General features: G+C 37.6%; 1 protein-coding gene and 1 pseudogene across 1 annotated transcript; one reads left to right on the forward strand and one right to left on the reverse strand.

Moving 5' to 3' along the window:
* The window catches only part of LOC109045479, a 27,966-nt pseudogene extending 26,500 nt beyond the window's left edge, over positions 1-1,466 (reverse strand).
* A 34,177-nt stretch (positions 1,467-35,643) lies between these two features.
* On the forward strand, positions 35,644-60,376 carry LOC109109412 (solute carrier family 22 member 23-like). Its single transcript, XM_042723467.1, has 8 exons — positions 35,644-35,754; positions 48,945-49,171; positions 50,264-50,391; positions 51,182-51,284; positions 52,147-52,376; positions 53,225-53,257; positions 54,807-54,930; positions 55,798-60,376. Exons 1-8 carry the CDS (start codon positions 35,644-35,646, stop codon positions 57,050-57,052), a joined length of 2,211 nt encoding a protein of 736 aa, XP_042579401.1. The 3' UTR covers positions 57,053-60,376.
* Positions 60,377-61,990: the final 1,614 nt, after the last annotated feature.

Here is a 61,990-nt window from a genome sequence, read left to right on the forward strand (position 1 = left end):
CATTTATGTATGTGAAAACACACGATCACACCCTGCACCTACCTTCGGATGATCATTTCATTGGGCTGACCGGCATTGTGTAAGTCCACGGCGTACTTATTCATCTGCTCAATCAGAGCCGCTGCCGCATTCATGTTTTTGTCCACTTCAGCTGCTGGTCCCATCTCCAGAAATACAACAGAAAAAACATTAGAATCATGTGAAAAGCAGTAAAACCTCAAATCACTGTGTGTGTGTGTGTGTGTGTGTGTGTGTGTGTGTGTGTGTGTGTGTGTGTGTGTGTGTGTGTTTGTGTGTGTCGCATGCATAAAACTTTTTCAAAGTATGTGAAAAGTACACTTACATTCTCTAGGATGGTCTGTGCTCGGTTCAGGCAGCCCATGCAGTCTTGGTAAAGCATCTGAGCTCGTTTTTGAACAGACATGGACGACATGCTAAAAAAAGACAGGCAAAATAAAACAATAAATACAGTAAAAGTGTTACAAAAATTGTACAGATCATGCATTATATCACTAATCATTTAAGATATTTTAAAGCAAACGAATGTTTGATGTTTTGTATTTAACCATCATTCAGTTAAAAGACAGATCAGAACATATTCTCAAATGGGAATAGTATTTCACATGTTGTGGTTAAAAACAAACAAGCCGGGTTACATTCTGGATTATAATCATTTTAATGCATGCACATGCAAAGTTCACATGCACAACAATTTTATGAAAGCACTGTTTGAGATGTGAGCACATAACAAAAATGAACAATACATGCAAAGTCCATATGCACAATGGTCATGTATGGCATATCCAATTTTTATAGCTAAAATATTAAGCTTTTATGACTTAATGGAGCTCTTTCAATTAAGTCTAAATTCCACCAAAATAAATATAATGCAAAAAGCCTAGAACAATTGCTGACATACAGTACAGTATAGAGTTAATCAATGAACGTATGCTCTAGCTCAGATATTTTTTTACTTTGCAAACTTTGTAAAGCACTTGATAATTTATTAATTGAAACGTACCTCTGTCCTCCTCCTCCTCCTCCTCCTTGTGAGTTTCTGGAGAATGTGTGTGCAATGGTCTGCGTATAGCCATCATTGAACTCAGACTGGTATCCATTTCCACTCATCATGAACGGCGCGCCGTCATTCCGGGGTAAACTGTAGCCCACGGTGGTCAGATCGGGCCGGGAGTTGGATCTGCGGCCGATCGTGTGGAGTCTGGTCTGAGATCCGGACAAACTCATCTCTGTGGAAGACTGCAGCACCAATTCTGTGACCGTCTCAACCAAAGAAAGCGCAAGGAAAGTTGTGAAAGCGCTGCTGCTCTGCTCTGCTCTTGCTGCGCGTCTTTGCGCGGTGGCGAGTGCGCAGATACTGGCCGCTGCGCTCTGGGTAGTTCCGGTTTTGCAGTTAGACCACACCTGCGCATTCTCACAGAGAGAGTTCACATGAGGTGCGGCTCGGGAGGCGCGATATCAGTCATTTTCACTTTCCCACGGAATTCTTTCATACAGTCGGATAAGAATTTTGTTTCTGCTTAGATCAATTTTTTTAACTACTTGAACCACAGCCAACAAGCTGTACATTCTATCAAAAGCTGTAAATTTAACCTCAGTTTTTTTTTTGTTTGTTTGTTTGTTTTTTGTTACTGTTTTTTTACTACGATTAATTATTTGGTTACTTTCAAGACTAGATATAACAATTCATGTATATAGCCTACATATGCATATACTGTACATATACATATGCAATGTGTGTGTTTATTTATTTTTCATTACTTTCAAAAGGTAAAGACTGCAAATGCAGTCCATTTATTTTTTAATTACTTACTTTTTATGAAATGTTAAGTGACCTTTTTTTCTTGCAACATTTTGTTTTTTGTTTTTTTCACAATTTTTTTCACCACTTGAACCTCAGCCAGCAAGCTGAACATGCATTCTATCAAGAGCTGGAGATGTCCTGTGATTTTTCCTTTTTCCTTTTTTTTTACAATTTGTTTTTAATTAATTATATATTTATTTTTTATTAATTGATTCATAAGGCATTTATCTATCTATCTATCTATCTATCTAGGCACAAAGAGACTAAACAGTATCTCCCATATTATAACAATCAGTGAAATGGGAAACATGTACATCTCACATCTGTACAAAGTAAAATTGTATCAATAAATAACACGTGATTGCAGGGATTCAGAAGACGCATAAAGCACTCCCTGTCAGACTCAAATACACACAGACTCAATCTGCGGAGGACTTTCCCCCGTGTGTGTGTGCGTGTGTGTTGTCCATGGTACGGTAAGACACGAAGCAACACACCCACCTCACCCAGCCTCACACACCCTTTACAGTCCTCTGTGATTACAGGGAGGTTCTTGACAGGTTAACTTAGAAAAAAAGTGTAGTATGGTGGTAGTACAAAAAGATTGTAATTGTCCATTAGCCTGTTTGACAAGTGAAAAGTACAATGTATAATGTCACTTTGCAATAATTTACTATTTGGTGTGGTAAGGTTAGGAATAGATGATAAAGCTGATAAATTGCAATTGAGTCATATAATTTTATTTCATATCTCAGCATTTAAAACTATAATTACTGAAACCAGAGTTCACTGCAACATTGTATGTATGCAATACTATGTGTCAACATGCACTATATGATTTTTTTAGCTTTCTACCCATGAAATTTTGCAAAACAGCAATTTTAATTTTCATACTTAACTCTCAACAAATTAAAGTTTACAGTTGAAACTTAGGTTCAATCAATCCAACCTATCTCAAGTTTTGGCCGTAATAATTTAACTTATAACCTGTCAATCATTACCAGGGAAACTAAAAGCCGTTACAATGATGACGCAAGGTTTTTTTTATTTTAGAAATGAACATTTTAGTCAACACATGTAAGTCTTGCTCACACCTTTTAATGTTGTGAGCTGTTTTCTCGTGAATGTCTTAAATTTAATTCTTTTTATGTAAGATTAGCTATATAGCTAATAATGTCATCTGTGTTGTATTTCTCTGATTTATGTCCTACAAATATGTGGCATTGTGTACACACCTCCGGGCGTCAAGTGACATGATGGTGTCCCCCAAGGCTTAATGCTGGGCCCATTATTATTTAACCTACACAGTATATATTTCAATTAGCTCATGCAGATAATCAGTATAACATATCTTTTCAGTTTGGTTGTACAGGGACAAAATTCTCTGTCAGATCCCCAAAGCATAGACAGCATAAATGTGTGTATGTCAGTGAACTATCTGCAACCAAATAAAGATAAGACAGAGAGCAAAGTGAGATATGGTTTAGCTCTATTTTATTTTCTTATATTGTTTTTACTGTTTACATTATTATAGGGAACTGAGATGTTTCCTGTAAATATAAACACTTCTCTTTCAAATGAGTTATGTGTATTTCAATTTTAAAATCCTAAAAAGCTAGACCTTTTTTAGCCCATAACAATCTCAGAGAATGTCATTGTGTGCATACTTGTTTGCTGCTGATTGCTCTCTCTGACTGGGAACACAGTGTTTCTCTTAATCTTGTTTAACAAGAGTGGCACACACCTACAGACACACCGGTCAAGCCCTTAATAATTTTCTGAAGTATAGTTAATTGTTGCACTTCTGGAAAGAGCCTTAGCATGAATAAACTTGCCTAAGTTATAAATGTAACGACTAAAAGACTGCCACCGTTCACAAACAGTAAACACTTTAAAAGCATGACAAAACAAGAAAAGAAAATTGCCCAGGCCTCACATACCGCATTTTATTGTACTTTGACTATACTTTAATAGTTATATTATATTATTGTTATTGTAATGATATTATTATATTATAGTACTAGAAATAAACTTTACCTTGCCTTTACTTTAAAATAGGAAATATTTATTGTTGTTGTTTTTTTTCTTTTCTTTTTCTGAGGGGCTAACACTGACAGTCCTGACACTACATTGAATGTGACAATCTATTGTTATTTTTAAATAATTCCTGATTACATACAGGCCTTTTGGGATCTCAGAGGTCATACTGTTGTGTCCAATTTGTTGATTTCTCCGCCTCTCTCTCTCTCTCTCTCTCTCTCTCTCTCTCTCTCAAAGGTCCTGATTGAACATGTCGCTAACTTAAAATATTTTTAATTAATTATATTTAATTAATTATATTTAATATTTTTATAATGGCAGGTCTTCCAGCCAGTTCAACCAAACCTTTACAATTAATTCAGAATGGGCAGCAAAAAATTTTTAATTTGCCGAAAAGAATGCACGTCACACCCCTGTTTATCAATTTGCACTAGCTACCAATAGCTGCTCGCATAAAATTCAAGGCATTAATGTTTGCCTACAAAACCAGCACTGGCTCTACACCCCTTAACCTCATTACTTCAGACTTGTGTGACTCTAAAAGCTTGTGATTTGCAAGTGAACGTTGCTTTATTGTGCATCCCAAAGAGGCACAAAATCACTTTCACAGGCTTTTACATTAACTGTTCCCTCCTGGAGGAATGACCTGAACAACTCAATCCGAGTCCTTAGACATCTTCAAGAAAAGTGACGTCAGTGCAAACCCTCTATAGCAGGGGTGCCCAAACTTGGTCCTGGAGAGCCGGTGTCCTGCAGAGTTTAGTTCCAACCCTAATTGCAGGACTAAATCAAGCGCTTACTAGGCATGCTAGAAACTTCCCGGCAGGTGTGTTGAGGCAAGCTGGAGCTAAACTCTGCAGGACACCGGCCCTCCAGAACCAAGTTTGGGCACCCCTGTTCTATAGGCAGGTGAGGTTTGTTTTTCAGGGTTGGAGCTTAACCCTGCAGGACTGTGGCTCTTGCCTACCCCTGGTTAAGACCCTGAATTTTCATTTAGTACTTTTTAGTAGTTTTACTGTTGTAAGTCTAGTTAACTGGAAAGAAGGTAAGAAAGTCCTCTTGTTTGGTTTGTTATTTGTCATTAATTCAAATTGCTTCCACACCCCTGGATGGGGTGTCAGTTTGACAGTGTGTGGCTGTCTAGACCAACTTACAAACAAACAGCTGGCCTTCTGGACATCCCTCAGGTGCTTCAATCCAAGTAAGGGCTTGTCAGATGCAACCCAAGATTCCCCAGGTGTTGGCTCTCACCATGTAGACTGACCTGCGTGACTAACCATTATTGGAGCTGGCTTGTAAGACAGGGTGGAGCACAGTCTTTGGGAAAGAACCACCCAAATCCAGCCTCTGAAGTAAAAGTGAAGGGTATTGTTGGTGGTTACCAGAATGGGACTTAAGCTGCCACCTTGACCTATCAAGGCCATCAAAGACATGCCACCTGAACGTGTACCTGGAAAGAATGAGAGGAAATCAAAATGTTGTGTAGGTACACAAAAAGGTAAACTTGTTGATAATGTCTCTCAGCACTTCATTTACAAGTACCTGAAAGACCATGCAGGGACGCTCCCCTTGTAGTGCACAGAAGAAGAAATCCCTTTTTTCAAACAATGCTATGGAAACATTTTACTTCGGGAAGTTTCTTAACAACAAAAAAATGGAGGACTTATGTCTACAGATAAAACAACACAGTGCACTGATTTCAGAACCTTCACTTATAAAAGTAACTTCATCTGTGTGCTCCAGACTATAAGGATCTTCTCAGTTCCAGTTCAACATTCCCCGTCACTTCATGTTCAAAGCTCTTTTATAAGGAATCTAACTCCTTTCTCTTACTGAAAAATGGCCCAGCACAATCTGTGAAAGCTGTCACTGCCATTGGACTCATCACTTGAACATGCAGAATGTAATCATCACTTAACCAAACAATAGCACAAACAAAGTTGTGGGGAAAAGCAAGCAGGGGCTGAGATTATGTCTCCCAACTCCAACTTACCCTCACAGACCTCACAAGACTACACCACCCCTACCACTTACCCCCACCCTCTACACTCCCAGCCTTTGGAAAATCTCAAACTTAAAGGGCTGTGAAACTAGATACCAGTGGGTGATCCGCACAATGGCATCCTTTATGCGGTGGAGCCACTGGGGTGGGACATGGCTGGAATAAAACATGAAGGATTGTCCCGAGAGGTAGTGAAGTGTCACCTACCCATGACCCAAGCTGAAGCCCAGAGACTTTACTTCCACTCGTCCAACAGCACACTTCTTATGGGCTGCCATGAGTCCTGTTCGATGTAGTGATTGGTGTAAATTGGCAAGTGGTAAAGGCCATTATTTCATGGGATACTGGCATTAAGGGGAGGCATGTTTTATCCAGTATCAACTAATTTTGAGCTGTGTTCAATTTGTCAAACCTAGGCATTGCATAACCATTGAATTGAAATTTTAGGTTCACTTCTGGTCTGAGCTCCATCCTCTCATATTGTTGTCATCAACTCCAGTTCCTTCCTTTCATGTTTTCAGGAAGTTGAGATGGTAAATTTTCCAGTCAAACCACCACATACTCGACATCCCCCACTTCCTGTGTGACCTCAGAGGGCCCTCGCCCCTTGGCGAGTGATTTAAAGTTCAATGCTGGTAGACACAAAACCTCTATTGTAAGGCTGGCGTGATTCTCTGACAAGACAGGACTCTGTCTCGTCAGGAACTTTCACTCTGGAACAATAAACAGTGCAATAAAACAAGAAATCTACAAACCTAGCAAAGAGATCACCAAGCAAAGGCACACAAAGCCATTCGCCCAATATTCTGCGCTCACTGATTCCGATGCTACCGATAATTCCTGCCTAAAAAAAGACAGATGTGACACTTGGAGCTTAAAATTAGCATTTTTTAATTCAGCTCAGATGTTGTGAAGTGACATTTATCTTCTTTTAGTCAAACATCTTGACGTGATATGTATTCACGGTTCAGAGTTTATCAAGCTAGAACTTTGTAATGCGATGAATTTCACATGAGCTTGCGTTTTCTGTCTTACTCATTCATGTGCATATGACACTTATCTCATCTTGACACTTATTTCACTCCTCCCTGACTGTAGCCGGCTACTCCTGTCTACTGTCAAGGCAAGGCATCTGTCATATCAGATGAGCCTAAGGGAACAAAAGTGTAGTGTACCCGCCCCTTAAAGAGATAGTTCACCTAAAAATGAAAATTCTGTCATCATTTACTCACCCTCCACTTATTCCTAACCTGCATGAGTGTCTCTCTTCTGTTGAACACAAAAGAAGATATATTGAAGAATGTCGGTAACCAAACAGTTAAAGGAACTCTTTGACTTTCACAGGTCAGTGGCAACCATCAACTGTTTGGTAAACAACATTCTTCACGATGTCTTATTTTGTGCTCAGCAGAAGAAGAAAGAAACTCATACAGGTTTGGAACAAGTGAGTAAGTGATGACAAGTATTATTTTTGTGCAAACTATTCCTTTAAGACCCAGATTACTGGCAAGGATTAACATGATTTCAGTCATTTTACTAACTTATACCACACATTGCAATAGTATTTCTCAAGTAATAAGCACATGTTATAGATGGCATGCTTAAAAACATTGCCCTTAATTTTGATTTATTAAAATTTTGGACCTTTCATGCATGAATAGTTCTGCGTTGTCCAGCCATATGCTTATACAGTAACTACTCTACAGAACATAACTTCCAGGTCTTGCTAAGGATGGGTCACAGAGATGAGCCAACGCCTCTCTCATTCTTTCCCACTGCTTCTCTACGTTTCAGGCGTGGCTGCTCAAATACCCCCCGTCTACACCTGCTCTGTTACCACCTGTTGTGTTTGCAGTCTACTGTATGAGTAAGCCTTTTTTGTGACAACACATTACTCACACTTTATTCTGACACACCCTTAAGCAGCTAATTCTCCAACTTGTCTAAACTTCCTGGCAAGAGAACACAGACATTTTTGCTGGGTTTCGGTTTGATTTAATGATTTATTTCACTGGCAAAGTATCTGATAATCATGGAATACTGTATAGAAAAGGACGTATGCATTTTATGGACATATGCACGCGAGAGTGACTTGTACATCTAGACACGATGGCAATGAGACATCTGTCTGCTTTCACATATTATATCATTCAGTGATTTAAGCTGTCACTTAGTCATCAAAACCTCACACATTCACACACCAGATGCTAACTCATCAGATACTACAACTGATGACACACACCTAATGATTTCATCAACCACCAAAGACTAACCCATTTCCACTCTTACGCAATCACAAAAACTCTTGCGGTGAATGCTGTTATACTGTCAGTATATACAAACATCAAAGACTAGAGGAGTTATAAATCATAGTTTTATCAGCCTTATGTAACTCTCTTCACTTTTAAACCACTGTCTGGAAAGATTCCACAATTGGAGAGGAAAAAATACAATACATATAATCAACACAAAAGCCTGACACTTTTTACTACTTTTCAACATTGAATAGTTGACCTTTGGGGTAAGTGGTCTTAATGGGAACCTGTCGTTAAATATCATATTATATTGCTGTTTTTTTCAGCAAAAATGTAAACAGTTATTAGTTACATAATTGGAGATAATATAAACAATTCTGTGTTTATGTTATCTGTGTTTATGTTATCGCACACAAAACAATTTGTGAAACAGCATATCTTAAAGGTCAACAGATATTGTAATTAATCAATTGCAATTAACACCTAACCTGAGAACAAAGAGATGGTCTTGATAGCATTGTCTTAATGCCAGGTTGGTTTTATTGTGTTCACTGTTTTACCCAACAGCTATTATGAGAGAGAGAGAGAGAGAGAGAGAGAGAGAGAGAGTTGATGATGATGATGATATTGATGATGATATTTGGATTTCATTGAAAGTCAGAACCCACTAAAATACTCTGAATTATTATAATTTTAAAAAGTTCAGCATATGACAAATTTGGCAAAACCACAGCATAAAACAAGTTTTAATTTAATTTGGATTTTTACATCAAAATTTTCTTTTAATTTCTTAATTTTTATAATTACTGAGCTTTTTTATTTATTTATATAATTTTATTATTATTATTACTATTTTATTTTTATTATTTTTATTTTTTTTGTCTTTTTTTTAAGAGATAGTTTAGAACAACTGAATGGTAAAATAAGTCAGTAAAACATCACAGAGTCTGTATCACATGACTGAGTTTATGACTCACGGCTGGGCTCAAAGGTTGAAGACTTTAATACAAGGGTGTGAGCTGCATCTCTTTTTCTGTCCTAACAGGTGAACGTTCACACATTCAGTGTAAACATGATAAAAGCAAAGGTTGATGTCATGGTTACAGACATTAAGCAACATGACTGACCAATGGAAACGGCGGAGTAAAACATCTAAGTAAACTTAATCTAAAACTAAAATCAACAAACCAGCAAACAAATATTTACTCTTCCTGTTTGACACCAAATAAGATTCTACTGGAGTCTCTCTCTTTCCCTTTATCTTTATCTGAAAGGATATTCTTTCATCTTTATAATTCCTGGCTAAGCGTTTAAGAGAGTATTGCTATTTTTGTTTTCATGTCAGGTGTCTTTCGATCAGTGAATAAAGAAGCAGTCCAAACAATGAATGGAGCAAACTAAACGTGAATCCAAGTAAAAACATGTTCTGCAAGCAAACCTTTAACATGTGTTTTACTCTTGGGATAAAAGGAGTCCAGCTGCATAACCCCTGCCTTCAAATCCTCAAGTTCTCTCTTCCGGAAACAAAATTACAATAAAGACAATTCCTGTAACACTATTGGTCAGCACTAGATGGCAGGCTTACTCAAATAATGCTTGTCCACGAATAATAGGAAAGTCTGCTTCTACTGTATATATACTGTACAGTGTTGGGAAAGTTACTTTGGAAATGTAATAGGTTTCAGATTCCAAGTTACCCTTTTTAAAATGTAATAAATAGTGTAACTATTTCAATTACTCAATCCCATTTGATTATTTTGAATAGCTTTTCTAGGTTTCTAATGTTTTCAGCTGTTGATCATTATTAAAATGTGAAGCAGGCCGGGTTAACCTCACAGTACTCAATACTGATTGACTCAGTGCTGTCAGACTTTAAATGCTTCATCACTCGTATTAAGATTATAATAATCTCGTTTTAAAGCACAGCCCCCACAAAATCAGACTTTGAGATAATTCTGAGTTTAAATACAGATTCAAAACCACAACAAGAAATAGTTTAATAGCTATGATAATGTTTTTAAAATCAAATCTTTGCGTAGCTATGTCAGAAAACACTGGCATCTAACAATGCCTCAAAAAAAACAAAAAAAAAACTTTTTTCAAAGCAAAATACATGAATCCAAATAGTAAATAAAACAGTAAGACTGTCCTAAGCTCCTGAAACAATGGTGTCTCATATTTTAGAGCAGTCAGAGCAATTTATGAAAGAAATCAATTAAATCTGTATGTAAGTATAAAAAAATATTCAGATGTCAGATCTGTAATTGTTAACATTTTCATAAGTAACTGTAATTTAATTACACATTTTTTCAGTAACGGTAATTGATCACAATTGCATTTATTTTGTAATTAAATTTACATAATTCTGCTACATGTAACGACTCCCCAACGCTGTCTATATAGAATCATATCATATATAAATATAAAATCATATCATTGCATACTACATCCTAAAACACGTCCAGCAGTGCATACACTCTCTGGAAAGGGGAAAAGTGGGGCGGTACACTTTTGTACCTTATTTACCCCTCAAGGGTGCATATTAGTACCTAAAGTGTACAGTACATATTATTTTCTGAAAGGTTATGCTGCCTCAGTGACAGCTTTTGTACCTTTTTCTCTGAGAGTGTACCTATATAAAGTTCAGAAGTTCTTCGTTAAATAGCCTACTGCAGTATAACATTTGGTCTCTTTTAACACTCGACTTGCTAACTCAGGGGTCACCAGACATGGTCCTGGAAGGCCGGTGTCCTGCAGAGTTTAGCTCCAACTTTCCTCAACACACCTGCCTGGAAGTTTCAAGAAGCCTATACCTACCCTGCGTCCCAATGTGCACACTATCCACCCTATCTGCCCTAAATAAATAGTGTTGAAAATTACTACTATCACATAGAATTTAGGATGGATATGCACATAAATAAAGTCGTAAGACCTTGATTAGCTGGTCCAGGTGCCCTTACGAAAAAGAAGTTTATTCAAGTGTGCTGTTAGTATACTTCTTTTAAACTAAAAATAGGAAAGTATGCTTTTAGTTTACTTTTTATGTACTTCTCAGAAATATAAATATAATATAATGTACTTAAAATGACATTTAAGTATACTTGACTTATACTTACAAAAAGTCTATATATATTTGAGCTATACTTGTGCTCCTAGAATCCGTGTTTTCATTGTTATACAGTAGAGGGCGCTAGAACACATCTTCTGTACAGAATTTCCAAAACAACACAAGTGAAGAAGAAAAAGAAACAACAGATACTAACACATGTAATCTAACACGATCATCTGACATGAAACAGCATCAAAACTAAGGATGGCTGACGCGAAACAGACGTTCCGAAGCTTTGTGAGATCCCGAAGCGCAGATGTTTCAAAACACTGATCCGAAGCGTGATTCAAAACACCCATGTCACGTGACTACGGCTAATGACGCCTCAAAATGTTTCACAAGTGTTTCGACAGGTGGCATGGTCCGCCGAATCAGTGTTTGATTGACACGGTCGGGTACAGACCACCACACAATAGTCAACGCATCTTGACCTTGTGGGTTTCTGTGAGAGGAGTTTGATTTTGAGATAGCGGATATTTGGTGATATAGTGACATTTTATAGGTCTACATATGAGCACCCAATCTACAGCCAGTGAAGACATTATTTTGGTTTTCCTAATAGTTGTAGTTCTACATTCCATTTGATTTTTTCTCTGCACACTGAGCATAAACGTTCATAATATAACTTTGTTTATGAAGGTTTCCAAATAATGAACCAGTAGGCTACAGTTTCAGTCTATGTTATGTTATGTAATCTGATTCATATGATATATACAATTCATATATGAAGTAGTTGTATGATTTTTTATTATTTGTTGTTTTATTTATTATGATTATTATGATATTCATCATCATCATCATCATCAACATCAACACCAGTAGAAACACAGGACAGTTTATGGGAACTTTTTGATAATCGTATCCATGAAACCCAGATGATACACAATGCTACAGCTGATGCCACAGTGGAAGTGAAAAAATACTTGCATGATGCGTTTTTGAACAGAACTCATGATCCCCTAATTTACTGGAAAGAGAGAGCAGTAATCTTTCCTCATTTGTATGTCCTTGCTAAAAAATATATTTGCATGCCAGCAACAAGTGTCCCTTGTGAGAGGATGTTATCAAAAGCTGGAGAAATTATTTGTTAAAAAAAAAAAAAAAAAAATCTCTAAAAAAGTGAGACATTGTAGCTTGATTTCTTTTATTAAAATTCATTTTTCATGACCAAAAATAACATTATCCACAGTGAGAAGCCTACAGGTTACAAGCTTCACATATTAGAAAAATACAATAATAATAATAAAAACAACACATTTTTTAATGGCTCGTTGTCAATGTTGTTTCAAATCAACACATGCAAGTGACCACTAGGTGTCACCGTTGAGACAATATGACACATTTGCTTCAACTGTTTCATTGCTTCACGAAGCCTCGATCTGCCCACCACTAATCAAAACTGTAACGTTATGGAATAAAATGTCGACTGATGAAGAGGTAATAATTACAGTCAAGCTTTGGAGTGTTGATCGACTCCTTTTTTAGCTTTTTGTTCAAAATGTTATTTCTTTATTTTTTATGAAACCCACATTTAAGTGTTTAAAAAAAGAATGCATGAAGCTAGAATAAAATGTTTTTGTTTGCAAGCAGATACTCTGTTCTTTCTTTGGATGTTTTGTATGTTCAGATATTCATATAACAAAATATATACAAAATAAAACCTAAATAAGGACATAGAAGTATACTTAAAGTATGATGTTCAGTTCACTTAAAGAAAACTTATGAGTATACTTGCAGTATAAATCTACTGAACTAGTAGTTTACTGAGACTATATACTTCAAAGTGTACAAAGTATTTAATTAGTAAACTCTCAGTATACCTATAAGTTTACTTTTAGTGTAATTGCAGTACAAACTACAAACATAGAGGTAAACTAGTTGTGTACTTAAAGTATGCTACTGTTATACTTAAAAGTATACTTTTATGTACTAGAAAGTGGGCCAATTTAGTCCCAATGAGTATTGAAACAGAACACTTACAAGTATACTACTAGAACACTGATATTTGTATACTTGTTACATAAAGTATACTTAAAAATATACTTGAACTTTACTTAAGTATACTTAATAAAATAAACTTGAATTATACTACTTTCTGGTAAGGGTGTGTCTGTGACCCCTGTGCTAAGGTATTGTCATTTAAATGGTCTTACTGCCAATTTGAGGCGATAGATGGCAGCAGTTACTGCACAAAATGAAAACAGGTCTCCCATCCTCACACTACTAAATGATTTGATTAAACGCTTATTTACGGAGCCCCGCACATGATATGAAAAAAAAATTTTTTTTTAAATAATCGTGCGCACAATTTATAAATCTTTCACACGATTTAGCCTACTATTTTTTCCTGCATGCCATGTGCGGGGCTTCGTGCTTATTAAAGAGCATAACTACTTAAACCTTTAGAACATAGGCTACTGAATTGACTGTAGCTTAAACAGAAGCTGCGGAGGTTCTGAAGTCTTGCACACTAGATGTGACTGGACTCAGTGCCATCCAATGACCGCGTTAAGAGGACATTCAGTTCCGCCCTCGCGTCTGTTTATTCGGTCCATATGATCACGGGAGAGCCTATAGAGTGCGTGCGAACTGAAATAACGAGACATTTGTGTCAGACGGAGAGATTCCTCAGCTGCTGAGTGGATTATGACGCGTGTCTGAGTGTAATGTCACGCGCATCGGGGTTGCGTGGCTGGGACAGGTGTGTTACCTGTGGCTGTGAACGGAGGGAATGGGAACGGATCAGCAGCGCTTTCCTTGAACCCTGTTGTTGGTTAACGATCAGAAGCGTGTTTGGATTGGGTGGAGCGATCGGGCCAAGCCGGTGACTTGTCTATTGATTGATCGCGAACGACGGTGCGTGACGCCTTCGGAACGCGTGAAGACACGCAAACCACTCCCTGAGCACTGGACGCGGAGCTCTCCTTTTGATTGAGCATCCAGTGTGAACGGGGATTGTGCGCGGTTCTGACGCATTAGCGAACCGGGCTGCGGTATGTGCGAGACGGTGATGGCCGTGTCTCAGCTGGACATCGAGTCTCATCCACCGGAGAACGGCTTCGTTACCCCCGAAACGAATAAAGAGCCCGATTTTACTCTCGCAGATCGACGGCGGCGTTTTTGCCGAGCGTGGGCGGCTTCGGGAGATTTCAGAAATGGCTGATCGTTTTTAACATGGATCCCGGCCATTTTCATTGGCTTTCAGCCAATTTTCGGACCACCCTTTTCCCTCCTGGCTGTGCCGGAGACTTGTGCGCAAGTGTGCAGCGGAATAACAGCGATCTTTCGCCCAATGTCACCCAGGCGATATTAAATATCAATGTCAGTAATGCCAGCAACTCTATTAATGCGTCATCACAATGCATCTGTACACAGTCGGGATGCGAACTGGAAATCGGACTAGAGCAAAATGTTGTCACCAAGGTAAGTGTGTGTGTGTGTGTGTGTGTGTGTGTGTGTTCAACTCAGTTTGCCCTCAGATTCTCGGGGATAAACTTGAGCATCGGGCTTCCAGGCAGTTTCAAGCTCCCCTAACTGCTTTACTAGAAATAAAACCAAAAAAATGGTTACTTAACCATGGTAACCCACAAATTAATCATGATCTTGCTACACTAACCATAGTTTAACAATGGTAGGCTACTATTTGTAGTAAACTACATATGGTAATAAATGCCCCCCAAAACCATGCTACTACACGTTTACAATAATAAAACCATGGTTAATTGTCGTAATGGACTTTTGTAATAGACAAGCACGCAGTTGCATTTCACACATTTTTGGCATTTCCATCAGAGCACCCACATGAATGCATGTGGAAAGGTGAGTTTGTTTACAAAGCATTACAGCGCACTACTCTCTGTACAAAGTAAAGGCATTGCTGACTGAGACAATATGAGTCATCTGCATCAACAGCTGACAAGGTGCCAGCCATCACGGGGTGTCATGTCACTGGTTGGGCCTCACGCTGACCAGATGACATAACCGCTCTTAAAAAACAACAGCACCCTTTTAACCATCTGCGTCCTGCCCTTTGCCCTCCATTAGCCTGTCGGTGCGTTGTGCAATAGTGAATATGGGGTCAACAAACTCTGAGGATCACACAGTAATTCTGAGCCAAGGGGGGGGGCAGCCTACAGAGAGAAGAGAAAGCCACCACAGGCCTTTTGAGTTTATCATATTAGTGTCACATTATGTCCTTCCCTGCTAATCTGGTAACTGAAGGAAGTTTCCCTATTAATAACAGTTCTCATCAGGATGTTGTTTTCTCTGTCTAGATGCTCGTGTTATGACGCGATGCACCATGTACAAGCAGAGAGACAGATTAAGTGCTACTTCATTCGTAAAAGGAATTAGAAAAAAGACCCACAGAGCTGTAAGCAGTGCTCAGAGCCTTCCATGAGAGTGAATCAGCAAACTTGTATGAAAGCATCAATTTACCCAAAGCTTTGCTGTTCTCTCTGAAAGGAAGTCCTGGAACTGTGATGGCATGCATTTCCAGCAATCAAAAGCGAGCCGTTATTTCTATGTATTTATTGAAACTCTTGTCCATATTGATCAATTTGGAGGTGTAATTTTGGTTGCTGGCGTAAAAAAAAAATAAAAATGGTTTGAATGTTCAGCATCATAACTCCATTCTTTATGATCCTTCAGAAATCATATCAAAATCAATCAAATACAGTTGTGCTGCTTTCATATTTTTGTGGAAGCTGTGAAACAGTTCTGCAAAAGGAAGGAAAGTTCATACATTTCAAGTCAATTTTAATGTTGTTTAATTCAGTTTAGTACCAGTGCCGATGTTGTGAGAACAGCATTTATTTGAAAGATGCAAAAAAATAAATATATATATAATATATAGTCACTGTTGATCAATTTAATGCATCCTTTTTAAATAAAAGAATTAATGTATTTAAAGAAATAATAATAAAAATTTATGGACCACAAACTTTTGATGATGTGATATAACATATAGCCAAAAAATTAGAGATAATAAGTTTTGGATAATATTTTGTTTAAATAAATAATAATTTAAGGTGAATTTAAGCACACAGCATTGGATCTTGAATACGTATTTTATTGATGTATTTGGTTTTTATAGTTTTGTCAGTTTAGTGTCCTCATCTTTTCTTTGTGTTCAGCAATGAAGAATAGTTTCAGGTAGGAAACACTGGGCATCTCTGTGAAGTCCAGAAATGACCCAATATCTTACAGATTCTTGAACGTGTGTCATGCCTTTGTGGCACCAGGTCTTATGTTTTTTACAGTCAACTAACAGAACCTCAGACAAAAACCCAGTCTATCACCTGAAAATTTGACTAAGTCTATTTTATGAATCTCATTGCACTAAAAATAACTAGTAGTACAAATTAAATTATGCACGTGACCACATGTAAACCCTTGAAAATGTTTCTCATTTAAACTTTTTTAAGCTATAATAAATCTCCCTACATCTGCTCAAAGCAATTCTTTACTGTATAAAGCCATTGTTTCCTGGTGAAGACATGCTGCTGCTCCTCCTCACAAATTCCCCAGTCAGGCCGCTAAAGCTTCTTCTCTCGAACCTTGAGCCAAAGGTTTTCTCCAGTCAGTGTGATCTTGAGGAAAGTGAGCTGTTTTGCAGCATCTCATTAATAAAAAGCTGTGTACGGATTCGTTATTGACCGTCGTAGTATTTCACCTGCTTTAGCTCTAATTCAACGCATGCTTTGCATTTCTCATGCGTTTCATGGATATCAACTGTTGAAAGATTAATGTGTGAAGGCTGTTGGTGTTTTTTGTTTGACATTACTGACAGTATCTGCTGGCACCATATTTTTGCATAAATGAAGGTGATTGCGTCGGTTTATTTCCTCGTGCAGCTTTGACTCCTCTCAGAAAAGCAGAATGATTAATATTTGTTCAGTTAGGTGTGGCTTTTGTTTGTTTTTTGACAGTTTGTTGTCATACGCTGATCATATAGGTTTTTACGGTGGTGTCTCAAATGTTGGTACACATTTGTGGTATTGTGGCATTATTTTTATTATTTTTTTTAAAAAGAAAAGAAAATTTGATAGGTCTTGCAAACTACCCAAAACCATAATGATTATATCCTCTAACTGCCGTCTCATTAGGTCAATGAAGATAGATTAATAATAAAATAACTCTAGAGGGTTTTAACCATGCTGACTAAAGTACCAGCAAGCTATCAGCAAACTCAGCAACGCGTCTGCATTTGCACCATAATTAAATGCACAACATTAAACTCTCAGTTTGACCTCATCATTCGATCCTGGCACGTCCCTGAAGAGAAGCAGACTTCTGGGACGATTTGCACCTTGCACATTAGACCGATTTAGACTTGGAGAATAGAAGCGATGCAACTGTAAAGCATGATAATGACCCAAAACAAGCAAAGCAAAGAAATTCTTGATTTGAATCCTGGTGAAAGAGCGAGTCTCTCTGATCGAGTTGAGCAAGTCGGAAAAGTCCCTGAAAAGTAATCCTTGTTTTCTTCTTCTCTGATCTCCTCAGACAGCCTTAAAAGCCATTTTCCCTTCGGGAGAGCCCTTTCAGATTTTGAGGACTATTCTAATTGCATTGGAGGCCCCACAGGCTTTTATTTTAATAAGAATGAGGTCAAATGAATAGAATAATATCATCACTGCTGGGAGTCATGCACGTTTGCCTCTAGTGTTGCACCTTTCTGAGTGACAAGGTCATAGGATCAGGCCTGGAAAGGGTTTCTGATTTCAAAAGCAAGAGAGTTGAATAGGATAAAATTGGTCCCAATGAACCAATCAGATCTTGATGATGTTACTGCACACATTTTTGAATCAGCTGATTTCATCTTTGTTAGGAGCCAGTTTTCACTGTCGGCTTTTATCATGTGTAGGATAGGAAACACAGTAGGTGCTGCTGATCTAGCCTGTAGCCTGAAGCCTTTTTATTTTTCTGAGTGACCATGACATCCATGAACTCACAGGCCCATAAATGATCGTTGCAGATCCAGTGTATATTAAATGGAATTAAAAGAATTGTTTGTTTCGAGTAAATAGAGCATAGATGCTGTCAGTGTTGCCAAAATCGAATTTACTATGTTTGATTAAATTACTTCTAGAGCGTAATAGATTTTAAAACTTGAGTCATCAAAGGAAACTTGAGGCCTAACCTTAGCAGAGGGGGGAAAATGGTTTTGTATCTTCCTGACTGCAGCAGCTGTTTCAAGGTCTTCAGGGACCCTCTGGCTTAGGGAAACCCTTCAGTTGGAGCTGGTGAAGTGAACTCTTCAGGAGCACGACTGGTCAAGCCTCTTGTTCTGTGTCCTGGTCCTCACTGGGTGCCGGTTTCATGAGACATGTGCTTAGGCTTAAGCCAGGTTATGCTATAGATCAATTAGGGACATTTAAGTCATTTTTATAAGGCATTCCCCTTAGAAAAAAGCATTACTGGTGTGCGTCTTAATGACAAAGCAAAGGCCACTGACAAGTTTTTAAGATCAATCAGTGCAAGTTTCTTTAAGTTGAAACAGCTCAGATTTCATTTTAGTCCTAGGACTAGCATTTAAGCCTGGTCTGTGAAACCGTGGGAAGATGTTTTTAAGTTGCAATGCACACATTTATGTGGTCTAAAGAAAATTCCACATAATCTGCAATTTTGAAACATCCTGTCCTTTCTAAATATACTTTCCATTTGCAAGCAGTATATAAACTGGGATATAAAAGCTTTTGATGCATGCTCAAAGACAACGCCTACTACTGATTATGATTTTTAGTCATGGCTTAAAACTAAATCTTGCCACTTACACCAAGCAGTTTAGTCAAATAGGGAGAAATTAAGAACCTGTTTATCATTATGCTTGATCAAAAATAACTTTGGCCGTTTTAGAGCTATATATTCAGATTTTTTGAATGTTGTATATTCAAATTAGAAGTTTATATATTCAGTACTTTCAATCTATATTGCATAAAGTGCTATATAAAAATAAAGTGGACGTCGACCTAAAACTGGTTTTCAGGAAAATTCCCCAGGATTTATAATTGGATTTACATTATCACATTAGACGCATATTAACATGTATATATTTAAGGGATTTTTATTAAACTATTATAGAAATTAGAGCTTAATTATTATTTAAATGTCAAGAAAAAAAAAAATGACGGTGGTTTTATGTAAACCGAGAATTTTTTTGTCACAAACAGCCTAAAAACCTTGTTCCAGAAGTTGCTGAACCTATTGAAGATTACTCAATTTAAACGCTGCAGGTCAACCTAGATTTTTACATTTTCTGAATAAAAGATGAATAGTTTTTGCATGTTTGCTTGTCCATGGAAAAAACTAACTGTGCTATTGGGTGGAATGGTGAAGAGGAATAAATGGTGTAAATTAGGTTTATGGCATAATCACATGATCTACAGGGTTTTAAATATTAATGAAGTATCTTGGATTGCTGATAATGTAATACTGGCACCACGCATATTTGGTAATCTCACAGATACTACTTTTCTTAAAGTTGGTCATATGAATACCTGCTAAAAAGAACATTATTTGGTGTATTTGGTGTAATGAATGGTTTTTGGTTTTTTGCGGTTTAAGGTTAAAAAACACAGTTAGTTTTCCACATACTGTACATTATAGTTTCTCCTCTATTCCCCGCCTTCTGAAACGTGTCGATTTTCCACAACGCTCACACTCTCTGAAAAGCGGCGTGTGCCTGTGATTGGCCCGCTATCCAGCGCGTTGTGATTGGCCGAATGCCTCAACGCGTGTCTGGAAATGTTTACGCCTCTTAACATATTTTGATGCCTTGTTCCAGCCCAAGCGACGATACATAAACATATAAACCCATTATGCAAACGTGATATAAACTATGGATTTCTAGTCATGTTTTTCTTTTGGAAGGCCAAACAAAGTAGTTTTGCTTTCTCACGAAAACAGCGTCACACAGCCCACGTCTAAAGAGAGTACAGCCAGCGGCCGGCTTGAGAATGTGTTGTGGCAGGTGGTATTCTACAAAGGAAGTGTACCATTGGTCTTGCAGCACAACCACATGTGATGACCCCCGGGCTGGACTCCCGCTTTGTCCACGGTGAAGGCCCATTCTGTGATCTTTATTGTTCATGTGCAAAGTTGATGTATTTCCTCAGCAAACCTTTGCCTCGGATCTACTGCCCCATGCATGACGAAGGCTGATACCGTCCTCTTTTGGAAGGCGCAAAGCAAAGTAGTTTAAAAGGACCCCTTTCTTTCTTGCGTGAACATCTGATTGCGAGCGTTATTAGCAAATCTGCCACACTCGCGACGTCATAGAGATTTGTGGTGGCCGTGTGATAGAACGAGCCGTATCAGGGGGGGATGGAGGGAGTCTCAATGTGCTTTTATAAAGAATAGCTCTTTGATTTGATGGTAACTTTAGTTTTTGCACACTTCTACATGTAGTCCATTCTTTATTCACATGAGAGCTTGCTTAACACTCCTAAGCAGAAAGGAAAATTTGAAATAGATAAATTAAATTAGTACCCCATTAAATAGGAAAAGCATTTAATATTACCTACCCGCAAAAATTATCGCTTTTTATAGCTAAAGTATCCTCCTAATAATATAATAATTTAAATGTCATTGGCACATGTACTAATTTGCGAATTGTGTCATATGGCAGTGTACTTAAAAAAGCTACAGTTTAAATAATTTAGCCTTGCATTGGCACACTTTTTGAATAACGAGTGTCCTTTTTAAAAGTCCCAACGTTGTATGGGGATTACTCTAGTAATGAGGTAGATTTTTATTACTGCGTACTCCGTGTTTGTGTTTTCAAGCGTGTCAGCTTTTTTAGGCCCTTTGACCACTTGCCCAGATGACAGCGAAGACAGTAGCTGAGGGATAGAGGGCCCCCCCCCGAGAGGCCACCTGCATCTTTCTAGAATGCTGCTGCGTTCTACAGAACTTCCTGCGCGAACGTGGCACCTTTCAACCCTTGCCAATTCCCTGTTGTTATTGTTCGTATCATAGATTATTTAAGGTTCGAGTGATATTTTTTTGAAAACACATTACTTGTCAAATCTGCCTGAAATTCTTTTAGTAAAACCAGCTTGTCTTTGTCTGAACAAATATCACCACCGTAACCTGACACGATCAAGTGGAGTTTGTTTCATTAGATGTTGTTTGAGGAAAATAAAAGTCGAGGGACTGCCACATGCGGGAAATGTTGTGCTTTAGTTTTCTGCAGGCACATTCAAATGCTCACATGCATGCTTAGCGTGACCACACCGGCTGTTGTGACCCGCAATAGGTCGTGTACACACGCGTGTGTTTTGATATGTATTCCCATGCTGTCAGTCCATGACCTGGAAGTGTGTGGCAGGTCAACTCAGACTGTTGTGCTTTATCAGCCGGACCCCTGTGACCTTGATCTTTGTAGATTGAACAACTTGGAAGGCCTGTGTTATTCCTAGCATTTCAATGTGTGGGAAGACCTGTACAAGATTATGGAAAGGACAGGTGTTTGTGGCGTGAGTGATAAGTAACCTAATATATATAGTACATATCATATAATATATATATATAATGTATATGTCATATGTCGTTGTGTGTGTGTGTGTTGTGCTGTTTGTAGTTTAAAATACTTTTAAACAATCCAGAATTTTGATACTACATTTTTTAGTGTTGGTCCGGTGCAGTTAACATTCGTAGTTAAAAAAAACGTCAAAGTATACTTCAACGTTATGATTACAATGAAAAAGGTTTTAATTTTACTCATATAAATTGAACCTCAACCCTTATGAAAAGTTACACTGCTTTATTTAAAAGTAATACATGCAAAGGAGTGCAGCCAATATTACCTTCCCTCGTGATACATCTCATAGAAAATGATTAATAACCATTTAAATATTTCTTGCTTGATTTGGTTAATGATTTCTTTGAGTTCATTGGATTTTAAAAGCTTCAAGTGTGATTTTTTATTTTTGTGTGTTAAGCGCTAGACCTGCATAATCCATCCAAACTCTATGACGCAGATTCAAATCTCTTCGAATTCAAAGATTCTATTTGAGTGTAATTAGTCACACAGTAATTCATTGTCTCACTAAGTGCAATGATATGGTTTTCTCGTTGTTAAACTATTGTACTATGGATGACTTTGAGAGTACTGTGGCGCCTGTGCTCCCAGTAGTAACACAGTAGTCGCTACAATCAAAAGACAATTGGGCCCTTTTGCCCTCATTCTTGTTTCACACCATAAAATACCTAGAATTAATACAATTCACAGCTTTCAACTCTTCACACAGTCTCTGCTCGAGAAACCTCTCTCTCCTCTCTCAGATCATCTCTCTCTCTCCTCTCCTCCTCTCTCTGTGGACTGGCTTCGCTGCTTCTCTTTCTTGTCTTTCATTTGCTCTTGAGTTTTATCTTTCGGTTTGCTCTGTCGTTGAAGACAGAGTTTATGCAATAACCAGGGCACACATTCCCATATACCCACACGGTGCAATGCAACCTGTCCAAGGCTGTCCTACCTCATGATCTTTGTCTTGTAATATAGTTCATACGTGTAGTGCTATACCCAAGCAAATATAAAAACTTGATTTTTAATGATTTCTGAAGATATTATCGACCTGTATGGACCCGCGTGACACAATATGTGCAACTCGGAGAAATACAACACCATGTGTTTGTCCAGACTACTATGACAGCCGATGCTGTAGTGCACCTGCCCCGTTGTCCTACCACAGTGAGCCATGTTTACATGCACAACACAATGTAATGCTGAAAGTACGATTATCGGACAATAAATCAGTTATATTGGTTTACATGCAAACCACCTAACCCATATCAATGCAAGAAAACCATTCTTTAAAAATTATGGTTTATATCCCAGTAGATGTGACGATTTTAACTTTAAACGGAAATGTGAGCATTAAATGATATTCCACGCAAGTATATTCTATTTAGTACTGTTGTGTGTGAATTGTAAGGTTTAAATTACCAGCTTTTAAAGATAACGTTCAATGGATTGTTGCCCTTATTAAAGATAATCATGCCTAAAGAACATTGTCATTGGCAATGTCCTAAGCAGGGTATGGCTACGTAGGTTGCCGCGAGGCTATTCTGGGTGGCCATGTTTAAATGGATGCTATTTACGAAACATGTTTCCCGTAACTCTCTATATACTCAACCGATTGACACCACAAAATGAATTGATCACATATAAAGTCACCATTGCAATCAAAAAATCGACCATTTTCTTTCTTTCCTTTTTTTATGGGATTTGCAATATTTCATTATAAATGATTTATCCAAGCACAATCATTATTATTTATGTTTGTTATATAATGCAAAATTCATCGTGCACATGTAATCTTTAGAATCAAAACAACTTCCCTCCTCCCTGTCGACTGGGAAAATTAACCATATAAAAAACAAGGTTTATTGTAGTTAAACATCATTGGTAACCCGCTACAAATTAACAATGCTGTTTGCTTTATACAAAGCCATAGTTTTAACCCATAGGTTAGTATTACTGTTACAATTAAAATTACCAAGGTAAAGAAAGAGCTGACCCATACTTGTGCCTCATAACATTAATGGAACATCAAGTCAGAGTCACTGTCAAAACAACACTAGCAACATTGAAATGTTAGAAACACGCTTAGAACACTCAATTAAGGTCACGTTAGCCATGATGTAAAAATATGGGCTGTACCAACATGCTAATTCATGCTGCCCATGGTGTTTTAAACATGTTGCAGCATTAAAAGATGTTACCAGTGCGCGTTAAATCATGTCAGACCACATAAAACATGCTTAGCAACATGTTAAACATGCTAGCAACTTCCCAAAAAATGTTAACAATATTATAAATCATGCTAAAAACATGTTAGCAACATTAAAATATGTTAACTGTTATAAATCAGCTCAAGAACATGTTTGCAACATTAAAAGATGTTAGCAGTGTGTTTAAATCATGTCAGAAAATGCAAAACATGTTAGTAATGTGTTATGAACATGGTATCCATGTGCTTAATCATTGTAGAAACTTGTAAAATCATTCTAACAGTGTGTTAGCGACATGTTCCAAATATGTTCGCCAATGTTTGTTAAACCTTGTTAGAAACATGCTAGCAATGGTTAAATCATGCTAGCAACTTGCCAAAACATGTTAACAATCAGGGCTGTGCACAGACATTTTGAGAGGCAGTGGCCCCCAAACCAAAAAAAGGGGCACATGGAGGATGGGTGCTTGTTAATACAAAATTATCCAGTTGTTACAAATATACAATTAAAAGAGAAGATATAGCAAATTCAGTAATAATTGTTCTTTACTGTAGATGTTTTGATAAGAGTGGGCTCTCCCTCACTCTCGAGCCTGCTTCTGTCTCATCTTCAATGAAGAAGTAGGGGAGAGTGGGGTAAGTTGAGCCACCCCCGTATCTTGGCAGGCTGTACACTTTTACCTGTCATGTGACCATGTATTTTGGAACCATCACTGATTATTTCTGCCAGACTGTGTAACCGGAGAAACACACTGGGGGAATGGGAAGGCACCACGGCCGTAGCCAGGGTTTTGATAATGAGTGTGGTGTTTTGGGTGGGAATTGTGCTGTAATAACCCCATCTCATTATATACACTAAACACTTTAAAAGAGACAGATATGTAGATGTTTGTGAAAGATGTTTTCTCTGTATTGGAGGAATGAGCATTGTTAAATCATATCACATTGCATTATTACTTTAGGTTAGGAGTATTTAATTTTATCAGTTGTTTATTATTCATTCAGCAGTATACATAGGCTTATTACTGTTATAGTTTTCATTAATAACCATTGCTATATAGATGATAACTTGTGTTAGTGCCTTTCGATATAATGTTTGTTGGCGGGGAGTTTCACTGAGGTGACTGTATATGTGAAAATGTAACTACAATATGAAATAGCATAGACGTAAACATAACTTGTTCTACAGATCTCTGCACTAGTTTTAAATGCTACTGTTTTGATAGCGTTGAAGATACGTCGTTTCTGACAGATAATAGTCATGGGTTTTTATTTTTTTGTTTTTTTTTGTTTTTTTTTTTTCGTTTGTGTTTGCCTTACCGTATGTGGTATCCTGTCAGCAGTGTCTGTGGGCTCTTCGTTTACTCATCAGTTTAAGTTCTCTGCAGTGTTTTGTCAGATATTGCTATGGAAACAAATAGAAAATAATAAATAAAAAAATATCTTTCCACCTTGTGAGTCAATACTGGCCATAAACAACTCTTGTTTAGGCTGGTTTTTAGGGAAGGCTACAACTTTGGTGTCTCACACCATTGGTTCAGAGATGCAAACAATTAAATATTGAAATATTACAACTTAGTTAGAGATTGTTTTATGTATGTGTTAAAGTTAACTTTACTAGAAACAGAATGTAATATGCACTAGGTCTGTAAAAAAGACATTTTTAAATTAGTTTTTATATTAGTGTTCAGTGGTTCCCATGGGTTTGGAATCAGATTTGGTCATATGGGTCATTATTCCCTTATCTGAGCGGATCCCACATGACGTAAAAACATGGCCTAATCTTGGCCCCCACTCTCCCCTACAAGTATTACACATTTAATTTAATATTTTACAGCATAAATCTATCTGATAATACTAATAAACTACTGTATTAGAACATTTATTACTACTTTTTTTTTAAACTGTTTAGGCGCTATAGGCCTGAACATATTAATATGGGTTTAATAAAATCTTTATGGTTATAGATTAATAGTATCAAGACACAGTGATTATAACTGGGAAAATATACTTAAATTCTACAAGAATTTAAAGTGTGACAAAACTGCCTAATATATTCTAGGCTATATGATGATTTACCTGCTGCTTGCCTGGAGCTTTAGTACTGTCATTGTTTGTAGATGGTTATAAGTCGTCTTTAGAACCAGCCATCTCCCTTCAGTTCTACGTCTTTTCATCTTCTGTCGTTCTTTTTTTGGTGAAGGATTTTTTTTTTATTTTTTGTCTACAAAGTGTGCCAAACACACGGTGAATTTGGTGTTATCTGTATTAGATCTGATCAGACATACATTTTTTTTTTTTTTATTACCTAAGCTGCTTTGAAGCTATCTGTTTTTGTTGTAAGTAGCCACCATAATACTATGAATGTGACATGGACCGGACTTGTACTGGACCGTGGCAGATCTGGTGGCAAACATATACACTGAGCCGTCCTGGATGATCAGATGCTTTCTGAAACTGCGCTTTTCTCACCTCACATTACGTTTATTTTGTTGTCTGTTGCGTTGTTTGGAGAGGTTAAACGCGTGCAGCGACGACATATGCGGTTTACTGTAAATACTCTTCCAAACACAGCTTCTGCCTGAGCGGGTCGGCAGTGATTGTTTGTTCTCCGTGCGTGATGTTTGTTTTGCTAACACGGAACCCTACCGCTATCTCAAGGTATTTCAAGACTTCTTTTGTACACACACACAACAAATGAAAGAATGACAAGGAAGAAGTTTGGTCGTTGAGTCAATCGGGGTAGGGACCATTTAGGGTAGCCATTTAGTCCACAGAGTGTTCCTCTGCACAAATCCAGTGCGTCCTCGGCTCCCACGCGCGATTGATCACGACCATTTTTTAAGACAGAGCCATGTATGGTCTGTTTCGTCGCTTCGTTTAAAATGGAAAATGTCGTGCAGGTGGGGTGAAGTTGTTTGAAAGCTTGTCCTGTGTGTGTGGTGTGAGAAAGCCATGGTTTTTCAGATTTGCTGCACCAACACTGGTCGCACTTACTCCCAGATGATCCCCAGACCATCTCAGCCACCACGAACAGCCCAGACTTTAGGAGGAAACTGAAACATGCTCTCAGCTGCTAATGACAGATCAGAGCACAGCTTCTGTTGGTGTCTAGTTCACACCAAATCATGCAAAAGTTTACAAATCAAGGGTTCATTTATGTTATTCATGCCATGTATGAATGCAAGTACGTGCTTGGTTTGATAAGAACGTCCTGGTTTCACTTTATGTAACATTCACATAATGCCAAACATTCTTGTTAGAGTTTCACACACAACTGATGACACTATTTTGGACATTTTATGTCCAAAAAATCTAATAAACTAATAAGATTACATTTATTTTAATTAGCCAAGCATGTTTCTCAAAAGACAAAGTTAAAATATATATATTTTAAGGAAACACTGCTACAAAGTACAAAAAGTCAACTATAAGCTTTGGTTGGTTTAATTAGACTGTATATCATATGTAATATATTATATCTACCTACAATAAGGTTCCATAACATTAGTTCACTACATTAGTTAACAGAAACTAACAATGAAACAATACTTCTAAAGCCATTATTAATCTTTAGTTATTGTTGACTAATCCAAACCTATACATAAATGCATTATTAAAATAGTAAAGTTGTATCTATTGATGTATTCATTTAGTGGAATTCTGTATAACTATTATATTAATATATTGTATTATACATATTATATTATATTATATTTATATTATATTATATTATATTATATTATATTATATTAGATTATATATATTATATTATATTATATTATATTATAATGGGCTCCAAAGTGGAGCAAGATTAAAGCCAACAAAAAGAAAACCAAAGAAGACACAGAAAAAAAAAACCCTTAAAAAAATCATATGTGATCATTTTACAGCATTAAAAGTAAAATATATATATATATATATATATATAATATTGTGATAGGCTTACAATGTAAGTGACAAACAAAATACAGTACACAATTGAATATATTTATAGGCATTAATTATATGTATACTACAATGAGCGTTTAGCAATCAGGAACGGACTATTTATAAATCCGGAAAATCAAATAATAATCATAATGATATCGGTCAAACCTCTAAAATATACAGTTATGGACTATATGTAGTGATTTGTCTGTGGTCTGTCAAAGGGATAGTCTATTTTCTTACATGAAGAGTTTATGTTAATTCTTATAATAATTATAATAATATACATGTTATAATTTATCATTAAATTATAGTATGCATGGCCGCCTTTAGCATCACAAATGGCAAGTATATATTTCTGCTTCATACGTGATCTCAAGAAACCACATCTGGATTGCAACGTTGGCAGAAAACATTTGCTCGTGTTTGAAATGGTTTTTGTGCTGACAGCATGAGTTTTAAATGTTAAATATTTAGGTGCTAGACACAACAAGCATGGAAATGACCACAGGTAGCATAGTGACCATTTTCTACCAGTCCAGAATGGGGGACTTTGGGTCTCTGCGTCTCCTGATCTCACTCTTATAATAGTATGTCGCGAGTCTTCGACTTTGATTACACATTGTCACATGTCTCTGTCACGTGTGTGTGTGGTGTGTGGTTGTGGTCGTCTTGGGTGATGGAGGGTGTGTGTGTGTTGTGTGTGTGTGTTGTGTGTGTCTCGTTTCCTCTGCTTTCATTCCCGCTTCATTTTGTTCTTTCTTTGAAACTTATACAAAGTAATACAATACTGTTGGAGCAGAGGGCTGTGGTGTGTCTCAAACTGCCGGGATTCTTGTTTGCTACAGGGCAGAACAAAGAACTATGCGGCAATCTCTTATCTCGCGGCCTTTCTAATTTTCCCACTGACGCATCTGTGTGATTCTCTTCTGCCTGCCTTCCCTATCTCTCATTCACACAGCATAGTGTGTATAGAATCCACTCAAGCATTGCTTACTCATCTGCCTACATTACTGTATAATATAAAGGTCATCCTTACTATAAGGTTTCACCTATTCTTTACTAAAACACAAGTGGAATTAAGAATTCACATGTGAATGAATCGATAGGTTGAACCAGGATTCTCTCTTCTTCCTGGTCTCCAATAAAACTGATCATGCCTCTATTGCCCCTAGAAAATCTGCTTTTTTGGTGAGGGTCCACTTTGTCAAAATTACGCGATTTTGTCAGTATCAGCACACTCCTTAGTTAATTGCCTTTTTTTAGCAAAAAAAATAAAAACATTATTCTCCTAAGCGAAAAATCCGTATCGGGTTGACCTCTTAAATCTGTGATATTGATAGTTTGTTAGACCATGTCAACCGTTTTGCCAAGTATACACATATTGATCGAATTAATTCATACATCCGGTCTTTAGTGATTTTAAACTTGCTCTAAACCAGTTTAAAGTCAAATATTAAGCTGGTTGAATATGTGCTGCAGCCTGCTGGTTAACCAGGTCTGAGATGGATTTACAGTATGCATTTTATTGTCTTTACAAAGGTCTAAGTCGTTAGATGAAACTTGTGACGTTTTGAATAGTATTTTCAGGCCCTCTACTAAATATTTCTAAATGATTATATGCTAAAAATGAAACTCATGTAAGCAGTGTGTTTGCCAGGTTAGGTTTTGTCCTAATGTTGTTAAAGAAGCTTTTATTCTTGATGGACTTGCGTGATTAAATAACAGTGAAAAAACTGCTGATTAGCTGTTTGTGTGTGACTAGTTAATGTTTGTCAGGAAGGCTGGCAGCTGACATTGATCTGGAAGCATGAGTAAGACTGAAGCATGTATGACGGGTGCGGCCTCAATCATCACACAATAGAGGAAACAGATCCTGGGCTAGTTTCAGGGGAGACCTGGGAAACCCACGTACTCATTCAGAAGAGGAATTAGAATACAATATAACAATACAACTAGTAGATTATATTATGTTCCTTTAGAAAATGTGATGTTTAATTCATTGCGTCTAGTTTTTTTTTTTTTTTTTTTTTTTTTTTTTCTGCTCTGAAAGTGTTTGTTCAGCATAATAGGTTGCATAATAGATTTTTGTGTGTGTGTGTGTGTGTGTTTGTGCTCCGATAGCATATTTTACAGCTTAAAGTGCAAAAAAAAAGTGCTGATTTTTACAGAGTTTTGACCTGTAGGTTTTTTAATAGCCTGTGGGTTTTCAGACAGATAACAGGAAATGGTGTGTAAAGCATGATTTATGAGCATTTATGTGAACACTTACACGACTAAACAAACTTTACCTGGTTATAGGTCATTTTTAGAAATATCATGTTTCAAATGAATGTTCTTCTTTAAGGTTTGGTTTCTCTATCTGATGATCTGGATGATAAAGTCTCTGTGCTGAATTCTGTTCTCTTGTCTGGCCTGGACATGCTGGCTCCCTTGAAATCACGATCTGTTTCTTTTGCACGGCTCTGCTCCTTTGTACAATGATGATCTGGGTGCTATGAAGGCTACGTGTTGTAAAAATGGGAGCGTAGTTGGTGCATATCAGGTTTAACTGTTCATTACCAGGACTGGAAAGACCACTTACTTGAATATATAGCTCTATTCGCACGGGATTAGTATTCTCCAGTCATTTGTAATAATTGCAGAGGTTGTCTCTGTTCTTAATCCTGTGCCATGTCTGTAATTTGTAAAATAAAAATATATCCTCGCTGAAATGACCTACCATATTTCGCGCAACACGAGGTCTGTGGATAATATTAGTCCCATGGCGAATCAATATGCCATCTCTGTGCTTTGGCCAGCATTTGGGGTCATTATATTATTTTTCAAGGTTTTTGTTTCCCCGTGCGAACTTTTTTATCCATCTTTCGCAAAGAATGGAGCTGCTTTGTAGTGTTTGAAAGTATTTGGGTGCTGTCAGATCGCTACACCATACAATGTGCAGAAAGAGAAAGCTGAAAAGGTTTTGAGGTTGTGTTACAAATAAATCAAGAATAAAGCTTGAGATATTATTTTAACCTGGTGAAATGTAAATGACACAAGCGCACGAGACTATATTAGTTTCTTTTTTTTAAAATCCATCTAACTGGACCAGAGAACAGAACTCTCAAAGCCTTGACATTCTGGTTATCCGGGAGATAAGTCAGTAAATTCAAGTAAATTCACAGGCTTCGGCTTTTATCCCATGTGAATGCACCCACACGACCTTCGTTGTGATCCAATTTCAATCCACGGTCCCCAGATATATATCGAATAGGTCTTAAGCTGAAATTGTGTCAGCTAGATCTGTTTATTTTTCTCAGGTAATTGTCGGCAATCAGAGAAACCCTAAACAACTGTTTCACTCAATCAACCAGCTGCTTAAAAATCACAGCTTCTCTAATGTTCCTGCTTCAGCTCACCTCTGAAATATGTTTTTAGAGTTTTTAGCACAAAAATTGATAATATACGTAACCAATCAGATTACTACTCATACTTCTGCTGCCTCTTACTTTTCTTTTCTACAGCATTTTCTGGTATTCTTTCTCTAACTTTACTATTCATGACTCCCAGTCTCTGTAATATAGGTTCCGAAACTGAAAGCTTTTAACTTCCAGAGTTGATCAGATACCATCTTGTCTGTTCAAATCATGTTTTGATTCCCTTTGTCCTGTTGTTTTGAGAATTACAGTATAAATGTCTCTTTGTGCACTGGGTGTTGTGCCAGCAGCACTGTACCAAAACTAACAACATGGATTTTGATAATCTGAATAATGTTCGTCCCATGTCTCTAATCTTCCAATCCTCGCCAAAAAATTTTGCAACAAACTAGGTGGCTTCTCAATTGCTCTCATCTTTCCTCTAATGATCTTTTTGGAGCCCTGTTCAAGCTGGATTCAAGTAAAAACTCCACAGCACTGAAACAGCAAGCGTTAGTTAATGTCACTAATGACTTGTTAAAGGCTTCTGATTCTGGCCGTCTGTCTGCCATCTGATTCTTCTTGATCTTAGTGCCGCTTTTTGAAACTATAGATCACTCTATTTTAATCACCCGTTTAGAGACTATATTTGGAGTTTCTGATTCTGCATTGAAGTGGTTTTTAAGTCCTACCTCTCCTGATCGCAAGCAGTTTGTTGTGATGGAGTGGTTGCAGGTCTGAGGTCGGTGTGCTGGTGCACTCTGGTGTTCCCCAGGGATCCCAGTTTTGGGCCCTTTACTTTTTAGAAATTGACATTTTTCCATTTGGCCAACTTTTTAAGAACACTTGGGTCTTAACTTTCACTTTTATGCCGATTGACACTCAGATCTATATACATTCAAAACCTGATGTCAATATTCCTGTGTCTTTTCTTTCTCAATGTTTTACTGATATTAAAAATGGATGTCTGAAAAATTTTCCCCTGTATAAACAGTGACAGGACTGAAGCCGATGCTTATGGGTTCACCACCAGTTGTGCAAAGCAGAGTCCGTCAATCAGCATAAGGGTGGATGGCTATGCTTTGCAGTTTCCAGAACAAACTAAAAAATCTGGGGGGCTGATATTTGACGCCAAAATTAAATTTGGATCTGCATTTTCGATAACACAGTCAAAACTATTTTTTTGTCATCTCAGAACATTCCAAAATTACCTTCCCCTGTTGACTTTCGCTGTGGTTGAAAAGTTAATCAACACTTGTTTTTTCGCCATATTGATTCTGTCATGCCTTGCTGGCTGGAGTTTCTTAAGATCCCTAAGTAACTTTAGTTGTATTAATTGGTTACAAAATCAGCTGCTATCGAAAGCGTGTAGATAGGACGACCAGTGCAAACCGGTTAGGGAGCATACACACCTTAGTCTTGGAAAAACTGGGTGCACTGGCAGACGAAAGGCTTGGAGCTAGCGCTACTTTTAAAGGTGCTATGATTATGCTCAAGAGTTCTACCATTAGTATTGGTAAAGTCTCAAAAATGATCATCAGGCTTTTGAGGAACCGATTATTTATTTCATCTCTCAGTCAAAAACTTGAGTTGCATGGGATTATATGTGTTTTGAAACTCATATGAGCTTTGATCAACGCCTTATCTCAGCATGAAAATCCTAATCAATATACTACCTACATGACATAACCCTGACACTGATACTCTCTTCGTGGCACTCGCTATAACATTACAGATGTTATTCTGTTAGAAACATAGCTCATTAATTTACCATTACCAACCCCGCTCATCAGATTTGTGAATATAAAACAAGTTTCTGAATAAAACGTGGAAAGTTGTTTTTGATGAGTTCTTCTCCCTCGAATGTGAGATCTATACTAATTCACGTATTAACCATTTAATAGAATAACGGCTGTTTCTTTCTATATGGTGCAAAATCCAGAAAAAGTTTTGATGCAATAGGATGTAATATATGAATAATAAGGCTCTGTTCTTATGTCTCCCGCCGTGAGAATTCTGTCCATGTAGGGCTTAAGTACTGGACTTCTCGCTCACATCCTCGTGGGGGACTTCGCCTGCATGGTTCATTCATTGCCAAGTTCTCCCTGTTGGTGGGTACCTCCGATCGATTGCGAAACTAAGAGTGTTGGGAGGTCTGGCAGATTGGGTGAGTGATTGTAATTATTTGTCAACAGTTGTTGAGAATGATTAACTTGGGTCCTCTGAGGGGAAATGCCGCTGTTTCCAGGCTACTGAACACGAGTGTGTAAAACTGTCAGGCCATAAGATCCACAAAGAACTCGGCACAGCGTTTTTTGGTGTTGCCGCCACTCGTAGTCTGATATGAATCATTTTCTGGACCGAAACCTGCTAGTGAAGTCGCGTTGCTTGAGATCGAAAGTCTCTTCAAGGATGGGTTATGGATCAACTCCTATGCTCGAGATTTGTCTGTGTGGTGTGGTGTGTGTGCTGTGTGTGTGTGTGTGTACTCAGCAATTACTTTATCCCAATGATGGTCATCAGTCTAGTGATGTCATGATGGTGAACTAGTGTGAGTAAAACATCAACATGCCCTATAGCTTTAAACAGTGCCATTACTCCGTTGCAGGAAGCATTACACAGCAATCCGGACCATGGCCTAATATATCGGTGATGTACCCGAAAACCCATAAAGTGACTGATAATGAGTGTTGGGGTGTTGGGTACGTGTGCAAGTGTGAAATGCTCATAGGCTCACAGATGCTTGTTTATTTTAGCAAATTGATTTTGGTCAACCAGGTAAGCTACAGGCAGGAGGCGAAGAAACATCGCTAGTCTGTTAGAAGTCTATTCAGACCGCTGTAATCAAACAGCAATATCAGTAGGAAAGAAAAAATCACCACTGCTATTTTACGGGAAAAACTGTTAGATGCCTAAAGCACTCTTTTTTGTGGCGTTTGTTCTGTTGAACGTTATTACGGGGACAGTTAGTTACTTGATGTTTCTAAACTATAGTTAATGAAAATCAAAAAAATGTTTAGAAAAAAAAAAAAAACTAATTTTAATTATTCTACTCATGTAAGAAGCGGCTCAGTAACTAGAGATTTTTAAAAGTAGTACACAGTTAAAAGCAGTGTTCATGTTTATTAGTTTTGCCTATTAAATGGATATTCAAGAATTAATAAAAATTTCACTTCATGTAAATTTTTTTATCAATTGACCCTTTGAATCAAAAATTCCAAGGTGAAAGACAATATGATTCGACACAGACCTCCGGGTTCGCATTTGGTCTGGACCACGCTCATCAACTAACCATGCATCCACATCGATTGGTGGACATTGTGCAAGACATTTTTAATAGATGCAAACACCTCCCGGTCTGTCTTTAAATGATCGTTTTATGAGGCCATCTAGTTTATGTTGCGCTTTCACTTACGCCAATCCGGCTCTTAGGCCCGTTATGAATGCCTCCTTTTCCCCCCATTCCCAATTCTTTTCTCAGGCGCCTGATTCCCCCCACCAACCCCAACAAAACCTCCTATTGACCGACCACCACCGCTGGCTTCGCGGTTTCTCCAACGCGCTGCCGTGCCCTTCTCGCCAAACCCACAAATTGAGCGATAGCGCATCACGCAAACATACTACCTCTATACCTTTCACACACCCACAGCACACACACACCTACGATATAAAAACATTGCCGGGATGCAGACTCGGTAAGGACCGGTTGTCGCAGAAAGCCCTTACAATATGGGAATGTTTTGGGTGTGTTTTCTGCAAATTACAACCCTCGCTCACACAAATATAAATATTTTTTTTTTGTTTTTTTTTGGGTGAGAAGTTCTCTCTGGTATGATACAGAAAACACTCAGTTATACTGAATGAGTCCTATTGTTTGTTTGCGAGCACAATGTGTCTTGTGTGGAGGCAGTGGTTGCCGAGCGCATGACATCATCAGCTATGTCATGTTTCTAATTATTTATTGGACATGTGCAGTTCATGACCGCTGTTAATGCATTTTCAGTTGTAGCATGTTTTTTTTTTATGGCAATCATTCAGGAATTGTTTTTAAATGTTCTCCTTTAATGATCTGAAATGAAAAAATGGTCTACAGGCTTTAGAAAGAACCAAATCATTTTGTAGAGTGAGCCCGATCTACTTTAGGGGATTTGTTGGATTGCTTTTGTACTACTATAAATCAAATGCTACTGTTTTTGACTCGCTTGATGTCACATTATAATTAGAGCACATGTGATATAAGGAAAAAACCAGTGGAGAAATAAAATTGCCTTGTTTTGTGTTTTCTAACGTCAGGATTGGACGACACCGGTGTCGATCCTGTCCGTTCATCTGCATGTTAAATTGTTCGGCATGACGGGTGGCCTTCTCAGTCAACGTCCCGATGTTCAGCTACCCTTGCGCTTCTTTGAGCTTGGCTTTCTGCTTGGGCATGGAATCCCGCGCTCTCGCTCTAGGCCTGAGGTAAAGTGTAACCGTCTTGATGATGGAAACCCGCCTTTCTTTAAAGAGCTCTGGTCCAGAAGACATTTACATTTTCTGAGGCATTATCCGTCATTCTTTGTGCAACAAGCTTGTGTAGTTTGTTTCAAGGGAATACATTTACTTACAATTGCAAAACAAATAAAAAAATATCAAATATAATATTTATCATAATATGAGACCCTGGAGCACAAAACCAGTCTTAAGTCGCTGGGGAATATTTGCTAGCAATAGTCCAAAAAAAAACAACCTGTAGGTCAAAATTATCAATTTTTCTTTATGCCAAAAGATTAGGATATTAAGATCATTGTTCCATGAAGATATTTTGTACATGTTTACCGTAAATATATCAAAAACTTAATTTTTGATTAGTAATATGCATGCTAAGAAACTTCATTTGGAAACTTTAAAGATGATTTCTGCAATCATTTTAGATTTTTTTGCTCCCTCAGAAGTCCAGATTTTCAAATAGTGTATCTCCGAGAAATATTGTCCTCCTTAACAAAAACCATTTACATCAATGGAGAGATTGTTTTAATTCAGCTTTCAGATGATGCAATAAATCTAAATTAAGTGTCTAATTGACACGTAAGACTGGTTTTGTGGTCAGGGTCACATATATAAAAATATACCTCCGAGCTCACAAACAAACACAGATCTGCCTTTAAAGGTTTGTCAGTTATTGTAAATAATGGAGGAGAAAAATATGGATTTTCCTTCCAAAGAACCCGACTTTGACTAATAGCCTAGAATATTAATGCAGTTCCAGTATCTCTCTCTCTCCTTTCCGCTTTGATTCATTTTCATTTATTCCCCCACACACATTATATGTCACCGGGTGGATGGCAAAGTCCCTGCTCTTCTTTCCACTACTGCGTTCCTCAACCCAGCACTTGTTGGAAAACTGATTATGATTGATGATTATCAACCCCAAATTGGGTCAAATCCACCCAGCTTCCTCAACCCAACAGCCCTCAACCCAGGTCGGGTTTGAGAAAAATCATCCAGCCTTATATGCAGCTATCATAATCTGAATGTGTATGATTTTGTGTCTCTCACATGCCGCGGCTTACCCTTCGAATGTCGAGCGAGGCTTAATTGTGGTCTCTCAGCCGTCTATCGTTGTACTATCATCATTCAGATGATACCCACAGACTAGCAGTGCCGGCTACAAGCTTAACAGTTGAAGACATTTTTGCATGAGGTGACATAATCCTACTTTAGATTGGATGGCTCTTCCAGTAAGATGGGGTTTGCCAGCAAATTGCATCACCTGACTGTCTGAGGGCCTCGAAAAGCTTTGTAGAATCCATGCTGGAACTGCCTTACAATGGCTACACTGGGCCCTCATTTTCACCGTTGTCATAGTCACTTTTTAACGACCCCATCTACCTCCACCAAAATAGGACCCGTTCTGAACTATGTGGTGTGCATTAAATAAAACTGTTGTTCTTTTGATTCTACTGCGCATTTGATTGTTTTTGTTTTTTTTTACTTTTTTTACATTTTAAAGGTTTTGTTGACGATGGTTTAAAAACAAAATTCTCTAATTTCCTTTTTTTTCATCCCTCATGTGTGTCCCAAACCTGTCTTGAGTTTCTTTTTTGGTGACCACAAAAGAAGATACTTTCAAAGAATGTTGAACCACAAGAGTTGCGGTAGCCATGAATCCATAGTATAGAATTTTTTTTATTAACAAAGCGCCAGCACAATCTTGGTTACCAACATTCTTTAAAATATCTTTTTTTTAATATAGTAAAATACCTTGGGTGAGTAAAAGATGACAGAATTTTCCATTTTGTGTGCACTATCCCAGCACAAATACTTTTTTATTCATATTTTGTCAACTCCTAGTCATCTTGAAATATGAAGATGTATTAAATGACATGCATCTACTGTTATATAAAGATTTGATTGATATAATATATATATATTATTATTTTATATATATATTTATAATTATATATACTATATATATATGATATACACACAGTACAGGTCAAAAGTTGGAACATGTACTATTTTAATGTTTTTGAAAGGAAGTATTCTTATGGATCTCAAGCCGCATTGATTTGATCAAAATACAGAAAAAACAGTCAATATATATATATCTATATATATATAGAGAAAAGGTGATAAAATCTATTTTTTTTTTAAAAAAGGCCTATAAATCATTTTTGACAGCCTCGGTTGTCAAATGCTTGTTTTATAATTGGGAAACTTTGTCAAGTAATGCCCAAAAAATCAAGAAACCTGGTGTTTTGTTACAAAACACTGGAAGGGCCTCTGTTTTATGATTCCATTTTTATGCTACTTTTAAAACTTTTAAAACTTTTTTTACAAAAAACATTCATTTTATTTAGTCTATTATGTAGTGCCTAAATGATCGATTTTTTAAACGTAGCTAGACAGTTAAAGCAGTGTTCATGTTTATCGTTTTTGATATTAAACTTGATATCAATATTAATAAATTTCACTTCCTGTAATTTTTTTATTAAAGTAAACTTTTGACATCAAAATTCCAGGTGAAAGAAATACTGATCGACTACATGACATAGAGGGTTCACATTTGGTATGGCACAGCATTCATTCCAACCATGCCTACACACGAATCTGTTGTGCAATCTGTGCACAGACAGATTTTAGATAAAGATGCTCAAAACCAACACCATCTCCGTTCTGTCTTAAATGCTCGTTTTTACAGCTTTTATCTTAGTTGAGGCAATTTTCACTTTAATGGCAATAAAAAGGATAGTGGCAGTTTCTGAATGCCTATTTTTCAAAAATCCAATTATATTTTCATCAGGAGCGAGTTAAAAAAAAAAAAAAATCCTATTTGAAGAAAAATCACAGAGGCCTTAGAGGTCTTTTGCATCTGAAGTCTTTGTAAACAAATTGAGAGAGAGAGATCGAAACATCATATATACATGTTACAACAGAACTAGATATAAATACATTTGTCCCTGGATGATAATAGCTGTCAGGAAAGTGTGCAGAAAGCCCTTATAATATGGGAATGTTTTGGGTGTGTTGGGTTCTGCCTAACATTCCTAACCTTTCGCTCCACAAATATAATATTTTTTTTGTTTTTTTTTTGGGGTGATAAGTTCTCTTAATCGCATTATGATACAGAAAATCCCTCCGTTTAGTATACTGAATGAGTCCTATTTGTTTGTTGGCCTGGCACATGTTCTTGTGTGTGAGGACAGGGGTTGCCGAGAGCATGACATCATCAGCATATGTCATGTTTCTAATATTTTTCTGGACACTTGGTGCAGGTTCATGACGATGGTAATGCATTATCAGTTCGTAGCATGTTTTTTCATGGAATCATTCCGGCTTTTGTTTTTCAATGTCTCTTTTAGGGTGTCGGAAAACAAAAGGTTACACAGCTTTTAGAAAAACAAATCATTTTTTAAGTGCCCGTCAACTCCAGGGACTGTTTGCAAATAAATTCAGATTGCTTTTGTACTAGAAAGTTTTGAACGTTCGCTTGATGCACATTAAATGTAACACATGTGAATAATTAAAAACAGTGGAGATTAAAATTGGCCCTTGTTTTGTGTTTTCTAACATTCGTCCAGATTTGTCCCGACGCATCCCTGTCCTGATCCTGTCCGTTCATCTTCATGTTTAACTTCTCGGCATGACGGTGGCCTTCTCCTGTCATACCGTCCCGATTTCAGGATCTCACCCCTCGCTCTCTTCTGAGGGCTTTCCGCAGTGGCGGAATCACGGCTCCTTCGCTCTATTTTTCGTCTCTGAGTAAGTGATCTCTGTCTGCCGATGATAAATCCTCTGAGTTTTTAAAGAGCTCTGTTCCATAAGACATTTACATTTTCTGAGCATTATCCGTCACTTCTGTTGGTGCGCACCCAGCTTGTGTGATATTTCGTTTCAAGGGAACATCTTATTACACAATTGCAATATAACAAATAAAAAAATATAAAAAGTATCTTTATGCATAATATGATACCCTGTGAGCACCAAACCCGTCTTAAATGCTGGGTCGCTGGGGTATCTTATGCTGTGAGGCATCAGCCACAAAATACACTGGTATGATTGGTCAAAGATTCATCCAATTTGTTCTTTATGCCCAAAATCACTTCTCAGCGCTATTAAGATCATTGTGTGCCATGACGATATTTGTCATTTTCTACCGTAAATATATCAAACTTAATTTTTGTTAGTAATATCATTGCTGTAAACTTCATTGGACCCCTTTAAAGTGCTTGTTCCTCATATTTAGATGTTTTTTTGCCACTCGTCAATTCCAGATTTCAATAGTTTGTAGCTCGCGAGCCACCCAAATATTTGTGTCAGATTCCTCAACAAACCATGACATCTCATGGAGAGCATTATCATTAGCTCATACTCACAAAGACTTCTCTCAGCCCCCGTGAATGCTGGAATCAAGTACCCAAAAAATGGGGCTTCTCTCTTTGAAAACTCTCAAGACTGGTTGGTGGGCCATCGGGGCTCACCAGATAGTTAAAAATTAACCTAGATCGCAGCAACAAGACTGCTGCCGGCCCCTGTAAGGGGTTGTTCGGCCTACTGGCTTATTTGGAATCTGGATACACAATGATTGGATTTCCACTCTGTCCAAACCACCGCTGTGTTGAGTCTGTATAGTAGCAATATAGCGGCGCCAGGCAGCGCTATGCTCCCGTCGCCTTCTGTCTCCTTCGCCCTTCCGCTTGGATGCGGGGCAGGGAGTTCCCACACACATTTGATGTCACGAGGGATGGGGCGTCGGCAATGTCCAGGCTCTCCTCTCTGCCACTAAAACATCGTGCGGCCCAACCCAGTCACTGGGTGGCTGGAGAAACCCTGTTGATGTCTTATGAATGAACCTTTATCATCCCCACATTTGTGGCGGTTCCAAATCCACCCTGCTTTCCGTTCTCCTCACGCTGCAACAAGCCTCTACCCATGTCCGGTGGAGACAAAGGCCTACCAGCCGGTCAGTGCACCGCATTCCTACTGAAGGTGTGCGGATGGGTGGTTCGCTTCACGAGGGGGGCGTACCCTTAGAACAATGTGGTACTAGGCTGCGGGAGGGTAACAGTGGGGTCGCCTCAGGTCTATCGTACCTACCGTCCATTTTCAGTATTGATTACCCAACGCCTGCAGTGACCTTCTAACAAGCTTACACAGTGAAGACAGTTTCTGATTGAGTGATAATCCGCTTTAGTTAGGGCTCTGTCCCAGTTAATTTTTGTGTTATGCCAACCATGCCTCAACTGACTGTCTGAGGGCCCTCAGAATAAGCTTTAACTCCATGTTGAACTGCCTTGAGCAATGGCTCCATCACTCGGGCCTGGTCATCGCCGTGTACATCGGCAGTTTCGCTTTGCGACCACCCATCTACCCTCCACCAATAGACCCGTTCTGAACGATGGTGCGCTGCATTAAAATCAGACGGTGTTTATTTTGATATATTGCTCCCCGCCTATTGATTGTTCTTCTACTTCCGTTCCACTAACTGCACTTGAACAAGGAATGGTTCCCCAAAAATAAAATACAAAAGTCCGCACTTAGTGCTTCTTGTCCACCCCCTCATGTCGTTCCAAACCTGTATTGAGTTTTCCTTCTTTCTGTTCGAACCACAAAGAAAGATATTATTAAGCAAGTAGTTGAGTAACCAAAGAGTTGACTGTAGCCCATTGCCCTTTCGCACGTATTATGGATTCCGCATTTTTTTATTCACAAACCTTCTTGGGCTGTAAGACTCAATGCCAACACTTTGGTTACCAACATTCTTAAAATCCTCTTTTTTTTAATACTAGTAAAATACCTTGGTGACGTAAAAGATACCCGAAATTTTCCCATTTTGGTGTGGAACGTCTCCCAGCACAAAAATACTTTGGATTTTATTCCTATTTCGTTGTCAACGGTCCTTCATCTTGAAACTACTGAACGAATGTTGAATCATTTAAAAATTACATGCCAGGCACTGTTATATAATAGCATATGGGATCTTCTATATATTATATGTACACAAGCACAAAGTATTTGGAAACATTACCTACATTTTTCTTACAATGTTTTTGAAGACGATGGGTATCTTCTCCTCATGCAGCCTGCATTTATATGCGTCAAAATACGACATAGAAAAAACAGGTTATAATTATAGTATACGCCGTATAGATCTATATATATAAAATATAAAATCTACACTTTTATTCTCTCTAAAAAGGACCTAGACGAAATCATTTTACTGACCGCCTCGTTTGTGTCAAATGCTGTTTTATAAGTTGGACAAGCCTTTTGTGCAACAGTAATGTAACCGAAATCAGCCTCATGAAAACACTCGGCGTGTGTATTCTGTCCTGTGACACACACATCTGGATGCAACCCGCCGTACCTGTATTGTGCCATGTATTCTCTTTTTGCCATGCTACTTTTTAGCTCTTTGTAAAATCATTTTTTTAAGATACTCCTATAAAGGTCCGTAGCCTCGATTCCTTAGTAGTCCCTGTCATCTCAAAACACTAAAATGGATTTATTGTTGGTTTTTCCTGTGGAAAAAGATTCATACATCAAAACATAAAAATAATAAAGGCTGCACTTTTCGTACAACTAGTAGGAAACCGGTACGTGCAAAACTCCAAAACAACCTATAAAGTCTCAAGCATTACTCATGACCTAAATTGGAAGTCTTCTGCCAGTCAATGATAACTTCGTGAGGGAGCAACCATAATCTGTTTATTCCTGACTATCACACCATTCCTCCAGTGCGCTCGTATATTGTTCATTCCTAAACTTGTTGTTCCATGGAAGAGAAGTCCGTACCACCATATGGTTCTTACACTGGTGAGCTGTTGCTATGCAAATTTCTTACTGGCTAAAGCCCTGACAACCCCAACCTGGACGAGATCTACAGGACGAAGATTAAATACCTGTACAGATACAGATGGATCATCTGATATCAGCTGTGGAGAGTAGATCAACAAGAAACCTGCAAAACCTTTTTAACCCCATTATTTAACTATGTTTTCTGGTTGTGTCGTCATAGATCTCTGCTGTATGCGTTTCTTCCCTACAATACCCGTGGATAAACACTGTTTAAAACCCGCTGGAGAAAATATCCACTCGTACGCATTCCCATTCATCTCAGTAGTGACAGTAGGTGAAATGTGATGTGCATGCTGCCATATTTGCACATGGTACAGTTTTTAAGCCAACAACCGAGCTGAGCGATAGTAAATGTCATGTGACTACACATTACTCTAGAGCTGCAGCATTGTCTTTCCATGTACACTCACTACACACACAAGAATAATGCACCGCTTAACTTGTGACTGTCCTGAGATGTAATGTAAGAATCACACTTCGTATACGGCATGAAGTAATGCAGCATGATTTCAAACTCTGAAAATTATTTTTTATTTTAAAAAGATTCAGCTGTGTGGTTGTTCATCAAACCTTGGCCGTTTCAAACAGTCTGTCATTCCAAATAATGGTCTTCTATAAAGTGAGGATTGATCGAAACCTTCTCTGTATTTAGTTCAGTCCATTAATATTTGGACACCTGTGATGTGAAGGCAGTGAAGGGTCATTTATTGATTTTTGCCATTAGATGGAAGGCATCTTCTGAATATCTGCTGTATATTAAGCAAGTGATGGAAGGCACTTTTAAGTGAGATGTCTGTAGTGAGACTGTAAGCCTTCGGTCTCTGATCTGAAGTTGAGCTCTAAAAAAAAAAAAAAAAAAAAAAAAAAAAAAAATTCCATTTGCCAATTTGCTGCTTGTTGTGCAAGTACACAATATGTGTGGGACACTTTTCATCATCAGACAGGCATGATTTGGTGTACACCTCTCTGTAGGATATACTGTGAGATACACATCACTATAGCCAGGTTTCCATCCAAAAGTTACCAGGTAGAGAGCTGAAACCATTCATTTGCGCACAGGTTCAAGATAATTTGTTGATTTCACAGGTTTTTTCATCTGAAAGAGACACGTGCATGCATACGTTCATTTCTATAAATCACACGATTTACACATATTTGAGAGATTATCGTGAAGATCAATTTTAGGGATAGATCAATTTCCTTCTGTGCACAACATTGTTGATTACGAGGCCCTAGATCTGTGAAACAGAAGGTCAAGCGAGGATTTTAATCCTTTATTAGAGAGGAGGTAGTATAAATAGTATATAGATAAATCAAACTTGGACGATGAAAGGTGAGCACCAGCCAATGGGATCACTTATTTTCACATTAGACCCGCCCACTGCCGAAACAGCCTGCTTGCAGAGGCTTCACCTTGGTCTTAAAGGGAATAGTTCACACCCAAAAATGAAAATTTGATGTGTATCTGCTTGCTTCCCCCAGGGCATCCAAAGATGGACAGTAGGTGACTTTGTTTCTTCAGTAGAACACACAATGATGATTTTTTAACTCCAGCCGTTGCCAGTCTCTCAGCTGTATAATGCATGGCAATGGTAACATAAAATATACTGAGAGTAAAAATAACATGGCCGGTCACTTGGACATGCAAACCAAATTAAACCCTGCGGCTCGTGATGATACATTGATGTGTAAAGACACAAAATATTATATATTAGGTTTAGACAGAATTTAGATTTTTGGGTGAGCTTGGCTTTTAAAGCCTTTGTAGGTTTTTTTTTTTTTTTTTTTTTACAAATGGTTTTGTTCATATATCAAACATTGATTTGTCCAAAAAAACAAAAAACGATTGATTCCCATTGAATATCTCACAACAGAGGCAGCTGAGAAATCTGGAGGCTAAGAGCAAATCCAAACAGAAACACTCAAGAGTAACTAGGCAAAAACTAGACTCAACAGTTAATCTACATCAAGAGAGAGAATCCAACGGGTGAGTGAGACTCATTACAGCTTACAGACTCCAGCCATGAATGTGAGGTGTGATGTTCTATTTCTAGAAGTGATGCTGTTAATACTTTAATGACATTAAGAAGCATTATGTAATGCTTAACAGATCATTAGGAGAATGCATATTAAATGTTTGATTAATTTCATATACATGAACATTTGATTTTCATATTTGAATGTTCACTACTGATCTGTTAAACTACGTAATTATTGTTGTGGTGTTATGAATGTATTATGATGCATGATATCCCAGGATAACAGAATCAGTCACAAACTTGATTATTTGTGGTGCCTGAGTCGACTGCTAGCTGTATTTCACACACCAGTGTTAAATTTCTCTCATCCTTGGAAACGTTAGCTAATGAGTGCGTGTGCACAGAGCTTTCAATGTACATACAGTGTCCTAATATTCATAATTAGATGCCCTAGATAACAGCTCAATGGCTAGGGTCAGTGACCGTTTGAATATTGACGACAGTCTTTATGGGATTATATTAGCAAAGACAGAGTTAGGTTAACTCGCAGATTAAATCACAAATCATGATCCAGTGGAAATGGCATTCAGATACAGACCTGCTGAAGATTTTGAGCTTTTCCTAATGATGTATAATGCTTTTGTAATTAAAGGGAGAGTTCACCCAAAATTCCTGTTAATTTACTCACCCTCAGGCCCTCCTAAATGTAGGTGATTTTTTTTCTTCAGTACAGTAAAGAAGATTTTAGCTGAAACCATGGTCCTCTTTTATAACATCACTTTGAGAGTCAAAAAAAAGCACATCAGGCAACACAATATTTAAACCTGTGGCTCCTGACGATATATCGAGGTCTTATGAAGGGAAACAATCCTTCTGTGCAAGAAACTGAACATTATTTACAACATTATACCTGTAATCCAGAGCCTCAGAAATTTCTGTGAGCTGGTTCTTTCAGACAGTTCGTTTCATTGAACCGATTCACTAGTTTGTTTACTTAATCACACAATGATGTAACAAATACCAATTATATTATCAAAGCACCCAATAATGACAAGAAGCATGGATGTTTTGCATGTCTTAAGCATATAAAGTGAATAAACTAGTCTTCATCAGCTCACCTTTTTACAGTGAGAGACCATAAAATCTTTAATTTCACCTCTTCGTTCAAGTGTTTGGTTCACGCATGCGCATATCAGCGGCTCATCGGTCCGAGTCGAACTGATTCCTCAGTTCAGTGACTGTTGGAGGAACTGGAGCTCTGAATCTTTGTTATTGTGTTTGGTTCACGCATGCGCATATCTTGATTGAGTAACTTGTAGATCTGTGCTTCTCAAGCTGCAAACTGTTTCAGACGATTCATTGAAATGATTCAACTAGTTCACCAGAAAGAACCGGTTTGAAAGAACGATTCGTTTTTGTGAACCAGACCAGAATTTATTTATACTCTTTCTTTCTTTCTTGCTCGCTTGCGTTCTTGTTTGTTCTTTAGCTCTCAAATCTTTAGCTCTTTTGTAATCAGAGAAGAAGTGTTTGTGTGCTGACTGGAGTAAAGTTCAGTGGTTGTGCTGAGACTGTGTTCTTCTGACCCTGACCACCACATCTAACAGCACCTGCACTTCACCAGCAGGCCCTGCGGTTTCTCTCCTATTACTCTCTCCCGTTTCACACTGTTAAAACATTATAAATCTGCTTACAGATGCCAACAGCTTCGCTTATCAGTCCATGCATTCCCCGGGAATCAGACTCGTGGCCACGGCTAGTGCCATTCTCTAATGTGAAATCCTGTAAAATCTATAACCCTCATGTCATTCAGTGACACAGTGATCCTGGCATGGAATGCAGTTGAATACGTGACATACTGGCAGGAAGCCATGAGTGACTCATGTGACTGGGGAAGTTCATGTCAGGCTCAAACAGACAAACAAGCCGGATTCCTCACGGCGCCCTCTGCTGGTAGTCATTAGGATTCTCAGCCACAGACTCCATCAAGCTCAAAAACAGTCAACTCTTGATATATCATCATGGTTTGGATTAAGGTTATTTGTATTCATTAGTTTCATTAAAACAAATGCAATGTATCGTGTGTCCTCATTCAGCTAGTTACGCTGTGGGAACGTGCATGAGGGATTTGGATCAGATGGGTTAAGAAGCTCTAGCTTCTCTCTCTCTCTGGCTTTGTTCCAAAACCTAGTAAGCAGCCTTCATAGGCAGCGTTTTAAGGGAGGATAGACGTGAAGGTTTTTTTAAAAGCAAGAGAAAAGAGGTTCATTTAGGAGGTACAGTTCTGCTCACCAAGGCTTATTTGATCAGAAATACAATAAAACAGTAATATTGTGAATTGTTATTACAATTTGTAATAACTGTATGTTTAAAAATTATTTTGCACACTGCACTCGCAGTTTTCTGGATGTCATATTTGAAATTCTTCCACTTGAATTTGAACTGTGGAAAGCAATGTTACTGCTCTTGAGCTTGTTATTGATAATAGTTGCTTGTTGGGAATATTATGGATACTTGATGTACTAAAATAATTAAATCAGAAATTGGTATGTAAAAAGAAAACATAAAAAAACAACTAAAAGTGACAAAAACATAAAAATAAAAAATTAAATTAAAATGAAAAAATTAAATATAAACTAATAAAAAAAATAAATTGTAATAATTATACTAAAGCAACACTGCTGTGGACAAGTCATCTGATGTAAAAACACCACTTTTCCACTTTTAAATCTATTAAATAGTTCAGATATTTGAAGCAAGTTCATCTAAAATACTTTTTTTGTGACGTTCAATGCAAGTTTTGCATGTTTCTATGATTCAAGCTCATATTTTTAAAATAATTAATATTTACTCTGTTGTTATATCACATAACATTATCTTTTGTTATGTGATTTCAAATTTGAAAAAAAAGATAAAAAAATAAATGATTTGAAAAAAAAGTTTTTTTTTGTTTTTTTGTTTTTTCAGCTAGTGTTCTGAGTTGGGATGTGTTAGTAATTCATCGTCTAGCTGAGAAACAGTGCTTTCCCGTCAGCTTCACGACTGAGCTCCGTCTCCGAGCACAGAGCATGATTCAGTTCCTGTGGGAAGTGCTGCTCATTGATATTCTGGGCTTTTCTGAAGGATTGTGCAGTCACTGTGTTCACGCCGGAGTCCTGTCACCTTGGAAAGCTCAAACCCGAAGCGTTCACCCGTGTCAGACCCTGCTGTCTGTTCTGTGGTTTTGCCATCATTTGATATTGCAGTGCTGGTCTGTCACTGAAGACCACCCGTGCTTCTGCATTATGAATACTAACGAGTCACTGAATTAATTGCAGACAGATGACAGACCAGATGTTGTGCATGCATTACATAGTTGTTTAAGGTCCCTTTAAAAAACTGTGTCTGTAGAACATTATGAGCAGTTTGGGGTCTTTTACAGAAGAAGACTGTAAATCAATATGGCTTTGTTTCCATCCATGTGTTTTAGGATACTGCATAAAAACACTGAATGGAAATCCAGAAACTACAATGGAAACACATTTAAATAATACTTTTCTTGATGTGCAACAAAAAATGCATGTGACTTTGCATCAACAGATCATGTGATTGGATGATTTATTATGTAGGAAAGCATATAGGTATCAGTGGCAACTTTCATTTTTATTGTTAATACTTTGCAGCAGTTTCCAATGAAGTGACAGTTTTGTTCTCTTGAGCACATGGGGTGGAAACAGTGTTTTATTTGCAAATGTTTTACACAATGTTATAATGTTCTGCACGGGTTTGAAGGAAACATACCTAATATGGCTCACACTTTCTTTAAAAGCTTCAATAATGTCATGTTATGGTGAAATATGGCATTTGCAATGTGCCTTAAAGGGATAGTTCACCTAAAAATGAAAATTCTGTCATTTACTTTTTCCAAATCTTTCTTTATTATAAATATTTTGAAGAATGTTGGTAACAGTAGCTGATACCATTGACTTTCAGTGTTTTTTATTTTTCCCCGTATATAAAAGTCAATGGCTAGCATCAAAAGAATATTTTTAGTTGTTTGGGTTTGGAGAAATTATTTGGTGTTTGGTTTTAGTTTTTGGTTAATGTTTTCATTTTTGGGTCATAAAATATACATACACAGACAATTTAGATCTAATAACATGACATGGTGCTGCATTGCTTTTAAGTAATGTACTAAACTATTTGGAGACGAATTATGGCGATAGTTGATAATAATAATGATAACAATAGCATTTAATCCATTGGCATCTTTTATTATTTCACTATTGCATTTTTAGATTTGACAAAAGCTCAGTTTAAATTCCCTTAGAAAAATCACTCTAACTGCTGCAGTTATTGAGAGCCCTGGTATTAACTGACTCTAATGTTGGATGCGTGTTCTTGTCTGCAGGGATAGAGCTGTGTCTGCCGGGATGCCGTTTCTCTATGACCATGGTGGCTAACTTCGTGGCGTTGGCGGGGCAGCTGCTCATGCCGGGACTGGTAGTCCTCTGTCGTGATTGGCAGATACTGCAAGCAGTCGTAATCTGCCCTCTCTTACTCATGCTGTCCTATATCTGGTAAGCAACTGTGCCATGGATGTTCAAAAATATGTTTGTGTTTGGCTCTTCTTAAAACCAAAATTAGATTTTGAAATTGCAAGTGCACTCAAGACTTCAGCTGCCGAAAAAAGACATTGCACTACTTTATTAATCAGCGTAATCATTTCCATCTGCACAGATAATGCAGAACCACATTAACACATCAGAAGGATCAGATATAATAACACAAGGTTTTATAGTAGTCTGGAAAATGGGCTTTGCATCAGATAAAACATAAATGTACAAAAATAGAACACTTCAAACTATAATAATCATAAATGTATTTTAATATTTCACTTAAAAGCAAACGTTTTGGTACTGAGGCCATTGTAAAAAATTTACTATTTACTGTCAAGCATGATTAATATATACTGTGCCCAAAATCGGGTTACCATAATAATGCAAGTAATTTAACTGGTGACAAGTAGCAGATGGAATAAGATCAATGCTGTGACAATATGCTATATGAAATAATCATAGTATAAGAAGAAGGGTTTTTAGTGCTTTCACATCGAAAGATGATCAAGTTGTTTTACTAGGTGGCGTTTTAGTGCTTTCACATCGAAAGATGATCAAGTTGTTTTACTAGGTGGCGTTTACGGGCAAAGAACCAGCATCATGCCTTTCCTGTCAAACTAAAATAACTATGAAGCATACAGTATTTTATTGGATTGTTCTTTTTTTAATGTAAATAGACCAGGGTTTTATTCAGAGCTGTGTTTAACTGATTTATTTAAAAATTTATCACCTGCATGCATTTTAGAATTTTTGTCTAGTGTGCATCTGAAATGTCTTTTATAACCTTTTGTTAATCGTATACTTGTATAATTTATTCAGAGATGGCCATTAAAATAGCCTTGAGACTGGCATGGTGTTAAAAAGTAAATAAATAAATAAATAATTGTGTAAGTTGCTTTGTTTGATTGTTTTAGGTCTTTATTTAGCAGCTAACGTTTAGTGATAATGCTGTTTTTCTGCTAAGTGTTTAGCCCAGAACAGATTAGATTAGTCTCTGTAGTTTGATATGATGTTATCGTAATATAGTAAAGTATATCTGTTTTCATTCATCAGGATTTTTCCGGAGTCTCTGCGCTGGCTGCTTGCGACACAGCAGTACAATCGCTCCAAATGGATCATGGAGCGCGTCGCCAAGAAGAACAACATCAACCTAGAGGAGGACGCAGAGGAGCTCATGACCGGTACACAAGCAAAGAGAAAGCTTTTATAATGTGCTAAGATATGATTAGGTTTAAAACTAGTGATCCCAACAGCTTACAGCTGTAATATAGCAACCAGATGTTTTAGATGAGATTTGAAACATTTAAAAGATGCATGCTGCAAAATATCTGAACAATCGCAAAATGACTAAAAACATAATTTATCAGTCAGAGAAAACAATCACAACTAACCTCCCTTTAAAAATCAATCTGTGTAGAATTCTTTCTAGATTTAGATGCAATGCAAACTAGTTTTTGACATCCTCAAAATACAAACTGTTGGCGCTTCGAGTCTATGGCCAACAAAGTGCATCAGAAATAATTCTGAAATGTTTTAGGGCTTTCAAAGAAAGGTTGACATACTATTTTATGTCTTATTTTCCCAAAATGGGACAGTGAGTAGATGGTCTTGTTTGCAGTAAACTGCTATTTCTACACATAACTTCATTGCTTCTCTTAACGGAGAAAAAGAAGTTGCTCGATTGCACGTGTGGTTAATCCTCACAAATTAGTGAGAGATACTGGCCTGTATAGCCATGTTAAGTATGTTTGATTCATGCTTCGATGATCATTGCTCATGATATGATGTATTATGAACAGCTGCAATTAAATTACAAAACTCATCCTCCTCAAAAATGTGAAATATGAAAGTGAAGAAAACAGACTTCTTGTCAAAATGATTGAAGGCAATGCCATCCCTTTTGTCGTCCCATAAACCTATTTTTTTTCTGAAATGTTTGATAAAGCTGTTTGTTTTCTGCACTGATTTCAGAGCTAAACCAAGCCTTGCCGAAGCAACCCAAGAAGACATGCATCGTGAAGATGGTTGGCACAAGGAACCTGTGGAAGAATATAGTAGTGCTCTGCGTCAACTCGTAAATATCTTTATATTATGCATAGGATGCTTATTAATTAAAAACATTCTGCTGATTTTAAAGGGGCAGTTCACCCAAAAATGTCAATTCTGCCATTTCCTCACCCTCATGTCCAAAACCAAAACTTAGAAAATCCAATAAGGTCATTAAGGCGTCATAAAATGAATGATTCCTTATGAACTGAGCTATTGAATTAAAGACTTGTGAAGAGATTCGCTTTCTTTGATAAACAGCTTTAATGACCCTTCAGGATCTTGTAAGTTTTGGTTACATGGACTTTCAGTGGAGGGACAGAAACCTCTCGGGTCTCATGAACCCTCATAATGCATTCGGTCTGTTTTGACCCACTTCTAAAAAAATGTTCTTAAAAAAATTAACAAAAAAAATTCAAAGCCTTTAGTTAGGGAAAGAAATGTTACATATACTCAGATCCTCAATTTTCTTTTATTTTATTTCTTTTTTGTGTTCGGGTCATTTTGGACCCGGGTATGCATGGGTGTATCATACGTGTGAGAAACACTTTCTGTAAAATGATTTATAATTATCTCTGTAAAATGCTTTTTTGTGTGTGTGTGTGTGGCTCATGTGTAATTTGAAATTCAAAACTGTAAAATTTTTTCACATTCACTCATTAATGAGAAGTTGCTAATCAGATGGAATTATGACTTGTATAAAGAAATGGACTCAGAATGCAAAAGATCTGGAATGCATTATGAGGGTAAATTCTTTATTTGTGTTTTAAAGACTATGTATTTTTGGTTGGAAAGGCATATGAGGGTGGATGATGGCAATATTTTCATTTTAGGGTGAACTGTCCCTTTAACTCTGGCATCCAAAAACCTCTGTTTTCTCTGTCTTTCAGACTGACAGGTTACGGGATACACCACTGCTTTGCACGCAGCCTGACGGAAGACCAGCCGACCTCCATCTTCTCTAATTTCTATGCCAAATACTACACCATGGGGGGCACTGCTCTGGCATCATGCGTGGCGCTCTGCCCTGCCGTGGGCGTGATGGGGCGGCGCGGGGGACTCCTCATGTTTATGATCATCACAGCCCTGGCCTCTCTCCTTCAGCTCGGCCTGCTAAACCGTGAGAGAACACACAAATCACAAACACACAGGACGACCCCCTGTGGGGGGCTTAAACCCAATTAAACAGAATCACTGTCACACCGTTTAAGTGTTTAACACATCTGAGTTTCTGCCGGAGAAGCTGGCATGAAGCAGATTGTGTACAACAGGTTTTCCAGCAGAGTTTTGATAATGTTCATACTGTATTTTAGAGGCTTTAGAAATGTGTTTATCAAATATGATACAGTGGGATCTAAAGGGTTAAGCAGCTCACTCGCTATTACTGTCTGTCTGGTGTGCATGTAAACATTGTGAGTGTATCACAAGCTCAAAAGCTGATCATTGATTTGCATGCTGTGCACATTACTACAGCACTTTACTATCCCGAGAGGTCATGTGACAGCATTGGGATGTAGTATGTCTGTAGTGAGTTCATGCTACACACATTCATTCTTTATATAGAACGAACCTTTTTAACACTCTTCATCAACTATAGTACCTACTGTACTCTGACAGTATGTGATTTTAGACACAGAAAATCAGACTTTACCAGGTTTACTGCTGTCCTGAGATGTGAAGGATTTTTGCTCTAGAATCGCTTCCCTTTAAATTGCTCTCCAGTATTAAAATGCTGTTAAACCTGTTGTACCCCACCAGACTTATGGTTTATAAATGACAGAAGAGCATATTAATGAAACGGCTTGATTGGATATCATCTCTGATAATTTAAAGCATACTGAGTTTTATATTTGTATTTATAAGCACACATGCATATATTTCATTACTAGCCTTGAGCTGCAAACTACTTTAGTTTCTCATCTGTTGTTTGTTTTTTCCCTCTATGTGATGCGTCCATGATGAATGAAGTGGTGGGGAAGTACAGCGTTCACCTGAATATAGGTAAAGTATAAACACTATGCTATTTATGCTGTTTTCTCTTCATTGCTGTGTATAATAAGTAATAAAACACTATAATAATAAGTGTAAAACACTGTGGTTCTCTCTAAACCTTGCTCTTTGTTTGTGTTTGCTTTTTGACGTACATGAACCAATGCAATGAGTTTGGGTACTGACTATATGTACTTTGACCAATAGCAGACTGGGCTGTTTAAGAAACCAGTTGTTATGTTTGCACAAGGCTACTGGTTCAGAATTTACACACTAAACTGGAAAAAATGTGACACTTTGGACCAGATGTACTGAAGCTTTTAGTAACAGCAATCAGCAGTTTCACAAATAATATTTTTGTATTTATAGTGTATATATTGTATATAGCATCCAACAGCATTGCACAAGTGCAAGGTGCCATCTAGTGACTGTGTGCAGAACACCCTTAGTGTCTCAGCCGGGGTCCACTCCACATGCGTGTGAATAAAAATCTGTTTGTGAGTGTGTATATAAAGGTGATACGAGTTCGGCGATAACTGGCCGTATGTTTCAGAGCGTATCACAGCACTGTGTTCATTCACACACGAGCAGCTCGTAATCTCTGCTTCCAGTGTCCTGGAGTGGATCAGTTTGCTTCAGCTTCACACAAACTCTTTAATTTGTGCAGCTGCTGTGAGTTTTGACCACGTATGAAATGGACCAGCTTCCCAAATTTGAGAATAGTTTATAAATCTGTTGTCCAAAGAAAAGCTATAAGATCTCAATATAAACTATAGAACCTTCACAAATTGAGACATTAGCATTGTTATTATTGTTACTACTAAATACATATACAACACTACAATATTAATATTGCAGTAGCACTTTATTTTACAGTCCTGTTCCTCATGTACATGCTATGTACTTATTATAGTAATTACAGTAACTAGGTAATAACTAGGTACTAACCCTGAACCTACCCCTACCTAATCATGTAGTTACCTTATATTACCAGAACTTTCTTAGGTAAGTATACTGTAAGTACACGTACTGTAAAATAAAGTGCAGCCTTTATTGCTGTATAGTAATATATTTCTTTTAATGTTTATAATTTAATAAAAATATTTAAATTATTAATGTTGTTGTTGCTGATGTTGTTGTTATTATTAACCCAAAACAAAATAAAAAATGAAGAAGAAAAATTAATTAAAATTTTTAAAAAAGTTTAATTTGATAGTGAGCAGTATTTGGGCAAAAAAAGCCTTCAAACCTTTCTGTCAGGTTCCAAAGTACTTAATTTGACAGTTAAATAAAATTTTTGTGGGCTTTTGCCAATTCGTGTGGGCTTGCTTGTACAATGGACACAAAAAATAATTTAAAATAAAAACATTGAAAAATTATAATTTTTCAAGATACCCCCCTTTCAGCATTATTTCAATGAATATCATTACATGCACATTTGGTGGAAACAATTTTTTTATGAGCTATACACCATTTTTATATTGTGCTGCTTATGTGATGTTTCTTTTGAGAGAAAAAATTAGTAAATGACTCACCCTGTTGTCTTTCTCACTCTCCACAGACAACTCTGGTACGCTGAACTCCAACTTTTCAATGGCTTTCTCCATCATTGGCATGTTCTCCTCCCACGCTGTCAGCAACCTAAGCATCTTTTTTTGTGCTGAAATCACCCCAACTGTGATTAGGTGAGCTAAACCACATGGAGGACTTTTAAGATTATGGGGAAAAAAATCAAAAAGGTCAAAGATCTTTCTTGTTTGTATTGTAGTGTAATTTGCATCCAATTTGTGTGGCTGACCCTAGCGTTTATTTTCATAGTTGCTTTTAGTGGATATTTTATTCCAGTTATGACAGATGATAAAATGTGCCTTAAAACCCCTTTGATATTTAAAGATGCCCCTATTATGGGTTATGAAAGGTTCATATTTTGGTTTTGGGAGTCTCCAACTACAGGTTGACATGCATGCAAGGTCAAAAAACACTATTTATTCATTGTCTTATAATATGCATTTATTTTTACCTTACTTGCTCAGCGAATTCTAAATGATTCACTCAGCGATTCATTTTTCCAAACCCCTCCTTTGCATGACGCTAATCTGCAGGGATTGGTCGATTTCATTTCCATTTCATAATAAAAGCAGCATTTGTGAGTGCAGTGCTGTTTACAGTAGTTACCGGGGAAACAGCTATTTTAAGAATTAATTTGCATTTTCATTCAGACCAACGTGAAAATCAAGTTTTCCCAAGTCTGTGCGCGCAACAAGTGGGCGGGCAATATGCTAATATTTCATGTTGACGTCAACATGAAACGGCTTGGGATTGGTTTAAAAAATGACTCGTTTCAATGATTCAGTGTCGACTCTTTCTTTTGAGAAACAATAACTTTATACACGGTGCACTTTTAGATTTAAAACTTTGCGGGATGTGCTCATTCACTTAGAGCTGTGTTACACACTGCATGAAAAGTAATTTTCAAAAATCCATAATAGGGGCACTTTAAGGCCAGTGTTTTGATAAATGTCTTGTCCTTGTTTGTTTTGTGTGCTGTCTAGGGGTGGCGGTCTAGGCCTCGTCCTGGCCAGTGCTGGTTTTGGCATGTTGACGGCACCCATCATGGAGCTGCATAACCAGAAAGGATATTTTCTGCACCACATCATTTTCGCCTGCTGCACTCTTATCTGCATCATTTGCATCTTGCTGCTGCCCGAGACTCGCAATCGGCCTCTTCCAGAAACGTTAGGGGACGGTGAAAGCTACACCCGCCAACCGTTACTGCCACCTCGCAAACCGGGCGAGCAACGCCTTCTGCTGACCAAGACCGAGAGCCGCGAGTATGCGAGGGTAGGCGATACGCCTCTCCACGAAGCAGCTGCTACTGCTATTTCCACTATGGACTCCACAGCCTCATCCGCCGTCGATCTTCAGATGCTCATGGATGCCCCCGTCCAGGCACAGCTATTCAGTATGAAGTCACTGACCTCTACCCAAGAGCCGGATGAAATCCAGCAAGAGCATCCCAGATCTGCATCCATGCCGGGAACCTCTACCTCATCCGTAGAGCATCCTCTCCTTGCCTCTATCCCAAACACTTCAACCCCAATCGCTATTAATTACTTTCAGACACCTAAACCAGAATCTCCCGCCATTCTGCCTTCTTCAACTGTGATCACCGATCCTACCCTGGAGTCCCCCACTTCTTCCAATCTCCAAACTCCTTCACTTTTAGAAATGGGTACACCAGCTGCTGAATTCCCCTTGACTCTTGCTAATGATATCAGCATACTAACTGAAGTGGGCTCAGCAGGTCCCACCCAAAGCTTTCCTCTCTGCGCATCCACTGGACAATCACCCACTCCGCCTTTAAACAACATTCCTCCCTCTTCCTCAATAGACTCTCCCATTCACCTAGTCACTGAAATTCTGCCCTCTTCCCCAACAGACCTGTCTTTACCACCAATACCAGACCAGTCTGGTCAAGTTAATGCCATCCCAGCTCAATCCTTTTCTTCGCCCATAGATCCCGGCACTCCATTGTTACATTTAGTCACCCAACCTGCGATTAACTCCATAGAATCTGGCCCCACTTCACCAGCCGTATTGGAGCCAACCTTAAGTAATGGTACTTCTCTTCTTGCCACTGTGGGTTCAGCTGCACCTCATGCCACAACCACTGACTCTGTTACAGAATCCAGCCACCCACTTATGACGAACTTGACTGTTTCCTCACCTATTGACTCAGGTACGCCTTCAGACGTCGACTTGCCCATCACAGAAACCAACACTGCCAATGGGGAGACGTCTTCATGACAGACACGTTCGCTCTACAAGACTTGGTGGGCAGCCTTATTATCAAGAAGCAGTTCTTGTCGTGGGGGCTCATGCCAGTCATTGTTAGAAGTATTTTTATTTTCCAGCAGCCATGACCCTAGAATGGCAATGCAAGGAGAAGGTCTAAAAGGATTTGACTGAAAGGGAACAACCATAAGGGTTGATGCTCAAAGCGTTTTTACTCTCCGTTGGCTTCAATGACTTAAACAGCCTTCTTAGGGGCCGTTCACACAGAGCGCGTTTTTCTATTTCCATTGTTTTTCTATGTAAACACGGTTGATGGATGTGTATGACGCATCTTGCACATGATTTTTGGCGTTATTATTGAAGGACAGTTATTAGTCCGAAAGCAAAGTGGGAGAGAGAGGGGGACTGGATTGGGAAAGGTCCGTGAGCCAGGACTCGAACTCGGGATACCTGAAGTGCAATAGCGCTATCTGTCCGCATGCTGCCCACAAGACTATTGGCACTGACTATCACCACGTTCTTAAGATGAGGTGTCAAAACATTTTCAACTTTTACACGCAGTGCCGCTCATCAATGTCAGTTCCAAAACAGTGGACCAATCAGACGACCCTGGAGGCGGAGCAAGAGTTGACAGTCTCAAGTTGGCATGGCAATTGTTTAATTTGATGGAAACATTGCGGAGGAGGCAATTTTTAGATGTAAAGACGCATTCTGTGTGAACGGACCCGTACTGTGGTGCCAGTAACTGCTTTTGGGGCAGCTAGATCCAAATTTCCATGTGTTATCATTGAGCTTGTGTTATTACGAACACTAAGGCCAATAGTGACGAGTTCCCACTCCGGAATCTCATATAGTCTAGTAATTACTGATATCTGCTTGTTTGATGATAATAAACAACAGGTAGGATCACATTAGTCAAATGTGATTAATTCACAGTAATTTTCTCTCAATTTGACTGTAATTAAGTCTATTAAATTTTGCGATATTCAGGTGGGAATACGGCATCTGTGAAGTCCAGTATCAAAGGGAAGCCCAATCACTGTATATTTAACATTGGAAATGTTTGCCAATGTGTCTTGAAGTGGAAGGCAAATACTTCTATGAATTAGGTGTCGAAGAAACACCAGTTTCTGTGTTCAGAAGAATAAGTGCAGACAGATATGCATATTTCCAAACCTGATGTAAAATAGACACTACACAGAGACTGCTCAAAATGGTATTTGTGTCGTGTGTTTTATTAAGCTAATGTTTTTTAAGCTAATCACTAGATTCTGGTGGGGGGGGGGGGGGGGGGGTAATTTTAAGGGATACAGATGATGTACTTCATGGCTGTGTGTCTTAACCACAATACACTCAATCAAGTGTATGCAACAGACGTATTGTGAATGTGAAAACTTTTGTAATTTATGCTATTGTGGTACTGATGTACAGTGGTACTGACTGCTTAAAAAAAGATTTTAGGTTACTATGTCTGTATCAGTGAGTGTATGCCCATTGGTATTTTGTTACCATGTCTGTGGCACTTTATTGTTCACAGTAACAAAAAACAAAACAAAAAAAGCATATGAACATGAAAAAAATGAAACTTTCAATGAATGACGTTGAAGTAATGAGAACAAATAATAATTGGAGGAATGACTACAATTGTCATCTTTCATTTGTGGTACATTTATACCCACAGCAATAATATATTTAAAATGTGCGACCCATGCCATGAGTTTAAAACATTTCAGATTTTTTAAATTGTTAAAAATCAGTCAAAAATACTAATATTTAATACTAATTAATTACCCTAAAATATGGTATCAGGTGGGTGTGCTCATTCATAAGTCTGGCTAAAATGATTCATTTCGGACATGTACTTGGCACCAAACCTAACATTACTTTGGATAGAATGAAAAGAATGTTTTTCGATGATTGTGGCATATTCTTAATCATTCCAGCTTATATTTAGTTTCTTTTTACTTTCAATAAATAGTATTATTGCCCTGAAGTATGTAAAATTTGTAGAAAGGTTTTTGATCATTTTTGTCACTTTCGTATTTCGAGTTTTTCCCAATACGGGGCATTTTCTTCTCAAATATACCATGGCTTTCTTCTGCTGTATCTGGTGACCTGCTTTAGCTTTTGCTACTGTTGTTACATTTGATATATACACATTATGAGTGATGATGAGTCATTCATTTTCAAGCATGTTACAACAAAAGAACAATCTGAAAAGAAAAATCACACTTTTACATTTACAGTCGCGATGTGACTTGTTAGCATGATTTGGCTTTGAGATTTGTCTAAACTGTTTAAAGCAATACAAAGACTCACGTTTTTTAAGTCCCAAAAGGGATTCGGCATTTAATGAAACCTAACCTAGATTTCCTAGCCAAGATTTTGGAGAAAGATAAGGCCAGAACAATATTTAACACAAGTGTGCAAATACTGAGGTGAATCTTCAGCCAGTGCATGCTTAACATGAGCTCTTTTATTGTTACTCTTAATAATCAATATTTATGAAAGCAATAGTTTTACCTTCAGTGCTTGTGCCATTGAACCACATTAGTTTCAAACATACAAAACTTGCTCAGCAAGATTATTCAAACTGTTGATTTGCCTGCTAGATTGCTTATCGCAGCAATGCTGAGAAAGAAATGCATACTTGCGATCTAAAGTGTCAAGATTGTAATTAAAGACACGTGAATTTGAGCTTGCGTAGCTAGAATTATTTGTGGTTATTTACTTGGAGAAGGTGTGTTTTGGGCCAGATCCCTTCCTCCACAGCGCTGAATTCTCAGCTCACTATTTGACACTCGACATTATGAATTATTCATTAATTTGACTCTTCCATAGGCAACTCGTGCACAAGTGTCACCCTAATAAGAACAATATTTCTTGCTTTCAGGTAGAATCACTTGACTTGCCAGTCTTATGCATAGCATGTGAAGGTTGAGAGTTAATAATAGAGAACAGGTGCAGTGTTTAACATTAGGTGCCCTTCACATTTGCAGATCAACCACTAGATGTGAACCACATCAAACTGACCTCTTTTAAAGCTAGTAATCTGATCTGTCTGATGTGATCGAGGAAAAATGAATGTTAGAGCCAATGCAAACTCTTTTAAATTCAAATTTGTGATATCTTGAGTATATCTCATATACTTGAAAAAGGGTATTTAATACAGGTATTCCCTCAGAATGTAAGAAACAAGAATACTGAGGATGAATGTCAAAAAATTGATTGTTTTGGGGTTTAATGTACATTTTTTTTAACATAAATAATGCACATGTATATAAAGTCATATGTGTCGTCATACGTTATTGAATAAAATATATTTATTGATATTTATTGGTTTACTGATGAATGTGTAAATATGTTGCCTGATAAAATACAGTCTACAGAATAATAATGCATAATTATATATATACACACACACACTAAGCACAGCCACAAATGGGATAGAAACATTTCCACAGATGGATAAGCAGTCCAAACTAGAGTAACTTTTAATGAAAATGAGGCTGTGAGGGACTGTCGTGCAGTGTCTTCAGTGGATTGTACTGTTGTTTCTTCAGCTGAAGAAATGTCTTTGGAGAAAAAAATAAAAAAAATCAGTAGACAAAAAATGACATGATCTAGGACCTTCATTGTAAAAACTGAAGGTTGTCCCTCACAGCCTTGGTTTAATCCACATTAATTTCAATGTGGCATCTAATATGACTATAAGCTCTATTCACACAATATGACGTGACTGTGAAGAGATATGACAAAAAATACAAATGCACCGCAACAATACCAGCATAAAATCACTGCAAGTGCATGATATACCCTGAAAAAAAAAAAAGGTACAACTTGGTACCTAAAGAGTCCATATTAGTACCTTAAAGATACATATAAGTACCTAAAGTGTACATATTAGCACCTAAAAGGTACAAAAGCGTACCTTTTTGAAAAGGTACCGCCCCATTGCCAGCTTTTGTATCTTTTTTTCTGTTCCTAGCATTACTTGTCGTAATTGCATTTTTACTAGTAACAATTCAATTAGAGAGCTCTACCATTCAATTCAATTCTAGTAAGAAATCTAGTTACAGAGCTCTACTATTGTATTATTACTAGTAAAAACTTGTATTCAGTAGCTGCAAAACAGATTTGCATCCATTTCCCTTTCCAAATCCCACGTGTGGTGATACACTTCAAAATAAAAGCCCCATAAGGATGAACTGATAGCATTTTCATTGTGTCAGAGTGACCATAAGAGTGAGATGACAGTTTGGAAAGGTTTTGTTTTAATATTTAATCACTTCATTAATTCACACCTTTATATTATTATTATTATTATTATTATTATTATTTCTTTATTCAAGACCCTTAGATCCAATTCACAAAAATGAACATAAAGAGCATAGTCTTGAAAATACTTTGCCGGACAAAATATCATCTCATTTTGGTGTTTATCATGCACTGTAACATGCATAGAATCTTTTTTCTCTCTCTCTGTCACTTTTTGGTCAGATATTAGGCAAAAATAATAATAATAATAATAATAACAGCAACATTATTTTGGGGGGATTTTTTCAATATTTTAGTGTGTGTTTTTGTGCTGGAACAGTGTCTGGATATGGGCAGTATGTGGCAGCATGAGTAATTCATTTAAAAACACAGATTCAAGTACAAAACATGTTTCTCTGAGATGTGTAACAGTTCTTCTCTGGATTTGTTTGGAGCTATTTGTGTTGTTGAAACAAAAACAGACAATATTGTGTCCAAAATATTAATTTCTTGGTTGTTGAACTGTATAAAATCAACATCACATTCACGATCATTCTCGTGTGCTGATATTCAGAAAACTGCACTCTTGCTTGTGTGACATCATTTAACTATATCAGATGTTATAAATATAAAAATCAAATACTCATAAAGGGATATTTTTGCCCTCCTAACTTGAATTATAGTGGCATTCTA

The sequence above is a fragment of the Cyprinus carpio genome, chromosome B5 (assembly GCF_018340385.1).
Source record: "Cyprinus carpio isolate SPL01 chromosome B5, ASM1834038v1, whole genome shotgun sequence".
NCBI classification, from domain to species: Eukaryota; Metazoa; Chordata; class Actinopteri; order Cypriniformes; family Cyprinidae; genus Cyprinus; species Cyprinus carpio.

What these genes read in the sequence shown, in the direction of transcription:
- LOC109109412 (XM_042723467.1), top strand. Translation starts at nt 35,644, where the DNA reads ATGACGGGTGGCCTTCTCAGTCAACGTCCCGATGTTCAGCTACCCTTG. An exon ending in CTCATGCTGTCCTATATCTG is followed by an intron (nt 49,172 to 50,263) that starts GTAAGCAACTGT and finishes TTCATTCATCAG; the next exon opens with GATTTTTCCGGAGTCTCTGC. An exon ending in ATCACCCCAACTGTGATTAG is followed by an intron (nt 54,931 to 55,797) that starts GTGAGCTAAACC and finishes TGTGCTGTCTAG; the next exon opens with GGGTGGCGGTCTAGGCCTCG.